Source organism: Haemaphysalis longicornis, unplaced genomic scaffold (assembly GCF_048455015.1).
Source record: "Haemaphysalis longicornis isolate Haplotype H1 unplaced genomic scaffold, Haemaphysalis longicornis Haplotype H1 scaffold_6, whole genome shotgun sequence".
NCBI classification, from domain to species: Eukaryota; Metazoa; Arthropoda; class Arachnida; order Ixodida; family Ixodidae; genus Haemaphysalis; species Haemaphysalis longicornis.
Window position 1 is genome coordinate 120,282,869 of NW_027526407.1, and position 72,089 is coordinate 120,354,957.

Here is a 72,089-nt window from a genome sequence, read left to right on the forward strand (position 1 = left end):
GTAAAAAACGGACATACGCGCAACATCTGAACAACGTCAGCAAAATATGTTTAAATACCCACCACAAATGAAGCAACAGCCACATCGAGATCATTTCTTTAGCATTGTTGAAAGTACGTCCGACATTAAGGTACCAGCAACGCTATCTCAACATCCAAAAATTTTCATAAAAATATTGCACATTGTACGGATATCTAATAGAGATACTGCTGGGACACACACGTTTAGATCGCTTTGGGACGGCTAAAAGATGTTAGTGGTTTGCTGGGTATATATATATATATATATATATATATATATATATGTATAGAAAATAAGGGTTGGCAGTCACGAAAACCTCGGCAGGCATAGGGGAATGGTTAGAATGTTTTTTACCGTTAGTGACGTTACATTATTATTTATTATTATTAATTACGTGAGAAAGAAAGAAAAACACGCACCCAGAGTGGGGACCGAACCCACGCCTTTCGATTAGGTTTCGAATGCCTTACCAATTCGGCTATCTGGGCGACTGTGTTCCGCTTCACTTTCTGGGGTATTTATATATACTACAACTGTATCTGACGCTTGAGGGTGGTAGCCAGCGCCACTCAGACTACACGGGGAGAAGGGGACCTTCTTTTCAACCCCCGGGGCGTGGCGCGAACGTCTACAGCCTGTCATAAGCGGGTAACTGGCGGGAAACCTTCTTATGCTACCTTGGCATCAAGGCTGCCAGAACAGAGGCCCTCGCTAAGCTTTAGCACGATAATAGGCTTTGTAAATGACGGGCTCGTTAGAAAATGCAGGAAGACATGCCGGCAGTCTACAACGCCAAAGAAGGCATAGGGGAATGGTTAGAATATTTTTTACCGTTAGTGACGTTACATATTATTTATTATTATTAATTACGTGAGAAAGAAAGAAAAACACGCGCCCAGAGTGGGGACCGAACCCACGCCTTTCGATTAGATCTCGAATGCCTTACCAATTCGGCTATCTGGGCGACTGCGTTCCGCTTCACTTTCTGGGGTATTTATATATACTACAACTGTATCTGACGTTTGAGTGTGGTAGCCAGCGATAGCCGAATTGGTAAGGCATTCGAGATCTAAATCACACCCTGAGAGCCTCAAAAGCTCTCAGGGTGTGATTTCGGAGACCGATTTGTTGAATGAGACCGAACCTGATCTGTTGGAAGGCCTGAAAGATCAGGGTATAACTGCAGTGAGGCGTATCACCATCAGACGAGACAAGCAGGAAATCCCCACAAAGCAAATAATCTTGACTATCAACAGCTCCACACTTCCTGAATCCATTAAAGCAGGCTTCATCTCGTGCTCCGTCCGAGCGTACATCCCGAATCCGCGTCGCTGCTACAAGTGCCAGCGGTTCGGGCACGGTACTAACTCGTGCCGGGGCCAGCCAACCTGCGCTAAATGTGCCCAACACCATCTACCTGATGACTGTTCATCCAATCAATTGCTCTGTGCCAATTGCCAAGGACCTCACGCTGCATGTTCGCGAACCTGCGAGCGGTTCAAGCTTGAGAAAAAATAATAAACATCAAGGTCACGGAAAACATCACCTTTCCAGGGGCGTGAAAGAGGTTCGCCTCTTTCCCCCTGGGGAGGTACGCCGACGCAGCTCGCCGGAGGGCGGAGCGGCGTCTGGTTTCGGCGGGGACCCAGTACGGCGAGTCAGACTCGGTCTCGCCCCCCCCCCCTGGGTTGCCTCTGGCAGCCGAACCCGCCTCCGCACCGCTCGCTGAGCCAGCAGCGGTTGTGGTGGCAACCTCTTCCGTCGGGACCGGTGCCGCTCCCGTCCCTGCCTCCCCATCGTCCAGTGCGTTGGAGGGTGCCATGGACACCACGGGCCCCGCACTGGCTCCCACCGCCATCGCACCGCCCGTGCCACTTCTGGTGCCTCCGACACCTGCGGCAGTGGCGGGTCAAACGAAGGGCCCTCGAAGGGGGGCCAAGTCAGGTGGGCCCGGTTCGACGGGCACACCCAGGACATCGGACGACGAGATGGACGTCGTGTCATTCTTGCCTGCAACGCAGCGCAAGGATCGGCCTCCGACGTCCAAGCCTACAGAAAGGCCCAGAAAGCCCAATCCAAGAGTCACAGCCCCGAAAGACGACACTTAAACATATACACTCCAGTAGCTCTCATACTAAATAATGGGAAGGGAAAATATTGTTCAATGGAACTGCAGAGGCCTTCTGAGAAATCTTGACAACGTGTATGAGATTCTGCATACCAATCAGCCAAGTGTAATGAGTGTTCAGGAAACACATTTGAATTATAAACAGACAAATTTCTTGAATAGTTACCTTGTATACAGGAAAGACAGGGATGGCTGCACACACCCTTCTGGTGGTGTGGTCATAATCGCACGAAAATCCTTAGCATGCCACCCTGTCACCTTGAATACCGTCCTTGAGGCTGTAGCAACACGCTTAATAATATTTAATAGGTTGATAACGTATGCTCCATATACATTCCTCCTGATGTTACACTTTTGAGCTCTGACTTCGGGGCGCTGGTTGACCAGCTGCCCGAACCGTACACTCTAACAGGCGACCTTAATGCTCACAACTCTCTTTGGGGCTCTTCTCGTACGAATTCCCGGGGTCGCCAGATAGAGAGGTTTCTTACATCCTCTGGAGCATGCCTTTTCAACAATAAACAGCCTACATATCATAACATAGGACACAACACATACTCATGTCTTGACTTGGCTATTGGCTCCGCAGTTCTCTTTCCTCTTCTCGAGTGGGGTGTGGGAACTGACCCATATGGCAGTGACCACTTCGCAACCTCACTTACATATATAGGTAAAGGCCCAAGCAGTTCATCTTCCCATAATAGGTTCAATAAAGCACGAGCTAACTGGAATACATTTACAGAGACATCCAAACTACCCCACACATCCATAGGACACCTACACGTTGAAGAAGCTACCCCACTCCTCACGGCGCACAACCTCGACGCCACCGAAAAGTCTATTCCCCACGCCTCTGGTGCCCCGCCCAACCAGCGGAGGCCATGATGGAAAGAGGACTGTAGACGGGCGCGAGAGACCCAGAACAAGGCGTGGGGTATCCTTCGTCGGTACCCCACGTCGGGAAACCTCCTCTTGTTCAAACGGGCCAAGGCATTAGGAAAATGTGTGCGCCGTGAGGCAAAACGAGAGAGTTGGCGTACATTCATAACATCAATAAACGCCTACACAGAAACACGGAAAGTATGGACACGAATACGCAAACTCAAGGGACAACAAACACACAGCCTGCTACTGGTCAGCACTACAGGGGACACACTTGAAGACCAAGCTGACACCCTCGCACAACACTTGCAACACGTTTTTAGTTCAGCACACTACACAAACACTTCAATGAAACACAAGCAAATGGCCGAAAAGAAGCCCATACTAGATAACAATAGGTCAACATCTTGTTATAACTTAGAGTTTTCACTGAATGAGCTGAGGGCTGCTTTGAGCACGTGTAAACCCTCAGCTCCAGGCCCAGACAGCATCACATACACAATGATACAACACCTGCACGCAGACACTCTTCTAAAACTCTTACACCTATCTTTCAGGGCACATTCCAAACTCTTGGAAGGAGGCTATAGTTGTAGCTTTCCTGAAGAAGGAGAAGGACCCGTCATCCCCCTTAAGTTACTGTCCTATTGCCCTGACGAGCTGCCTGTGCAAGCTCTTCGAGAAGATGATCAATCGCAAGCTCGTGTACTTCCTTCAGTACAACGGTCTTCTCGAGAGCTGCCAGGCAGGCTTCAGGGTGGGGCGATCGACGAACGATCAACTGTTAGCTCTTGACTTCTACATCAAGGATGCCTTTGCGCATAAGCAGTATTGTTTAACTGTGTTTTTCGACCTTGAGAAGGCGTACGACACCGCTTGGCGCTATGGGATCCTTAGTGACCTCAAGTCATTCGGTGTTTAGGGTAACATGTTGAACGCTCTTGTCAGTTTGTTGTCAGAAGAACGTTCCGAGTAAGAGTCGGTGGTGCACTCTTAAAGGTTCACGTGCAAGAAAATGGCGTGCCACAAGGTGGAGTGTTGAGCTGCACTCTCTTCATAGTAAAAATGAACACTCTTGGTAAGGCACTTCCACCTACAATATCTTATTCTATGTATGTAGATGACGTCCAGATATCCTATAAATCATGCAATATGTCAATTTGCGAACGTCAAGTCTAGCTTGGTGTAAAGAAGCGTGCCAGCTGGGCAGACAAGAATGGCTTTAAATTGAATCCTGTAAAAAGCTCCTGCGTTGTGTTCTCCATGAAGCGCGGGGTCCATCCGGACCCAGACATTCATCTTAATGGCGTGTCGCTTCCTGTGAACAAGGAGCACAAATTCTTAGGTGTTGTGTTTGACCACAAACTCACATTCATTCCCCGCATCAAGGAACTTAAAAATAAATGTCTCAAAACAATGAATATACTTAAGGTTCTCTCCAACCAATCCTAAGGTTCCGACAAAGAACTCCTACTTCGCATGTATACTGCTTTGGTTGGGTCTCGTTTAGACTATGGCAGTGTGGTGTATGGGCCGGCTACTAAGACACCCTTGCGAATTCTGGACACAGTGCTACACTTGGGCCTTCGTCTTGCTTCGGGTGCTTTTCGCACTAGCCCTGCCGAGAGTCTTTATGTCGAGTGTGATAAGTGGAGCCTTGAGAACCAACGAACGTACATGGACTTGCTTTATGCTTTGAAAATTTCGTCGATGAATAATCATCCTCTTTATCCTGTCATTATTGATACATCAACATCTCTGCTCTTCGTAAATCGCACATCCGTTCCTCTGCCCTTTTCACTTAGAGTAAGATAGCGAGCCTCGGATCTCAGTGCTTTGTTTTTAAATGTGTACAGGTCATCCTTTTTTGAACAGTTTACCGCCTTGGCAAGTTCGCCCTGTGTCGTGCGACTTTCTTTTATGAGACTTGACAAAAATCGTGTACCACGAGCTGCAATTCTGCAGCACTTTCTGTCTTTGCAGTTTAAATACACAAGTGCAGAATTTATAGTGACGCTTCTAAAACCTCCACTATGGTGTCGTGGACTGCTCATGGTCCAAATTTCTATGCAGCCAGAACCATGAGCGTGCACACAACAATTTTTTCAGCAGAAGCGTATGGAATTTTACTGATTGTACGACACATTCTTGAAAATCAGATTCCCAATTCTATCATCTATACAGATTCTTTGAGTGTTGTTCGCGCACTGTCATCGCACAAGCCCCCCAAAACCACACAGTTCAACACTGTCATGTCCGTGTATGCGCAAAAGCATGAGCTGGTCCTCTGCTGGGTCCCAGGACACGCAGGTATCGCTGGGAATGAGTTGGCAGACGAGAGGGCCACTACTGCTGCACTCAGGAACACTGTAGACATTACAACGATACCCTACACAGACCTCATGCCACACATAAGGCAACACCTGCGCAGAACATGGCAAACACACTGAGACGAACACAGAGACAACAAACTACATGTAATAAAGCCACACTTGGGACGGTACACAGCTGACTCACACAACAGACACACGGAAGTCGCCTTGGGTAGGCTGCGGATAGGGCACACCCATGCGATGCACTCATATCTGCTGACGGGATTTTCTAGACCCCAGTGCAGCAGGTGTGGAGAGGCGCTATCCGTAGTGTACATCCTAATCACAGGCAAGGCACTTCACACAACACGACACAAACACTTCAGAGAACTCTACAGACAACATATTCCCCTACATCCATTGTTGTTTCTAGGTGACGATGCCATGGTTTTCATGATAGAGAGAACACTTTATCTGAGCACTAGTTGGGCTAACGACGAGTGGTGACCAGCGCCTGGAGGGTGCCGGTGACCTGAGCTGCTCGTTCAGCAAGTCCTTGCTGGACTTGAGTGTCCGAGCTGCGTAATGGCGCCTCCCGGTGCTCTTCAGGAGAGATGAGAGGGAATGAGTTGTGGGGGCATTGCCAAACGATATGAGAGACTGTTTCGGTGGCTCCGCAGTCGGGGCATTGGGGAGAATGAGATATTGAGGGATAAATTGCATGTAGTCTCGCGCGACAAGGGAGGGTATTGGTTTGTATAAGGCGCCAGTATCGTTCCTCTGCGATAGAAAGCGACCAGTGGGGTGGAGGGTAGCGCCGGCGAGAGAGGCGGTAATGGCAGGTAATTTCCTGGAAAGTTAACAGGCTGTCACGGGCTGATTGGGCTCCATGGGAAGGGATGCGACTTGGCCCAGCTCGGACGGTTAGCTCTCGAGCTGCAAGGTTAGCCGCTTCATTACCTTCCAGCCCCGCATGGGCTGGAGTCCAAATCAGCTCCGCGTGGGAGGTGGGAGGATTTTGAAGAAGAATTTTGAGAGCCTGCGGAGAAATGTTACCACGGGCAAAAATTCAAATGGCCGTTTTTGAATCAGAAATAACAATTGTTGGTGTAGGCCGGTGAGTGAGCGCAAGTGCAATGGCCGCCTCTTCCGCAGTGGCAGGGGAGCGCGTTACGATAGTTAGTGATTGGTAAGGAGGTGCTTTAGGGTCGAACAGTGCGGTGACTGCATAAGCATTGTGGTGGCGATAACTAGCGGCGTCCACATATGCGGTGGTCGGGCCCATTGGGTATTTACGGGCCAGCACGCATGCACGATGTTCCCGGCGTTTAACATTGTGCTCCGGGTGCATATTACGGGGAATTGGCCGAACGAGTAAGAGATTGTGTAAGTCAGAAGGAATGCGTACTCTCTCGTCAGTAAAGGTCGGTGCATAAAGCCCGATCTGCCTGCAGGGGTTCTGCCTGCAGGGGTGGTGGAAAGGCGAGAAAGTTGAATCACAGAGTGAGCTTCCATGAGCTCTTCAGCTGTGTTATACATGGCTAGGTGTTCCAGTTTGGCAGTGGAAGTGCTTTGAGGGATTAGAAGCGCCGTTTTGTAGATTTTTCGTATCAGGCAATTTACTTTATGCAGTTCTGTTTTAGTCGGATTTAGGTATGGGAGAGAGTATGTGATGCGACTTATCACGAAGGCATGAATTAGTCGGAGACGCTCAAATTCGGTCATTCCCTTGTTGCGGGCTGTTATGCGACGGATGAGGCCCATAGTTTGATTGACATGAGAGGTCAGCTGGGAGATGTATCGGGTGTTGGCATGAAACGTGTGTTTGAGTATTTGTCAGAGGTCAAGTTTTTAAACATCATTTCCTATCACGCATAATCAAATCTGGCCGTATACACCAGCCATCACCATTTTCTTTAATTGATTTTACTGTGTTCGGTTTACACTTTTTTTCTCTACCTTTGTATGGTATATCAAGCCGCCTCATGAAATTTTTCCGCGCCTCGACCATCCCTTCAAAGTCCGCCCCATTTTCGCACGTACAAATCTCCTTCGCCAATCACCGCTCTTTCTGGCCATTTACCACTGGAACAAGCTGCCAAAAGAAACTGCTGCTATTCGTGATCACGAGTCATTTGTTGCACAACTGAAGCGCAATATGAACGCGCCTGTCTTGTAAAAACAGAACTGTGTGCTTTTAGCAACATGAACTGAATTTACAGGTTTTTTATTGAGTGTTTTTATTGCACCCATTTCTTTTTCCTGATTTTTATGTTCTTTTTTTCTTTATTTCTTTATTGTTTGGTAACCTGTAATATGTAATAAGTTGCATGTCTCTCCGAATTGTGTTTAAATGTTTGAAATATCTCCTTGTACCCACCCCCCTTTATGTAATGCCCGCAAGGGCCTTTAGGGTATCTGAATAAAAAAATCACTTCTCTTCATTAAATAACGTCTTCTCTGGCGCGCTTTGCCCTCGTTGGCCTTGCGCCATTAAACACTAACCATCATCATCATCATCTGACAACAAGCTTGTGACCTCAGTGTAAAAGAAACCAACAAACTGACATCAATACTTGCATTTCAAAAGCAACCACGTTAAACACTGTAAACTCGGCATACCATACAGTCAGTCTGCATTCTTGAAGAGTATGCAATGAACCATTTGATTTTGACTCTAACTGTCAACAACTAACTAATGACAAAACACGACAACAATACCCACCGTCTGTCATCAGTGAGGCCTTTAGGAACTCTGAAAAACAGGACCGCCGCCACCCGATAACCAACTCAAAAGCCAAAATCTTTTAATACGACCCCTAACCTTATTGTAACATATGCCGCTTCGTCCTCCAACGTAAGCTCCATACTCACAAAGCACCACAACATTTTACTTCAAAGCGAATGGTTGCGAAGTGTTTTCCCTCAGCCTCACCGCGTCGTGTACCGACGTGCGAGGAACATCACAGATATTCTAACGTCATCGAAGGTAAACACCCCACGTTTCACACGCAGCGGACCCTGCAATGAGCCTAGGTGCAAACTGTGCCCCATGATGACTAAAGCCTCTGCCGCCACCAGAACTACGTCTTCATTCTCTTTCCAGGTAAGAGGAAACTGACTGTGACAGCGTAAACATTGTCTACCTTCTTGAATGCAACATATGCCACGCCCAGTACGTTGGTCAAACTGAGAATCCGTTTAGAATGAGAATGAATCACCACCGAGCACACGTAAAGTCCCTACCACAACTTCCCATGTCTAAATATGTAAAAAATCTAGGCCACCCCTTCCACGCGTTCGCAGCCACGGTGCTTCACTCGAATTTTAAAACACATTATGACCCTGAAGCCCGTGAATCGTACCTTATTTACACGTTTAACACTGTTTGACCGGCATAAATGAAAACACAGGCCGATTGCCTTGCTTGTCCAATGAGGCACCTGAGAAGGCTGATGCAATGAACAACTGAGAAACTTTATTCTGAAAAGAAGCGTTTTTACTTCTTCTTTTCTCTCTTTTTTTCAAATTTTTGTATAGTGTACTGTGTACGTAATGTACTTTGTACTTTGTCATTGTACTGCTTGTGTATTGTTGCCGCACCGTATAGGCATGAATGTACATAGATTTCACCATTGTACCTGTAGAGTGCATGCCACGGAGGCGTTGAAACAGAGACGACCAGATCACGAGCAAGGCCGGTTTATTCCGAACGCCGTGGGGTCTCTAACTACTGATGCCAGGGGCGCGCGAGCCCTCCGGCGGGTGATCGCGCCCGTGGGCCTGCGTCACGCTGCTGCCGCTGGCACTGTGGCTTGCCGCTACAGGGCTCCCGCCCAAGAGAGGAGCTGGTGTGACGCTCTGATGGCCCCAACGTACTTGACGGTCATGGTGGTGTGCAGCCACAGTGGGAGGACTCGTAGGGTTGATGTCGGCGGCGGTGACGTATGCCGGCTTCAGGCGCTCTAGGGCTATGTTTTCGTGAGAGCAATTGATGTCGACGACATATGTTGACAAATGTCGTTCTACTACAGGGAAAGGGCCAACGTAATGTGGTTGCAATGGGCGGCGCACGGGTCTGTACCGCACAAGCACATGTGTTGCCTGTTCAAGGTCCGGAAGCACATAAGGTCCTCTGGGTTTTCTGTCCCGTGTAGGCTGCGGTCGGAGGTCAGCGAGGATCAATCTCAGCGATTTCACGTAGTCCGCGGCGGAAGATTCTTGAGACGGTACCTCGAAGAGGTCGGCTGGTAGTCGAAGCTGGGTTCCAAAAACGAGTTCAGCCGAAGAACACGTCAGATCAGTTTTGAAGGCGGTGCGTATGCCCAGAAGTGTGAGGGGCAAGCGCTGGACCCACTGTGTTGGGCAGTCGTGTGCTGTGAGCGCGGCCTTAAGTTGGCGGTGAAAGCGTTCGACGAGTCCATTTGTTTGTGGCCGGTACGCTGCCGTGCGCAAACGAGTCGTGCCGAGGAGGTGAAGGAGCTCGGCGAACAAAGCAGACTCGAACTGCCGTCCGCGGTCGGTGACGATGGATGATGGGCATCCGAAGCGCGCTACCCACGTCGACACGAATGCTGACGCTACCGTGGGTGCGGAGATGTCGGGTAGCGGTGTGGCTTCAGGCCAGCGTGTGAATCGGTCCAGACAAGTCAGTAGGTAGCGGTAGCCTTGGCAAGGGGGCAAGGGACCGACGAGGTCAATGTGCACGACGGCGAAGCGCTCATCAGGTTGAAGGAACGTCTTTTCCGGCGGAACTGGATACCGGTGAACCTTTGCGCGTTGGCATGGTGCACACGCGCGGACCCAGTCGCGAACATCAGCGTTCATTCGAGGCCAGACAAAACGAGCCGCGATGAGTTTCTGCGTGGCTCGAATCCCAGGGTGGGCCATGTTGAGCAGGGCATCGAAAAGCTCGCGACGGCAGGTTTTGGGTACGAATGGTCGTGGCTTTCCGGTCGACAAGTCGCAAAAGATCTGCTGTCCGTCGAGTGTCACGTCTTCGAGCTGGAGCGCAGTTGGGGATGTGCGAAGTCGCAGTAGCTCCGTGTCGTCTGCTTGGTCAGTAGCCAGCCGGTGGGGGTCGGGTGCAATTAAAAGCGGCGAAGTGGAGGCAATGGCGTCCACGCGGCTTAGAACATCCGCAGCTGTGTTGTCAACGCTACTGACATGCTTGATATCCGTCGTGTACTCGGACAGGTAGGCAAGCTGCCGCACTTCTTTTGGCGTGTATTGGGTGTCGGGCCGGCTGATGGCGTACGTCAAGGGTTTGTGGTCAGTGAAGATGGTGAACTAACGACCCTCAAGAAGATGTCGGAAGTGACGCACAGCCAAATACATTGCCAAAAGTTCACGCCCGAAGACACTGTACCGGGTCTGCGGTGGGGTTAGACATTTTGAGAAGAAAGCCAAGGGCTGCCACGCGCCATTTACGTGCTGTTGGAGGACTGCTCCCACAGCAGAACTCGAGGCGTCCGTCATCAGCGCGAGTGGACGTCCTGGATTTGGGTGAGCGAAGAGAGCGGCGCTTGCCAGCGCACGTTTGGTGGCATGAAAGGCTGCCTCAGCACTGGCGTTCCAGTTCAATTCAGTGGTAGAACGCTTCCCGGAAAGCAGGCGGTCGAGAGGCTCAACCAGAGTGGCGCAGTTCCTGATAAAGCGACGGAAGAAATTTACCAGACCCAGGAACTGGCGAAGCTTGGTGACCGACGTTGGAGTTGGGAAGTCAAGAATGGCGTGGACCTTGTTGGAGAGGGGCCGAATGCCTGTCGCCTCCAGTCGATGTCCCAGAAAGTCGAGGGCGGGAACACCGAACTCGCTCTTCGTTGCGTTGATGACAACGCCATGGGCAGCTAAGCGTTCGAGGACAATGCGCAGATTGTGAAGATGCTCCTCTAGGGACGTACTTGCTACCAGCAGATCGTCCACGTAAGCATAGACGAAGGGCAGTCCGCGCGTCACTGTATCGATGAAACGCTGAAACGTTTGGGCAGCGTTCCTGAGGCCGAACGGCATTCGGAGGAACTTGAAAAGGCTGAAAGGTGTTGTGATGGCCGCCTTGTATATGTCCTCCTCAGCGACGGGAATCTGGTGGTACGCCCGTACAAGGTCGATTTTTGAAAATATGGTGGCACCGTGCAGACTGGCGGTGAAATCTTGTATGTTGGGAAGGGGGTACCGATCTGGAATGGTGGAGAGGTTCAAGAATCGGTAGTCGCCACAAGGTCGCCAGTCACCGTTCTTCTTGGGTACCATGTGCAAGGGTGATGCGTAGCGGCTGGAAGAAGGTCGGACGATGCCAAGTTCCAGCATGTGCTCGAACTCTGCACGGGCGATCTTGAGTCTGTCGGGAGCGAGACGTCGCGGACGAAAGAAAACGGGCGGCCCGGTAGTGGTGATATGATGACGGACGTCATGAGTCACGGGCTGAGTCTAGTCGGGTGGTGACGTGACGGTGGGGAACTCCTTTAGCAGGGCGGCAAACGGTTCTTCAGCAACTGTAGCGCAGGAAGGTGCTACGTCAGCAGCTGCTGTCGCTACGACGCCTTGAACTGAGAGGAGGGTCGTGGAGTCGAGAAGTCGCCGTCGCTTGACATCGACTAGGAGGCAATGTTTGGTAAGAAAGTCAGCACCAAGGATGGCAGAGCGAACGTCCGCGACCGCAAAAATCCACCGAAAAGTTCTGCGAAGACCCAGGTTCGAAGTCAGGGATCGCTGCGCGAACACGGGAATGCGCGTGCCGTTCACTGCCTGGAGGTAGAAGACTGCGCTGAAGTTGGCGGGAAGCAGGCAAGACGCTGACTTGCGCTCCCGTGTCGACGAGAAACGTTTGTCCGGTGGTACGATCGACGATGTGAAACAGGCGACATTCTTCAATGGGGCCAGAACCGCTCGTCGCCGCTAGCGGTCTGCCGGGCCGTTTCCTGTCCATGAGCATGGCAAGAGGCAGTGGCGAGCGTCTGCGCCGAAACGGCGGTGGTAGACGCATACACCGGGGGCTGATGTAGGGCTGCGTCCACGAACGGCATCACGGCGTCGGGAAGATGAGCGGTCGCGTCCGCGTGACGGGCGAGCAGAATGTGTTGAGCTGTTTCGCCTCGTCGCCGCGACAACGAGTTTCTCCAGTCGTTCACACAGGTGATCGACACTGGCAGGCGACGCAGACGCACCTTCATCGGCAGGAGCTGGCGTCGTGCGAGGGGCAGGTGATGCTGGCGTCGCGGTCACAGCAGCAATAGGTGAAGCTGTGCTGGCTATTTCCATTACCTTGTCGGCCAGGGACGCGAGCGAAGGGAGATCCATGGATGACGCTGTTGCGAGGGCCATTTGCACGTTCGCAGGCAGGCGCTGCAGAAAGAGCTCGCGCAGCAATGCGCCGTCCATGGCTTGGGCACGTGAGCCGAGGAGTTGGATCATGCGCCGCAGGAGTTGGCTCGGTCTGCGGTCGCCAAGCTCTTCGGTGTAAAGTAGCTGCTGTAGGCACGTGCGCTCAAACGGTGCTGTGCGTTCGAGTAGCGCTGCTTTGAGCTGGTCGTAGGCAGTTGCAGGTGGGTTGCGTATGAAGGAGGCAAGAATGTCCGCAACCTCTTCCGCAGCAGTCGCTGGCAGAGCTCTCACGACGTAGTGGAACTTGCGTTCTTGGGAGGTGATGCCAGACAGCGCGAACTGTGACTCGGCCTGGAGGAACCAGATGGTCGGGTTGTGTTCCCAATACGGCGGCAAGTGGATAGCCAGGGCGGCGATCTCGTTGCCGGCTGCTTGCGGTGCTCGCTGGTTCTGGTCGTTGCTGGACGTGGCTCTACAACTTCGCTGGGAGGGATATCACGCCCGGGTCACCAACTGTAGAGCGCATGCCACGGAGGCGTTGAAACAGAGACGACCAGGCCACGTAGCAAGGACGGTTTATTTCGAACGCCGTGGGGTCTCTAACTACTGATGCCAGGGGCGCGCGAGCCCTCCGGCGGGTGAGCGCGCCCGTGGGCCTGCGTCACGCTGCTGCCGCTGTCACTGTGGCTTGCCGCTACATACCCATTGCTTTATTTTATTTTCGTTTTTTTTCTATATTAGTATCATTCTGTGTCATTTTGCACTGAACAGTTGCTATTGGTAATATGATCTTGCAAGAACGCTCTTCGAGAACTTCATTAGGCACTGTATATCTCCCGCTATGTATGTGTTATTTAGCCTTAGCTTTATGTTCACTTATAATTCCGTAGTTATGTGATCTAGCTTAAATAACGTTACTTTGCATTGTATTGTCCTTGCATTGCATGACCTCGCCTTCCTGCGTACGCCTTGTGGACGGCCATCACGTTTTACGCAGGAAATCGCTTCCGCGTTTTCACCCCATGTGAAACCACGTGCCCTTTTGGGGCTTTCTTGGAACCTCTTTCATCCCCGCGTTCCCCCGCTGCGGTTCTCACGCCCCTCCCGCTAAAAAACCCTCCACTCTTGTCTCAATCCCCAACTTCCTTCCTACCTCTTTCTTTCTTTTTCGTGTGTGTGTGTGTGAGTGTGTGTTAACGCTTGCACTAGGCGTCCGTAATTAACTATGGCCTCCCCCACCCTTTTCTCCTAACCAGTCAATTCCCAGTTAAGAAACGAGCAGGAAACGAGCCACTCCTTAGTCCTTAACTTTCTTGCTTCTCCTGGGAACTTCAGTGCCATGCAACGCCTTCCTCTGATCCTATAGCCTCGCCTGTTTTGATTACGCTCCCCCATTCCCCCCTGTTCCCGGGCAACACTCCAACGCTCCCCCACTCCTTACGTTCTGGGGCTTCGCATACTTCTGTGGCGCGTAGAGCCTACGTTTTGCTTGACACATCTCCTTGCCCCTCCCAAAACTGAAATGTATATAAACCCAACAGATCTGCACAATTTCCATCTTTGAAAAAGACCGGTCCCCCGTCGAAACGTTAGAATAAATGTTAAGTTTTTCACTTTGACTTCTTTATCGTACATTCATATATATACATATATATTTATATATAGATAAATAGTTGTGCGGAAGAGAACAGCTCTATGTTAACTATCTCCTACGCTTGAAAGAATATTGGCCATCTTGAAATTGTGCGGTTCCGGTTGAATTTCTAGCCCCCGGGGACCGTTATGTGCGCAGAAATCTCGTACAGACGGGAGTTTTGGCTTTAAGCATAATCAGAGGGGAAGAACATTGCAATCAGTGTTTGGTGTTGTGGTACTCCGCACATTTTACTTAGTCGTGCTTCACCATTTAAATATTTGAAGAAGCATGATTGACGTCATTTGTCACTTAGGGTCTCCTTGCATGACAGTCTTTCAGCATGTTTACAAGAGGTATTCAGTTCAGTGGATTGAGAACAGGCGGTGTAAGGGTTTATCGAGAATACCTAAGTAACCACAGATTTGTTGATGACGTTTCTTTGCTAAGTAACTCGCGTTGGAAATTCTAAAGCATAATAACCACTATGGGCTAGTATTATAGAATGGTGGACTTGGAAATTATTTCCACGAAATACAAAGTAATGCTCAAAAGGTGCGGGTGAGCACAGAGCTTCGAGATAGCTGGCGAGACAGTGGAAATGGTAAGCCATTATATCTACTTAGGCCAATTAGTGACCCCGAATCCTGACCATGGTACAGATAAAATAAATACAGAAAAGATGAGGATACGACTGGGGTGTGTGGAATTCAGCAGGCATTCTCAGATAATAAATTGTAGCCTACCATTGTTCCTGAAAGTAAACGTAAATAACAACTTCATCTTGCTGGTACTCATCCACGGGGAAGAAACGTGAAGCCTCACTAAAAGAGTTGCATTTAAATTCTTGATGACTCAGTGAGCAACAGAACTGTAGAGGATAGGGGCAACGTTGAGAGACAAGAAGAAAGAGGAGCGGATCGGCGAACAAAGGCGTGCTAAAGACAAAGTAGTAGAAATTAGGAAGAGATGGGCACTGAAAGGGAATGTATTGCGAACGCTAGACAATCGTTGGTCATTAAGCACAACAGAGTGGACCCTTACAGAAGGCATGTGTTGCAGGGGGCGGAAGAAAGATAAGTGGAGAGATGAGGTGAAGAAGTTTACGAAGATAAATTGTTCGCACTTAAATTAGGAATGGATAATACGACATTAATGGGAGAAGTCTTTGCCCTGCAGTGTGCGCAGACAGGCTGGCGATGATGGCGATGGAAATCATGATTGACAGCAACCCTCGCTGGCATAGAGAGTACCTGAGCTTTGCAAGAGTTCGCCCTTTCTATTTCAGATAACATTAGGTCGCCGAATTGGTGGCTGAACAAAACAGTGATTCGTTTTTTCTCGCCACAATTACAGCGAACCGCTTGCGCACCGGCACCAGGACTTATCTTCATATACCCGCGGACCCTTCTGAGACGTATTGGTGGCGGTTTGTTGAGGGCTAGCGCAGACCCCCATAGCAGCGTTCTCCGATACTTTCACAAAGAGGCGTGCCTGGCAAAAGTACTGTGCATAGCGTCTGGTGGTGGGTTAGTGTGCTGAACTGCTCATGTCTAAGGAACTTAGGCCCTTGAAAGAAGGGCCCTTCCGAAGGTTTATGTGACGCGGTGATAGTGTCCAGTGGAGTACTATAAAGCTGTTTCCAAAAACACCTTCTGGCAAACCATACCAGCCCTTTATATATCATTTTCCTAAACCGTTGGCAACACAGTGAAAAGGGTCGAGCGTACAACCCATGCCTTCTATGCCGAACTACGTCAAAACTCCAGTAGCTTGGTGCCGTTAATGTATTTTAACGTAGCACATTTCAAGTAAAACGATGGCCAGTATCGATTCCCACAAAGCATACTTTTAGCTCTTAGATAGAGCATTTTAGAGACTGTCCCATCTATGCATGTTTGCAACCCTTCCCTATAAAAATCTACAATCAAAATTTACAACACATTCGAATTCTTGCGTTTTTCAAAACTCAAGGTAGGCTATTTCCTAATGCAACGCGTAAGCGCCTAATAACACGCAGTTTGTATATACCGGGCCAATCGCACAGAGGGTATGACAACTCAAACGCAAATTTTGCAAGCTTGCGATAGTTTTCAATTGACCCAAAAAGAAATTACCACTCGCATTTTACAATAGTTATTTAGAAGGTTAAACGTTTATTGTTGGGCCTCTGCAAAATTCGTAGCCACAAAAAACATTTTTGCTTGGCTTCTCGTGTGACTAAAATGGTTAAGAGGTATATTTTGTTGAATAAAAGCACATGGTCGACAAATATTTCTTTCTTTCTGAAGTACCTAGCTCACTTGTATCCTAGCAAAAGAAGTCTTTAAAAGCTGTTTAAATGGCAAACCTAAGAATATGAAGTTATTGTTTTTTTTAGTTTTCTTGGATTGAATGAGTGCTCAGCGTGAACAAATACCGAAAACAAAATGTGAACTATGTTCGTGCGACAAGTTGAGGTTTGTTTTTTGTTCATTCCAAATTCAGTTTACTCTACCGACTCCTATTTTTGAATTGTAAAAACAAGCTATAATCCTGTACACTTTTCTTGCCTACAGGCGACACTGGCGGATTATGGCTGGAAGTACTCGTCTATTCATCTCCCGAACAAACATGCGGTGTTTTTTACTATATAGCCCTCAGCTCCAGAACGTGTAAGTATTTATTTAAAATGTTCTGAAATGTTTAATTTCTATTTCTTATAATGGATTATTCAAGGCTTAGGTATTTCAGTGTTTTTTGAGGTGAAAACTGCTCCTTTTGCAAGGAGTGGCCGAACTACCAATTCTTGAAAACTGAATCTTTCCACTGCGACTTTACAAAAAAAAGACTGCATTTTTTGATATCGCAAAAATAATTGTTTGCTTTATACTGTGTAGAAGACGGTCGAAATACATAACAGCATACGTACAATCCTTTCCCGCGGGTCCAATTTTTTTGTAACTTCAGATGGCATTTTGAACCGCCATAAAAGAAGCGTTGTTTGCTCAGCTTGGAATTTGGCTGTACTGTTCCGAGCATTCCCAGCACGATATGAAACTCGATATCTGCAAACAAAAAGACAAACAAAAATTTTATCCTCCTTCTGGGGAGGCGCAATTGCGAATAGGCTATAGTGATTTTTTGCAAACCCTCGTACCTATAGTTATTCAAAAAGATTATTCTATTTTTGCTAATTCATGCAAGAAATGTAGACTGACAACACGGCACATTGAAGATGCCCATGTTGCACCACGTGATTTGTACTCGCAGTATACTTCGTATTCATGATTCATCGGCACAGAACAAGAATGAAACACGGAAGGAAGGAGGAATGCAATAGAGGGGATGGCTGTATAAAGAAGTGTGTGAAAGCTGTTTCAACATTTACAAAGCGGCGAGGGTAAAGAGGTGGTAGTCATTTATATTCTGAATTCAAAGCAAGCTCCACTGGGGGAATGTCTCGAAGTTTTCGGGTCATGGAATATTCGGAAAATTGTTAATATGTCCCTTTAGTAATCACTGAAGTGAGCTTCCAGAACTTTCGATGCTAGCACCAAGCTGGTGTGGTTTAAACATAATACTAAGACATCCTGAATCGGCCGATCAGAAACTTCTTCCAAGAAGGAACACGAAAAACGAACAAGAGGAAACTGCTGCAGGTGTGTCCTCTCTGAGATAATTGAGTGATAAAATAAAAGCAAGTGAAAAAGGAAGAAGTCTTTGGTATATTTGAGAAATTAAAAAACATAGTGATACTTTGTGGGCACTGAAAATAGGATTAACAGATCGGCATTAGGTCACGCGGGCACGAGAGCAGCTTTTAAGTAGTCACGAGAGCAGCCTTCAACGTAGTATGGCTTACGCGTATCGCCTATTGGCGTAGGCGCACTGTTGTTTCCCTTCATAGTAACACCTTGATTTTGCCGTCACATCAAGCACGTGTCAAGCCTTGCTATAGATGACCCAAGATACGACAGCGTATTCAGCCAGAACGGGTCGCCAATGGTTCTATATCTGGTTGTACCTCGTGACCTACTCTCGACCGGGACAACGCCACTGCAGACTACAAAGGACGGCCCACAGCCCTTTTACAGTGGCCAAGGTGAAGCGGCAGGGAGCATTCCGATAACCAACAAACACTTGTTCACTGCCAAGACTTTCCTGCTACCCATCACAACAAGCACGCGTCAAGCTTTTCCTGTAGGTGACGCAAAATACGACAGTATATTCTGCCAGAACGGGTCGCCAACGCTTGTACATCTGGTTGAGCCTCGTGACTTACTCACAAATGGGAGAACACCTATGCAGGATATAAAGGACGACCTAAAGGACTACAGGCTAGAGTAGTTTCCTGTGAGAATGTAACTGAGCAGCAGACCAACAAAAAAAATGCGCCATTATACTCTGTGAAGAAGGATGACCTGCAAAGCCGGACGCAGTCCACAGAGTGCACACGACAAAACACCTTTACCGTAATTTGCCATGGAGCATACTTCCTATCCAAACTCTGACTGAACCTCAGACGGTCTAAGCTTTCTTCTTGCAGATAAATATGAAACTGCTTGTGTCCCTCCCGCATCGTAAGCATCTTACAGTTCATGTATTGCCGTGTTTAGACTGTTGCCGCAACTGTCGCAATAACTTTAAAGAATGACTACTTTACGCGTCTCAGGCAACCAAACGGCTGGACATGGCTTTTTGCTACATTCAGGGATCACGATACGGGTTTTGCGTTGGGAATATGAACATAGACTAGCACACAAACCCAATCCGCTCTACGACTGAGGAATCGGGACCGCTCCCAATGGGCCGTTTAACGTCCGGGTTTAAACCTCGCACCACCACAAAAGACATGCCATCCATCAGTACGGCAATGCAACCTATAGCTGCGCGTGCACGCCTCGCCTCCTCCCTCTCACTATTTCCCACTACAAACCCGAGCACGTATTATCCGGCAACCGGTCATGTGTGGCGTGCTTAGAAGCAACAGACACCGCTGAAAATATCCCTTGAACGCCCTCTGAAACATGTATATTGCTTCACGCCGGCGTTTAAAGCGGGCAATTTGCTTTTTATCCCGGAGGGATTCACCGCTAATTGACGAGCTCAACTTGAGGTGTTAACGGTGGCGCCAGCACCTTTCCTTTGATTCTCTGCTCGTTCGCGCTTGTGTTCGGGCAAACGCTTCATTCTGGCTCTTCTTCCTCCAACCGAACGGCACGAATCCGTCCAATAACGATTTAACACCTTGAATCTCTTGAGCTCTATTCTTGCGTACGAACATGTTGTTGTCCGTTTTTCTTCCCCGTCGTAAGCATGTAATTAGCCATGTAAGATATTTGCGTGACACTTCAACCCACACCCGAACCACTGGATTGAGGACTGCCATTTGACCGCATTGAGCCATGTAATTTTGAAATGTAAATCTCCCACCAGCACAACCGGCATCTCATCAGTAGCGGCATGATGCCTAGCTGTTCGTGCACGCGCCACTTTTTGTACCTGAAAACCATGTACGCATGAACCGGCAACCAGGGATGGCGCATACGTAGGCGTGAAAGACCCCGGGAAAATGTCGCTTAGAAGGCCTTCCAAGCTGAAAAGAAAATTTGGGCTCATGCCAGCGTTACACCTGGAGAAGCTTGTCTTCTACAGGGAGGGATTTGCAGCTACTTGGCGAGTTGACTTTGAGTGGGAACGGTGACGGTGGGTTTCGGTCGTTTTATGGGCAGCACTTTGGCAGCCGTTACCTGGTCTTCGTGCGAGCGGCATGTGATTATGACCGCGTAAACGCGGGAGTGACCGCAGCAGCTACGGAAGAAAGAAAACGGAGAGGAGCGTCTGGCAAAGGGTGGAGTTCGATTCGTGCGGCTACGACGTAATCTATATCACTGCCTCGCCCTCACACATGTATCATGTGTCTCCACCATGGAGTGCCCTCCCCCTGACACTTTCCCTAGACGCTGTTCCATTCTCCGCTAATAGAAACCACGTGACGTTTGCGCGGTAGGTTCAAGCACGATATGCAACACTTGCTCGCTGCTCCTTGGTGTGGGGCTAATCCGAACAACGTGACCTTTGCGCCGGAGTTTCAAACACGACGTGCAACATGCTGCCCGGGGACGGCTGCGCGCTGCGAGATGGCAGCAGAATAGCGCACGCCGCCGCAGCTTCACTGATCAGGCCAACACTTCCTGAGACGCAGCAGAAATGCGCCGTGACCGAGAAGACTGCAGCTTACGCTTCCCACAAATTGCATATTAGGAGTGTATAATTCTTCAGTGCATTTTTACGCCCATCCATGCTTCCGTTCATTTTTCGCAATACTCTGATGACCACACTGCTGCCGTTAGCTGCCGACTGCACAACATGCCATAGCGGCATCGGCAGAGGCGAGGGAGAATATAGTCCTGAAAGAGGAACCAGCGGTAATGAGGAGGATCCCCGAGCAGTGCCAAGTAAATTGATGACACCGGATAATAAAGTGGGGTTAGACATATGCTGCTTTGCAGTAATAAGTGTCTTCGAAGACCGCAGTGGTGGGTCCCACCTCGTTGTCTATGGTCTTGAGAGACCAGGCTGATGAAATTGGTGAAATGTTGCGAGCGCAAGTCATTGATAGTGTGCAAAAACCCAGCAAGTATGTTGCAAGAATTCACCTTCTCGGAAAACGTTTTGGAAATAGACCAGTGATGGTTTATTTCCAAGATATTCCAGAGAAAAAAGGTATCACGCGTAGCGCCAGCCAACTAAAAGTAACAAATGTATTCATCCAAATTGACTTCAGTCAACCCACACTACGCAAGCACAAAGTGTTAGAGCATTACACGAAAATATACAAGGGATACGGCAAAAAAGCTTCGCTTATCTATGAAAAACTTAAGGCCAATGGTGTAACTTACCTGGAATCAAACTATGCAACAACGCATTGCTATGAGAACTCGACTAAATCCTGCTGAATCGTTCACGGGTACTGCGCACATGGAATCCACTAAGAAAGTCGCTCATGCGGAGCCTTGCCAGGAAGCTTGTGGTGCAATCAAACAGCTAATGATCCTAAATGTGAAAGCCAGAAGCATTGCCAATGAAACTGCTGTGTTAGAAATTCATCTGTACAAACATGATCTCCAGCGCACTGCCATAAGTGAAATATGGTTGCCCGATGATATCAGCGACGACTGTAGTGTACCTTACTCACACCAAATATTCATGCTCGACCGCTCTTCTCAGGCAGAACGTGTAGCTGTCATATTAAAAAGATCGTCTGCAGTCACTCTGCTTCCGCGGATTGAGGCTCAGGAAAGTCACTTTTTTAAAGCAATGTGGCTGGGGCCATGTCTTTACAGTTTGCGCAGTATACAGGGCACCGTCTTCTCCACCCGAGATTCTAACGTTGCTGTAGATTATATGAGAGTAACAAACCTCGGCAAGATTATTATGGCGGGCAAATTGCCATCAATAATCTGGATAAGTGAATGTATTTCAAACGCCGGATAATCCACTCCTATCTCGCGTTGGGCTTTGGGATACCCCGCGTTGGGCTTGAGCTATGCGTGAGCATTTGGTTTGTACTGACCTCAATCTTGAGTAAATTAGTCAGTAGCCCGTGTAAGGGGAGAGCTCCGAGGTGAGAATTTCAGATTCGTGCTCGTGGAGGCGTGTAGAGATTTTTTTATGCGATAGTATGCCATTTGGCATAACGTCCTTGAGGTACAAGTGGAAACCCGTTTCCCGGAGGAAATACAGAAGACATCGGGGGTGGGGCCCCACAGCCATCGTTGAAGTCCCGTGGGTGGGGGGGACTCCCAGAACGCAGGCCTGTGGCGCGAAGTTGTCGAGATCTCGCTGCACTCAGGGAAGGGCACATCCATACCAGATGGTTGGTGTCGGCGTCTTCGGCAGGAGCCGTACGGAAGGGCTCAGTTTGTGGTAAACGGGTCATGGTTTCCCGGGGGCAACGCCCGGGTTACCGCAGGAGAGAGGGCCACCCGAACTCGAAGTCTACGCAACAGGACCTCCTCCCATCGAGCGAGCCCACTGGGAAGGTCTCTTACACGCGCTGGGGTGAGAGCGCGTGTGGCGCGACGCCGATCTGCCTTTAGTTGGACAATTGTTCATTTGGGTCCGTTGACAGCACGGGAAGCGGTCGTGGAACAAAGGAGGGGTGACAGGAACTATCCGCCGCAATATTTGCGGTGATAGTTTTACTCCGGATCCACGACAGTCGGAGAGGGCAGGGGTACGTAACCAGCAGTTTATTATTCTCTCTTGAAACAGACGAGTTAGAGGCTACACAGTGCAAATCCCGCATGGCCGCCGTTGAGTCCGTGTACATTTGTACAGTAAAACTTCCAGGGGCTTGATGTGCCGTAGTAGCACTTGCATTCGGTCACCGATGGCTGTAAGCTCCGCCAGCACAGAAGGCCAGTTGCGGAGGGTTTCATAGACGCAGTTTTGGTTCGTTTCTGAATGAGAGGGTCATTCGATCGCCGTAGTTAAAACGCTATCTTAGGGCCCCAGCATCCACAAGTGCCTCTACAAGCTGGGGATGGTTCACAGCAGCGCTATATGTTGCGCCCGCGGTCTGGGCGTCTGCGTTCCTGATCGACCGACTGGGGAGTCTAGTTAGCGACCTGTTGTCGGTCACTTGATGGTATAGCCCGGTTGGCCTAGTTACAAGGTGGGCTGGTAAGCCGGGTAGAGGACGGCCCATGTAGATTGTCAACGCCGCTGCCTCCGGAATAAAACTTTGTGCTGGCGGGCGGAGCGGCACTAATGTACAAGCTCATCCAGGGTGTTCAGTTGAGCTTCCACCTGAAGAGATGGTGTGGGCGTTATTTGAGGGAGGCAGGTGATCGTCCGCATTGCAGCTCTATTAATTGATTCAAAGCAGGCCCACTTCGCTTGGGTCATATGCTAGAATTGCACCTGATAGACAAGTCGACGCTTTAGTATTGACACACCAAGAGTCTTTCTATTTTGAATCAGGGTCCTCCAGACTTTTATGAAATGCGTTGGATAAGTTGTAGCATTTTACCTGCTTGTTGGCGGGCACATCGCAACCCACAAGGTAGCTGACCCTGATGATGAAATCTCCAATCCCAGCACGCGAAGAGAGGTGGCAGTGCGCACAGGCTGATCGGAGAGTTGCAGCGCGATCGGGGATATCTCCAGTCTACGATGACCCCAAGCATTGCCCACTGACAGAAGGCCTGTCTTTTCGACTGAACGCGAGAGACCACCGTATTTACATCATTTCTGTATGTCGGTTTAAGGTGGTTGCAGGCTCGGGGCTTGCTGAGACAGGTCTGGGTGGACAGTCTATGCTGTAATATTGTCTGCGTACACCAGGAGGTGTAGGTCTCATATAGGGCCAAGATGCCAGGCAAGCGGCAGCATAACTACGTTAAAGAGGAAGTGTGAAATCACCGACGCCTCAGGCGCTTCACGTACGGATGTAAAATGGCCATAACGAAAATGTTGTTTTCTTCAAGAAGTTGCGGAATAAAGGGCAGACCTTTCCCGGTAAAAGTAGGCTTTAGAGAACTTCCAGGTTAGCGCTGTGGCTGACGTTGTCATATGACTTGTGAATATCCATGGCAAGCAACGGCCGCACTTTGCGAGATCGGCCGTCAAGTAGTACCATTGATGATAAGTGCTCGAGTCCATCCTCTGTACCCTGAGGAGGTTAGAACCCAATCTGTTCGCGGTGGTACAACCGGCAAGTGTCCATCCGCCAGCCAGCATTTGCTCGAACAGTTTCTAGAAGGTGCACATTAATGCAATTGGGCGCAAATTGGGGAGATGCTCGGGTTGTTTGCCTGGTTTCGGTATGGAGACGATATCTGCCTGGAGCCATGACTCTGGTATTTGGCCCGAGAGCCACACCTCATTGATGGAATCAAGGAGATGGCTCAGGGCCTGATCATCATGGTCCTTATAAACCTCGTATGTAACACCCTCTGGGCCAGGAGATGACCGAAGTTTCTCCAGATCTACTGCACTTAGGACCTCTGCTATGGTGAACGCCGATTGCATTCCACGGACCTCGTCATCAGAAGGAGAGGCACCGACGTGACGCACTAGAGGAAACGGGCACGGGCTGCTAGCAGGAAGGATGTCAAATGCAGGGTAGAAGGCACGAACCACATTGAAGGCAAATTGTTCCGCGTTGTTGCCTGATGCTAGGCACGCACTGGCTGCCGCATCCGAAGTGCGGCCGCCTGATTCCATTGCCCGAAACGTTCACCAAAGTGGCGAAGCGGTGGACGTAGAGCCGGACGACTCATACCCTCTGAGCCATCGTTGCAGTGAAAGATGTTTCTCATATCATCTGCCCACATCGGTCAAACGTTGCAAACACATGCGAGCGGGCGCACACGAGGGATCTCGCGAAGCAGCCACTTCAGTCTGTTTTGGGCCCACAGCTGCAAACGTCGAAGCTCTGGCTTTCGCCAGGACTCCTCAACCCACGTCCTCCGACTGGCACTGTTAAGAGCCTCTTTGTTCACAGTCGTGGGGTCTGTGCTGGGGGCCCTAATCGTTGCATTGATGTTGCACCGGGACTCACCCCAGTTTACAAGAGTGTAGCTCCACCGAAGCCGACGCGTCGAGTTCGGGGCAATGCCACGCCTGAAAGGGTCGTGATCACTGCCCCAGCAGTCGGCCTCTCACTGCCAAGATACCCCTGCACTCCCAAGCCACCAAGTTAAGTCGGGGGAGCAGGGCGGCATTCATGGATTAGTGCATCGATGCGTAGGACATAATATATCATTTATTATTACGAAGAGAGCATCGTTTAAATCTTTAAGTAACATACGTCCACGTTCACGTGAGGTAGGGTATCCCAAATCGCAATAGGGCGCAATAAAGTCGCCAGTTACAAGTATCGGACAGGCAGCGTTCGAACGGCGCAGAGATGTTAGCCAGCCCAACTACAGCCGTGGTGCACGTCCGCTGTGTGGCCGCACATAACACGTTACAAGAATTACTGCGCACCTGGGCAGTTGCATCTCTACCACAACCACTTCTTGTCAATGTGTGCACCGTACTTCTAATGAAATCAGAGTTTGTGGATATGCCGTGTGCACATAAATTGCGGCTTTACCTGGTGGAGACGTTGTGGAGCCACAGTGTCCATCAGGTATGAAGCCACAGTGTCCATAAGCATAGGCTCTAAACTGTGGAGGCGAGGTAAACCGTTCGTATCTTTGAGCACGAACGCGCAAGTTCGAGGTTTGCCTAGGCGAAGACGTTCACGAAACTCACCAATCCTTGTTGTGAGTACCCAGCTGTTTCACTGTACTATGTATTGTGGACAGGCATAGTCAAAAGAGGTCTAGCGAAGTTGGGCTGCTAACACACACACCAAGTTCTGTAGCTGCTGCACCATGAACTGTAACAGCTTTTGGTTGGTGAAGATGGAAGGGACTGGTATTTGTTAATGCATGCTCGGTTCTGAGAGGCGGGGCTGCCTCAAATGGCTTGGTTGTTCTGGCGTTTAACGCTGCGACCGGTGAAGTAGCCGAGCATGGCGCTGGCTCAGCTTGGTGACCTCAGCTTGCAGCTCAGCCAACTGTTGGTTCACCTCTAATACCTCGTGCATCACCGGAAATGCCCTTCCAGTAAGCTTCTGCTTATTCTATCGGCGGAAGGAGCGACGGAGCACATCATGGTACGAGGGCTATGTATACTCTACCGGTTCTGCCGTGACTTCCTCCATAGCGTCTTCGTTATCCTCCGCTACCACCAAACACCCGAAGCGGTTGGACGTATGGATTGCCTTGGGGTCAGACAGGCGTCGCCACGCTCGTCGTTTATTAAGTGCAGCTCTGCATTTCGTAGGACATTTCTTGTCCGTAATGTCATGGTCATCGCTAGGACACAGACCGCATCGAAACGTGACCTTTGGCGGTGCGGCCGACAGCGTAGCTGGCAGTTCCGATTCAGAAGTCGCGAGTCGTTTTGATTCAGAGGAGGGGCACGAAGTTTTCATGTGCCCCTGACGAAAGCAGCGGTTAGAGTGCACCACTCCAGCATTAAACAGGCGTGGCCTAAGTACGCAGCCATGGTACAAAAGTCGTTCCGGTGGCTCTAGCGGAGCATACAGAGTAACCAGGTACGTGTGGCCAGAGCCCATGGAACGAGCATGAAGACATGGTGAGTGGCACAACAGAGGCTGGCACGGATGACTTCGGGATCCAATCCGGGGTCTACCCCAGAAATGATATAGCGCAGGAAGTTACTTCCCGACAGCAGGTAGGCCTGTACAGGTAGCTCTTTTTCAGCCGCGAGAGGAATACGGTAAAGGGAGCATAGCCGGTGGACAGACTCTGGAAACGGCATCCACACCGATATAGTATCAGTGGGACTGTGGTAGGCATAGCCAATAAATGCAGAGGTTTCCAGGCAGCAATCGAGAGTCTGTTTTAGTAACTTCGTTGGAAGAGACAGGATGTTGAAGCGCTCACTAAGTTTAATGGCGACCATGTACGTGGAAGAGCTGGCAGTCACTACAAAGCCTAACGGAGCGGCGGTCGCTGCACGGGGTAGAGCGGCTGCCGGTGGTGCACTGCGCTCATCCGACCACTGAAGTGGCTAGTTTGTGTCCGTGGAACACGGACGCTTCGCACCAGGTGAAGTGGAGTCGTCAGTAGTGACTTAGGGTGACCCCTGGTCGGGTGGACTCTTCGATGGAGTGAGAACGGTGGCGTTACTCCATTGGTGAAAAATCCTATAGCATCGGGTGTGCCGTCGCTTCTGCAGCAGCAAGGGCCGCCGCCAGAGGAGCTAAAGTATGTGACATAGCTGAGCGGTGCCGTGCCCGCCAATTGGACTGCGATTGAGGTGCTAGGCCTAGCGGCCGGTCTGCGGGATTCGAAGCACAAGATGTGCCTGAGAGGTCATCCTAATGCTTGAAGACTGTCCGTTATAGGAGCCAGAGAAGTTTCAGCGTAGATCAAAGGCACACCAGGGGATGAACTGAACCAACTGATAATTACGAATTCAACTAATAATTACGAATTCAGTCGAACACAACGAGCACAGAAGAACGCAAAGAGACGGCTCCTTCTTTGTCGTTGTCCCGTTTAAGTTGTGCGGCATCGTCAGGCGGCTACCGCGAGAATTCCTATAGGAATCATTTGTTTGTGTGCGCCCGTGTAGGGCCTTAGAAGTTAGTTTGTGTGCAGTTAGTTTCGACCTGTTGTCAGCTAAGAGCAAGTGGGCACGTATTGCCGCGAACCATATAAGGATTTGATTATTTGTTCTTTGTTTTTAATGGCCGGCCTCGCCCAGATCTGTTATCTGTGTCCAATGCGAAGCGCGTGTTTCATTCTTTATTTTTATGCCGCACGGGCTATCTCATTAAGATAAGCAGAGTGTTTCGCCCTAACGCCACTAGCCCAGAACAATCTTCTGTGGTCTACAATGTTCTGGATGTGAATCGATTGTTCCAGAAACTCTCGCGCCAAAAGATAAGCCTACACAGCAGACGCCGCGGCATTCGATTCTGTGACGCTCACCGACGCAAGTCACTTTGTTGACCGCTGCTTCGCCGCCTCTGTATTCTTTTGAGTTGTTAGGGGAGCACAAGTTCGCTCCAATAAACTTGTTTCTCTTTCAAGACAACTGCGTCGTCCTTGGCTTCGTGACATCTGGTGGAGGTGCTGGGTACGCACTCTTTATGACGACCTCTGCAAGCCGCCAGGCCAGTCGAACTAGAGCCAGCCTCCGACTGCAAGGATTGCCACCCGAGCTCGGTCTTCTGCCAGAAGGGCCCAAGAGAAGGAACGCTGCAACCAACACCATGGTGCAAGAACGAGCGTCGCCAATCGTCCTGCAGCAGCCACGGGAACCCCTATCGTTCCATGGATCCCCCGCAGAAGATCCTAAGGACTGGTTGGAGAAAGTGGAGCGCGTCCGCATCATTAACTGGTGGGATGACGAAGAAACCTTCCGCCATGTTTTCTTCTATCTAGGAGATACGGCCCGAACGTGGTTTGAGAATCATGAAAGCTCCCTAACCAACTGGACTCTCTTTAAGAGCGAATTCCTCAAAACATTCGCTACCGTCGTGCGAAAAGAACGAGCCTCCCTCTTGTTGGAAACGCGCACGCAACACCCCAGCGAAGGGGTTGTGATCTTCGTTGAGGAGATGAAGCAACTATTTCGCCGTGCGGACCCAGATATGACAGTAGAAAAGAAGCTACGCTGCTTAATGCGCGGTGTAAAGGAGGAACTGTTTGCTGGACTTGTCCGAAACCCGCCCAAAACTGTCGCCGAATTCGTGACCGAAGCCAATAAAATTGAGAAGGCCCTCTAAATGCGTGATAAGCAGTACGAGCGGAACTTTGTTGCCGCGTCTAATGTGAACTACATCGACAACATGCGGATTCCGGCTGAAAGCCTACGCGAGACCATAGGCGCAGTAGTGAGAGAGGAGCTGCAGAAATTTCTCCCACGCCTCCACAGCCCCAAGTCGCTACCCTTACCGACGTGATTAGAGAAGTGCAACAAGCGTTGGGAACTTCTACGCCATCCGAAGTACCCCGAGAGCCACAAGCTATGACATACTCCGCGGCTGTTCGTCGGCCCCGCCCTGCTCCAACACGCCGTCAAGAGGCCCCGCCGTACCGCCGCCCACTGTCCCCGCCCGACCCCCGGTAGCCCGAAACCAGACGCCGAGGAAGACGGACGTATGGCGAACTCCCGATAATCGTCCTCTTTGCTACCACTGCGGAGAGGCCGACCATATCTACCATCGCTGCCCATACAATAGACTCGGACTGCGTGGTTTCTCTGTCGACGCGCCTCGCCCTCTTCCTGGCCAACGACCACGTGAGATCGAAGAGTATCTCTCTGAAACCAGCCGTGGCCCAGCACGTTTCAACCGTTCGCCGTCGCCCTACCCATACCAATCTCCGAACCGCCGTAGCAACGCTGACTTCGCCCACGGAGGGTCCCCCAGCCCACGCGGGGGAAACTAAAAGCAGCAACTTCTGGAGATGACACTGCTCTACGGCGAAAAACCAGAAACTCTCCAACGACGCAAGGACGCGCCGAAGATATTGATTCACGACATGCCCTTATCCCGATGACCCGACCTAACCCTGACGAGACTCCCGAATACGACGACAGCTATACGGCCTGACGCGTACCCGACCTGGCCGAGACGTCCGCTGAGAAGACGACGACAACGACGACGCACAGTGCCCGACCGTCAACACGCACAAGCCGAGATACTACGCCCCAACGCACTCGGAACTCGAGGAAGGCGGCATCCGACGTTAAGGTGCCCATCCACGGCTTTGATGTAGTCGCCCGCGTAGACACGGGAGCCGACTACTCCGTGATGAGCGGACGATTTGCGTCTAAGCTGAAGAAAGTTATGACCAGGTGGGACAGTCCGCACATACGCAAAGCAGGAGGCCACCTCGTGACGCCACGTGGAACGTGCCATAGACGGCACGACGTACCCTGCAGTGTTCGTCGTTTTGCCCAGCTGCTACCGCGACGTAAATCTTGGATTGAACTTTTTCACAGACAACGGCGCCATAATTGATCTGCAGACCAAAACGATCACGTTTTCCTCCGATCACTCTATGACGCCGGAACCGAACCCCGAACACCGTGCAGCTGTAAGGATCGCCGTTGATCATGTCACCCTGCCACATCGCGCAAGCTTGATGATCACCGTCTACTGTGAATGTGCTGCTCCTGATGCCGATGCTATCGTGGAGAGTGACCAAAGGTTGCTTCTCGACCGCGGTGTGTCTGTCGCAAAAGGCATTGTGCGGTTTAAGCAACGCAAATCCCATGTTTTAGTCATCAATTTCACCGAGGAGTACCAGCATTTAAACAACGGCGCTGCAATTGCATTCGCCGAAGAAGCGCAACAAGCAAGTGACGTGATCGCAGTCGCCGACTTTGAACGCGCACCCGAAGATACCTTCAAGTTTCCGCATTCCTTCGACGTGAATCCGGCGCTACCGCAAGAACAACGCAACAAACTATTGGCTTTGCTGCGTCGCTACAGCGAGTGTTTTTTGTCGAACTCGAAACTACGTCAGACCCATCTGGCGAAGCACCAAATAATAACCGAAGATGGAGCCCGACCTACCCGACAGTCACCGTACCGCGTCTCTTTCCGCGAGCGGGAGGCCACCCGGACTCAAGTCAACGACATGCTGAGCGACGACATAATACAGCCATCGAAAAGTCCGTAGGCTGCGCCGGTCGTACTCGTGAAGAAAAAGGACGGCACTTTAAGGTTTTGTGTTGACTACCGGAGACTGAACAAAATCCCAAAAAGGACGTGTACCCCCTGCTACGAATCGACGACGCCCTCGACCACCTCTGCCACGCGAAGTACTTCTAATCGATGGATCTGAGGACCGGCTACTGGCAAATTGAAGTGGACGAGAGAGACCGGGAGAAGACTGCATTTATAACCCCGGACGGTCTGTACGAGTTCAAGGTGATGCCGTTTGGCCTGTGCACGGCGCCAGCAACGTTTCAAAGAGTCATGGACACTGTGCTAGCTGGCCTGAAGTGGCACACCTGCCTCGTCTACCTCGACGACGTTGTGGTATTCGCCCGGACTTTCGATGAACACCTTGCAAGGTTGGAGTCAGTACTCGAGGCTATTCGCTCGTCGGGGTTAACGCTGAAGCCCGAAAAGTGCCGCTTCGCTTACGAGGAACTCAAGTTTTTGGGACACGTCGTCAACGCCGCAGGAGTACTGCCTGACCCAGCGAAAACATCAGCCATAGCGAAGTTCCCAAGACCGAAAGACAAAAAGAGCGTGCGAAGATTTCTCGGCCTGTGCGCATACTACCGGCCTTTCGTCGCAAGCTTCGCACGCATCGCAGAGCCACTCACGCGCCTGACAAAAGATAGCACCCCTTTCGCGTGGGAAAACGCTCAAGAAAAAGCATTATGCGAGCTGAAACAACGCCTGCAAAGCCAGCCCGTGCTCGCTCATTTCGACGAAAACGCCGAAACGCAAATGCACACGGACGCCAGCGATATAGGTTTGAGGGCCGTCCTTGTCCAAAAGCAAAGCGGGTACGAAAAGGTAATCGCCTATGCAAGCTGTGGTCTGTCGAAGGAGGAGAAAAACTACTCTGCCTCCGAAAAAGAGTGCCTGGCAATCATATGGGCCATTTCAAAAGTTCGCCCATACGTGTATGGTAGACCGTTCAAGGTTGTGACAGACCACCATGCGCTGTGTTGGCTCGCCAATTTGAAGGACCCCTCTGGCCGTCTTGGGCGGTGGAGTTTGCGCTTGCAAGAGTTCGACGTTACAATCGACTACAAATCCAGCAGGAAACACTCCGACGCCGACTACCTGTACCGCGCCCCTGTCGACCAACCACCACAAGACTCCGATGAAGACAGCGCGTTCTGCGGGGTTGTTACGGAGAGGGACCTAGCCGCCCAGCAGCGTGCCGATCCCTACTTCCGCGTAATGATCGACTACCTCGAAGGACGAACCGTTGCCGTGTCTAGAGCGTTCAAGCGGAACTTACCAGCATTCACCCCCAAAACCTCCGTCCTTGTGAAGAAGAATTTCAGCCCCGGAACGGGAACGAATTATCTACTTGTCATCCCCGCAGACCTTCGTGACGAAATTTTCGAAGCGTCCCACGACGACCCGTCTTCCGGACATCTCGGCACAGCTTGACCTATTACAAAAATAAGGTGAAGTACTTCTGGCCCCGCATTACATCCGACGTCAGCCACTACGTTCGGAGTTGCCGTGACTGCCAGCGACGAAAAACGCCGCCGAAAAGACCCGCCGGATTTCTGCAACCGATCGCGGTCCCGTCGAAGCCCTTTCAACAGATTGGAATGGATCTTCTATGCCCGTTCCCTACGTAAAGGTCAGAGAACAAGTGGATTATCGTAGCGACAGACTACATGACGCGCTACGCAGAGACCGCCGCTCTTCCGAGGGGCAGTGCACAAGAAGTCGCGAAGTTCTTTATAAACCAAGTTGTGCTGCGACATGGAGCCCCTGAAGTCCTAATCACGGACCGTGGAACGGCCTTTACCGCGGAGCTGATGCAAGGAATCTTACGCTACAGCAACATGGATCACCGAAGAACGACGGCGTACCACCCCCAAACGATCATACTAACGGAACGTCTGAACAAGACGATTGCGGGTATACTGTCCTTGTACGTCGACGTTGAACAAAAGATTTGGGACGACGTCCTCCCGTATGTCACGTTTGCGTACAATACAGCGACGCAGGAAACTACGCAGATGACACCGTTCGAGCTTGTGTACGGAAGACGGCCGACTGCGATGCCCGACGCCATGCTTCCGCAGGTAGAAGACGACGACCTCAACGCCGACGTCCAATGATACCTTCAAAGTGCGGAGGAGGCCCGCCAGCTCGCTCGAGTTCGTATAACGGACCAGCAGCTGCTGGATGCCGGCCGCTACAACCTCCGACGCCGAGACGCCGAGTACCAACCAGGGGATTGTGTCTGGGTTTGGACTCCCGTTCGACGACGCGGACTCAGTGAAAAGCTTTTGCGACGGTATTTTGGACACACCAGATTCTACGACGTGTTGGCCAATTAATCTACGAAGTGATGATTCCGGCACATCACGACGACGCATGCGACCCGAAGTCGTCCACGTGGTTCGCCTCAAACCGTACTTTGCAAGATGACGAACTTTTTTGTTGTTGTTTTGTTGTTGCTATGTGTTCGGAATGCCGCGAACCATATACGGGTTTGTTTATTTATTGTTTTTTTTTTATGCCCGGCCGGGCCCGGATCCGTTATCTGTGTCCCATGCGAAGCGCGTGTTCCATACTTTATTTTTATGCCGCACGGCCTATCTCATTCAGACAAGCAGAGTGTTTCGCCCTAACGCCACTAGCCCAGAATAATCTTCTGTGATCTACAATCTTCTGGATGTGAATCGATGGTAACAGAAACAGTCGCGCCGAAAGATAAAAGCCTGCACATCAGACGCCGTGCCATTCGATTCTGCTACGCTCGCCGACGCTAGTCACTTTCTTGACCGCTGCTTCGCCACCTCTCCTTATTTTGAGTTGTTAGAGGAGCACAAGTTCGCTCCAATAAACTTGTTTCTCCTTCAAGACAACTGCGTCGTCCTTTGCTTCGTGACAGTATTAATGCTCTGTCGCGTGCCCCGCCCTGAGCGTCGGCGCACGCAAGCTTTCGGGCGGTTGTCCCTTATTAGCATCTCTTAACACCATTAGTTATTTTTTTGTGCCTTGCCAGTAATTAGATGCTGTGTTCGTCCTGTAAAATGGTCTCTCATGTGAAATATCCTGTCTCCAGAACGAATACACACGTGCAAACGCATGAGCCAGCCGACCTGCATATAATTAATTGTTGCTGCGCCTGCCTGTTGCGCAAGCTGGCAGGGGGTTGAGACACAACCACGCCCACAAGACATCGCCACTATCCCAATTTGCTTATGTATCGAGCCCACACAAACATTTTCGAGAATTAGTATTTTCTACGTTCAGTATCGCAGTGGAATTCAATACCTGGTGTGGTCTTTAGATCTCAGTTATGTTGCCATTCTGAACGTGCCATTTGTCTGTACAAATGTTTCTTGTTTTGTTATGCCTCAATTGTTTATTATCTATTGTAGATGTACAATAGGGGGTTCCACCCATTTTGCGTTGTTCTGAAGGTGGTGTTACCCTTTGTTTACGGTCCTCATTAAATTTCTACATGAAATATTTATGTTCTTGTATTATGTGTACCCTTTTTTCATTGCCATCAATGACGCTTACATGTGTTTTCCACGTAATGTTTGTGCCTCTCCTGCTCTGTCTTTTCAAGACCGCAGTATTTTCTCCATAAAATAAAAATACATTATCGTTTTTAGTAGGTGACATCTGGCGGAAGCGGCGGAAGAGCTAAACTGAGGAAGGAAATGCTAGCGCTGATATAAAGGTGACTATTCACAAGAATTTACTACACTCGGAAACAGGTCAAGAAAAAAGCGGCATCGCCCAGTGAAAGGACACCTTACCAGTAAATGGTGTCGCTCTATTAACGTGATATTGCGGCCGACCGCCTTGCACCTGCAGGCAGCGCTCGGAGCCAAGCTTTCCTGAATGCATCCATTCCAAAAATTAGTACCTAAGGGCACCTTCACTTTGAGCGGAGATAAAAAAGATTAGCTTATTTTTTTATTTGCCCGTTATAATGCAACTCGTGAAAGAGCTTATCGTCAGCTGAAGTAGCAAGTTTCAATTAAATTCCTAGTGGTGAATTTCGGATCTTCCTAGTTTTCCCTGAAGCGCTTGCTTCTGGTTTATTGCATTGCCGCCACTATTTCCCGCCACGGATCCCAAAGAAGTCGCATCTGAATCTGCTTTATCGTTCTCGGTTGAGAATTGTGGTGTGTTGCAATCTGCCACACGCCGACGGTACAAGGAAAATCAAAGCGGCCGTGTTATCTGCAGCTGCGGACATGCGATGAACCGGAACACGTACATTCACTTGCGGGCTCTTCACCCAGAGCGCCGCTTTGAATAAACGGCCTAGACAGTGAGCGATCTTCTTGAAGTCAGCGTCAGCTTGGGGATGTACGCGAAGAAGGAGATGAAAAATAACGATGGAAATGTCGCGACGCCCTCCGGAAAGCGCCCGCGAAGCGCCGGAAAGAGACGACGCACACAAGTGTAAGACGACTTCACGAAGTTCACATTGCGGTCTTCCGTGCATAGCTTTTTTCGCCGCAATAAGATACCGACAGTGAACGCAATTGCTGTGGATGTCAAAGCTAGCGGCGATAATACTCCTCTCACGCCATGGACTGTGCCCCACCTGCTGAATGACATCTGGTTCAGGTATGAGAAGAGGGGCCGGCCGGATCTCGGTTCTGATCGAGCGAGACGACATTGTCGCGTGGCGGCAGAACAAGCTCTACGACACCGCCAGGTACAGGATGTAAGATAGAAAAAATCGTCTACCTTGATGAAACCTGGGTGAATGCGGGATACACGCTATCGACTGTTTGTAGGCACACGGCGGTTGATTATAACCACGACGCCTTCATGCGTGGTCTGACGACTGGTTGGAAAGCAGCCGTCAGGGAAAGGACAGCACGTAATTTTACCGCACATCGGTAGCCAGGACGAGTTCGTCACTGGTTGCCCGGATATTGTTAGGGGTACGAATACCGGTGACTACCACGATAAGATGGACGGCAGAGAAGGCCAGACATGCTGTTTGTGTGCTTTATTAAGACTTATTTCTAATGTGAACTGAGCAGCCTGTGTGGTGTGCAACTTACTCATGGTTGATTGCTTTGATATGTAGCTACGAGAATCAGAAAATGCCATTGCAGTGTTTGGTTTCTTGTTTCATTTGCAATTACTCAATGTTGTGGGCTGTGTCGTAGAGTCATCAGGGATCTTCCAGTATAACAGTGAGGGTGGCCGTAGTTATTTCAACAATCGATGAATGATCTCATTTGCTGTAGTGAACCGAGCGCTGTATTGTGCCGTGCTGGCTCAGGGTTGGTTGCCTTGACATGGTTGGTCAGGCGAAACGCAATTACTTGAATTCACAACTGACCTTCACACTAATATGAATAACAACCTTCCGACAGACTGCATTTTTTTAGACTTTTCAAAAGCTTTTGACCGCGTACCTCATTGCCGCCTAATTTCCAAATTATCTGCTACCCAATTAGATTCCCTAACCTTATCATCGATTCGGAATTTTCTATCACTCCGGAAACAATTCATTGTCATCGATAACGACTCGTCAACTGTTTCTTATGTAACCTCTGGGGTGCCGCAGGGCAGCATTCTTTCTCCACTTCTGTTTCTCATCTATATTAATGACTTGGCAAAGGGCCTAACATCCTGCATACGCATATTTGCCGATGATTGCATAATATACCAACCTATTAAAAACGTTGATGACAATTATATATTACAGAAAAACCTTGACCTAGTAATTAAATGGTGTGATGCATGGCAAATGACGTTAAACGCATCCAAATGTAAAACTATCCCCTTTAGTCGTCTGCATGACCCGTCTGTGTTCTCCTACCGCATAAACAATGAAGTTCTTGCCCAGGTGTCTACCTACAAATACCTCGGAGTTCATCTCACGCGTAACCTTTCATGGGCCACTCACATCACTAACATCTGCGCTAGTGCCTCAAGATCATTAGGATACCTATGCCGTAACCTACATTCTACTCCGTCTAACATCCGCAAATTAGCCTACGAAACATTTGTCCGCCCCCAACTTCAATTCGCCTCTGCAGCCTGGTCACCTCCCTCCAACTACCTTATAAATATGGTCGAAGCAATTCAAAACAGGGCTGTTCGTTTCATTTCCCGCGATAACGATTACGGCTCCAATGTAACGCAACTTAAAAAGGATCATTCACTTCAACTCTTAGTCACTCGCCGCAACATCGCTCTCTGATGCCTCTTTCACAAATACGTAGGCCTACACACCAGTAAAATAACTAGGCTACCCATTCTACGATCACCGTACTTATCAAATAGATTGTGCAACCAATTTAGTTTCTCGCGTATCTATGGGAAAACAAATTCTTTTAACGCATCCGCATTGCCCAGTGCGATCAGGTTATAGAATGCCCTTCGTGATAACATAGCATCTGACACTAACCTCGATTTGATCTGTCGAAAGTTACTCTTACATCTATCTTGATTGTCTCATAATTCAATAGTCTGTTTTTGATTTTGCATATGTCTGGCAAGTGCAGTACGCCATGAATTTCTAAAAACCACGTTTTGCGCTTCGTTTTTTTGTTGTTGATTGAATTCTTATCTTGTATTTTCAACATGCTTACCTTTTTGCTCAAAGATTTACCCATTTTTTATTACGCATCCTGTATCGTTTGTAAACTGCATTCTACTTTGTTTTGAAGCGATATGCTGACTTATGTATTCTGTTTCGCTACTCTGTTTCTTTGTGCATTCTACTTTGTGTTTGAAGCGATATGCTGGTTTATGTATTTTATTTTGCTGCACTGTTTCCTTGTTGTTAGTAATTTTTACCCATTACTCCTGTATATTCGAGACAAACGTGTACTTTTTTTCTTTTTCTTCCCCCCTTACTCAATGCCCTACACAATGAGCATGTAACGTACTCGTAAATAAATAAATAAGCATGTAGCTATGCGAATCAGAAAGGTATGTGACAATGCTTGGTTTCTGATCTCATTTGTTGCAAGTGTGGTGCATGAATAAGACCGAAGGAGTGCAGGCCGGAGATGGCACTCCATGGTAGATGTATCTATAAAAGGAAATTGTACATTTCAAGCTATAGAAACCTCACACTATTCCAAACTGTTTTCTGGAAGCAAGGCCACGCTCTCACTGTGCGATAGTTTTCGCGGCACACCAAGGCGGGCTATTCGCATGTATATCAAGAGGGGCGTTCAAGCCGAGTCAAGAGAGTTCAAAAATTCACTTCAAGCGGAATCACTCCTGCAGTGTGTGTATCTATGGTTCCCTGTGCAACGCCATGTAAATTGCGATAAATGCAAGTTTCACCTACAGAAAAGACAATAGTTCCAGTTTTCACCCAGACTTTTTCACAATGTTTGGACACTTATGCACGTATGGGATGCACAATAAAATTCCAAAATAAATACCTACGTGAAAGCATGTAACTGAACATTGTGTGTTCGTGTGGCTGGCTGAATCAAGTTGTCTTCTTATAGGGTTAAGAAACAAAAAATCTGCTTCAGTGTCTTATTATTCGTTTCATTTGCTCTGCGTAATTCAGCATTGCATCTGTTTAGCTGTCTGAGCCAAATCTGACTTAGGATACATCAGTGAGGGCCAGAAAGGTTGCTTCGGTCTTTTATTTCTATTTGATTCAGTTTAGCCTCTTAGTCAGAAATTAGAATAGATAGGTTTTATCTGCTATCTACTCCATTGGATAAAATGCAGAAGCACAACGTTAAAAACATTCCCCTAAGCTTTTAGAAGGGGACACAACGTTGGTTTCAATCGGTTCTCCCGTGTATGGGAATACTTTCTTGTAGTGGATATTTCGCGAGATAATAAATTTCCTCCTGAACATGCAATCCGATTTTTGCTCTTACGTAACAAGAAAAGTATGATATGCACTGACCAGTTTCAGAGCAACGATGTGTACTATGTGTGTGCTTCCATTCTTCTACTTAACAGACACGACATGCATCAACCAGAGCAGAGAACCTTTCATGGAACAGATCACTAAATAACCCTTCAAACATACTTCATTGCCTGTGTTATGAAGTGGCCATTGATTGCTGTGCTGTCATTGTGATTTAAACTCCTAATATATGTTTTGACATTGCACAAGTGCACTCTCGAAGAGTGCCGCGGCAAGAAGCAGCTTACTATTCAATTTTTCATCCACGATGTGGAGCACTGCTTGAGCAGCGAGCTTCTCGCTCCAGCAGCAACTTGAGACGAATCAGTGGGAATGGGTGAAATGCTAACGTGTGATCCACCCTGAATGCTCTATTTTGAATTTTGAATATACAGCACATTCATGCAGATGACTATTTCAGCAGCAGCTTCTAACTTAAGTAAAACACACACAAGGCGAGCAGTGCCTATATAGCCTAAATAATGCCCATATCTCATGCAAGAATGTGATTTCGTGAACAATAGGCATGCGCATCTCTAGAAAAAGCTTCAAGGTGGTTTATTTGATTTCAGTGCTGGGTATCATGTCTACACGCACATTGTTCCAGCTGGTCGTACCCGTGAAATCAATCTAATGCAATATCACTATCGCGAAGCACAGCTTATTCAGGAACCATAATCCGGAAAATGAATTTAAACTTACGGTGTTAACACTCATGTGGAATCTTTATTATCCTAGACAATGCAAATTTAAAGCAGATTCCTATTCGTACCTAATTTGCAAAGGTTTTTGTTCAAAACAACAACTTCAAGCACTCCAACAAAAAGAGACAACGAAAACATAGTAGTTGCAAGTAACACAATTAAAAAGATCGAGTCAAACCCTGCCGTAACCGGCATGTAGTAAGTGAAACGATCCTGGCCAATTCCCCAAGTGGGTATGCGCCACAAACTGCGCAGGAGGCCGCCTGGTTCTTGCTGCGGCAGGAAACTAAATATCCCCCTCGCGAGGGGCACGATCAAATGCAGAGCATTTCCGGGGGCGCACGACGTTATGTAGTTTGCGTTACGTTAATCTTGTTGCACTTGTTGCTGTTGGTTGTTGTATTGTAATTAAATGAGGAGCCGTAATTACGTGGTCACGTGACATCATTTATTAGCAGGTGGGTATGACATCATTTATTAGCAGGTGGGTATGATTATTGGGGCGCAGTGGGAAGAGCACCATGTACCTCGCGTTCCGCCCACAGGTAGTGAACGTGTTGTATCAGCAGCTTCTTGACGTAGTTTGAATGAGTCAAGGATATAAGGCGTGTTCGTAGCCCTCCTATCTGTGGCGGCTTTGTGGCGCAGTGGGTAGAGCACCATGTACCTTGCGTTCCGCCCGTAGGGTCGTGGGATCGAAACCAGGAGCCGGTAAGTATTATTTTTTTATATATTGTAGGCGGAGGGGTGCGGACGACGATGAACAACTAGAACGGGTGACATCGTGAGTTAAAAAATGCTCTGCATTTAAAATGAAATCTCAGCGTAACCGAGACAAAGATTAGACAAGGTGGCATAATAAAATCACATCACACAGATAAGCTACAGCTTCTACGGATTTTTGGTCCGAAAGTGCGAAAATTCAGCTTCTTGTAATTGGTGACTTGATCAACAATTTGGGCGAGTACGCTTGCGCCCGGCATCGACTTGGGACACGCAGCTCGATATATATGCTCTAATAAAATGCAGCGCGTGACGTCACGCTGCTTGTTTCTCTCCGCGCATACCTCTCCTTGGCGTTAACACGGTACGTTTGCACAACAGGAAAAATAAAACTGACTGGCGTAATCTACGAGAAACAAGGAGCTATCGCCCCCTGTCGCAGACAGTGGGCCGATAACATGAGTAGCACAGGCGCAGGAAGGACAAAACCTTAAAACGAGAAGCACCTCACGCTCAAGACCAAACGCCCGCACAGGATGATGACAACCTCCTTGTATCATACAGCTTACACAGGTTAGAGTAACTGCAGCGGCGGCTGTTTACCTGCAACGCCGAGCGCTCACAAAGCAGAGCAAGTCATACCATAGCGATTGTTGTTACCGAGCGTGTTAAGAACACTGAAAAAAAACACGCAAACAAGGAATACGACTGAACCCCGGCACTAAATATACCCCTGAAAGGCCCCGAGGGCGCCGATGGTTTGACTCGAAGAGTGGAGGCGGGAATTTTGATAGAAGTCCATGGGCGCGGATGAAGATGCTCTGATTTCTTCCGCGAGCGCGGCATGAAGGCGGTCTACAGCGATGTCACCTTGATACGGCTACACCAATGGCTGGATGGGGATCCTTTGATAAGGAAAAGCCGCATTTTAGGGGCGAAACTCCTCTTGCTCGGGCCCTGTCCCGTCCCGCGTTGCTGCTGTACACGGCACCACGATGATGATTGCGGCAGGATCCCCCTAGGGATTGGCCAACAAAAGATCGGCTGAAGAGGTCAAAACGTTCAACGCGTTCGTTGCTACCCAACAAGGAGGAGAGCAAGAAGAAGAGGTTGTCGTTCGTCGCCTGCGAGCTCAAGAAACCTACCGGGGGTACGCAACACAAGAAGGTCTGCAGAAGGCGACGGCCATGGTGGCTAAAATGTGACACACCGATTTTGCCAACTTACCCATTGAGATTCTCATCGTCCCAAACAAGCCCTACATAATCACCACATACATCGACGTCGTCGACGGGCTTGTCAATGGAGCGGTAGGAAGTCTCAAGTTTTGCGAGCGAGGAGTGGTGGTATTGACGTGGCGGCTCCCGGTTTCGGTCCCACGACTCTCTGGCCGCGACGGGAGTTACTTGGCGCATGTCCCACTGCGCTACAAACCGGGACGCGAGCATGGCTACGAACGCGACCTATGTTCTTCACTCATTAGGATGGCGCGCGCCCTCAAGAAGACCTATAACAATGTTTCACGGTTTCACTGGTAAGCATTTAGGCTTCGCCCCTCTCATCATCATTCCCTTCGTGGAGATGGCGGAATTTTTTTCTTGAGTTGTAGCGGAATAAATTCGTACTGAAATGCAAAGAAGCTAACCACCGAACACAGGTTGCGTGCGTAGTAAAAGACGCTACATAGAAGTGAACACGGTTTATTATATTTTAGCTGTACTATTGTGAAAAAATCGGTCGATGTAGCGGATACGTTCCTTGAACAATACCGGTAATTATCTCGGCTTTAGGAATCAAGGTTAAGTTATCGTATATCTACCTGTTGCGCAATAAGCAATTGGATGGAATTGTATTCACTCCTCTACACTAACGTCTTACGCCATTTTATAGTAGCGTCTTTCGGCTCAGTAGCACACAGACCTAACCACAGAGCCTCCGCGGAGGTTACAGTGCAATCATTTCAAGTACGGAGGACATAATGGGATCGCCTTGTCACCGTAGTTCACGACGGACTGATGCGACTGCCAGAATCAGGTGACGCCGCGAGATAATGGACCCAGGTAAAGCCTGATTCATGATCAATTGCGCTAAGTATACAGACGAAGGTACAGTGACGGACAGGAACGAGGCGAAAACTTGCAACTGTTTATCTAAAAAGACGGCAGAAATAGGAGACACATAAATATACACACGTGGGCGGCAGTTGGCAAAGTGCCGCCCATGTGTGTATATTTAGGTGTGTATTTTCATCAAAGTTTGTCGGCTTGAAGCGGGATCACTGCTTGGTCTTGTGAATGTGGGTTTGCGTTTAGCCATCGTATCCAAAAAATAAATAACAAAACGTCGGGATGATTGTAATAGGATAAGAAGTCACATGCCTCTTCTGCAAAGGGAAAGTTATGTTTCGCAATGACTACATCAAAAAGGGTATTTCGATTTATCTTTTATTTTAAACATCTGTTCTCGTATGCAACGCTTCTGAACCTTCGCAAACCTGTGAGCGCAATGTCGATCGAAAGTGAGCGACCAAGGTAGAATGAACTATTCTGCCTGACAGGCACCAAGCAGCAAGCCAAGGAGCGCTATATCAGCGGAGGAAAAAGAGGGTGCGTTATATCAACGCTCACAACCGCTTCGGAATGTTGTTCGGAGGGAAGGTCTGGGGCATAGCTCATTGTGCTAACACATTTCGTCACACTACGCGGACTCGGCTATGCCTCGCCCTCCCTGTTTTCCTTCTGTTATCTACTTGGTAACGATGGCAGCGTCGCATTGTTCCTACGTCATTGTTGGTACGGGGTCCCTATGTGAACTCTTGCGGAGGAACGATGCCTTCCAGGGGAGAGTGAGACAACATAAAAATATCAAAAAGCAGACATTATGTCCTGCCTGGCGTAACGAGATAAAATGAACAAAAGAGATCAATATGTGGACTCCACTTCATGCAAATAAGTCATGGCATTTTTATCTACCATTCGTAAACTATATTATTAAGGAACGATATCATTTTTATGTGTAAATAAGAGGTGAACTCTTTTTGTTGACAGTATTAATTACTGAGAGGCCTCCCTGTGAGTATATAGGTCTTCAAGTAGCCAGTTGTAGAAATCTCTACCAGAATTTTTCTCAATAGTAGCAAGAAAATTAGACACATATCAGCGTGGTTGTTATGTTTGCAAAAATAGTGTTTGCACCCACTTTTTCTTCTGGCTGTACAGTTTGTGAAACAATTTACATGTATTTTTCGGTTCCAGTGTGGCTTGAAATTGATAGCACCGCTAAATGGCCGGCTACATACACTAAATCCACTCTAGAGAAACAACTTCACGAAGGTAAGATTTTGTCATTTCTGTTAGAACGATCACACTTACATGACTTGAGTTCACTTCTGTTGCTCGGAGCTCAGGTTTAATGAAACGTACGAGTAATACTTGTCTCTCCAACTGTGCTGTTCAACTATCTAGAATTGTGCTGTTTATTATAAAACAGAAATAGAGGACCACCAATACTGCCCTCGTCCAGATAATATCTGTACAGGCTTTTTGACAGATTTTATTTGCGCTTTATTTTCGCTGAAAGGCTTCTTTGTACTGGCACTTATTGGCACTCATTGCTTTGTCTGATATTTTTTAATCTTCTTCAGCTATCATATGGGCGACTTCTCAAAAAATCCTCTTCCCGAGCGTTCTTTTCAAGACGCAATATTCATAAACAGTTCTCTCTTTACAACTGATATTGGTGACGAAGTTTACATCGTCTTTTTTCTCAAGCTAAAGTAGCTGTGCCCCATGCAATTTATAGGGTGGGTACTCTGCAGAGGTCGTGGGCCTTTTTTCAAGGACAGCACTATTGGCCAAAGATCTAGATTGATTATAGGGTTTAACGCTCCGACGCAACGCAGGCGAAGAGGTGCGCCGTAATGGAGGGCTCTGGATCAATTTCGACCACCTGGGGATCTTTAAAGTGCTCCGAATTCTCGTACACACGGGCGTTTTTGCTTTTCGCCTGTTTCAGAAAAGCGGCCGCCACGGCTCAGAACCGAACCCGGGACCTCGTGCTCAGCAGCGCTACGCCTTAGCCACTGAGCCACCGCGGCTTGTGGCCAAGCATCTAGCAAAACACGCAGTTTAGGTAGAAAGATTAAACCAAAAATTGCGCTCGGGCTTCTCCCCAAAAGCGGTGCCATGCTTCGTGTCTTTGTCCCGCAAATCTCTGTGCGGTACACTTCTTTATTCGAGGTGACGGTGAGTAGAACACCGCGCGCATCGAACTCGAAATTTTTGCATTTTCTCAACCGTGGTGACGTGTTCCCACTGAAGGGCCAGCACCCGAGGCACATAGCTGTTCGCCGATTCTGGCCATGCAAATCAATTTTGCTGAAAAGATACTCTTGTTTTCCTTTATTGCGCAGAAATAACCGCCCATCTACCGTGGTTTGGCTATGGTAGCAGCGGCAGCAACGGCAAAGTCTGCGTAACCGAGCGAGCAAACTAAACACCGAAGGCAGAAACAAAAGGGAGGACGACGGCTGGTGAAAGTGTGAGTGAGATTGCGCCACCAGCTACTACGGCGTCATCTCTCTCAATGCCTCCACCTAACGGTTTCGCCATACGTAGCACCTGAAAAGAACCCTGCCACTTACACTCATGCGAGATGATCTTCCTGATTTTGTGGTTCATCTGTACCACGTAATATTTGCGTGGAAGGTTCGAACCCAATTGGCAATAACATTCTGCACCGAAGATTCGCTGCGTAATTGTCACAAAATTCAGTCCAGGCCCTCCATTTTTATATTCGGGCGGCCGACATGACGCACTCCCGGACGGGGTTCGGCCATTTTTGCGCCTTGCTGAGGAATCCGGCGGTCCCCTCAGCTTGGTGCTCAGGCCTTTTGTTTCGCCCTGCCTGCTAAGAGGACAAAAGCGGGGTGCGACATTCCAGCGGACGTGCAGGTGCGAGGGTTGATGTCATGATCGCTAGCTCTGACGCGCGCGTGCGATCGTGGCGAGTGGCCGGGGGCCCCAGAAGGGGGGTACCAGAGGAACAAGGCGGAAGACGTCAGAGCATGTCTACGGGACGGCCGACGGCCGGGGGAGGTTTTTTAAGCGAGCGCAAGCGGTCGCGGGGGGCAGTCGGCTGGAGATTCGTGAACGTGCGACGCGGGGAAGGGTCCTGGGGTTACGCTCTTAGCGGAAGTACGTCGGTAGGCTCGCGAAAGAAGGACCACGGCCTAACGCTCGAGTTCGCCCGTCGCCGCGAGTCCCATGGCCGACCAGCTTCTGCACAACGGAGCCCTGAAACACGTAGCGGCAGCCCGGCGAGGTCGGCTCCACCTCGTCGTGACTTTCCGTCGGTGAACCGGCGGGTTTTCCTTGCTTCGTAGAAACTTTCGTTTGCCGCGCCTCCCCCTCGTAATTGTTTGTTGCATCGGATTAAGATATCCGCCTCCTTCCTGGTTTTTTCTAGCGTCACTCGTAGCTAACAAGCTGAGAGTTGGTTTTTTGTGTGTTGGGTGTCGTAACTGTTGTTATCAAGGGTAAAGATGTTTGGGGGCATTTCACGTGTCTGGTACAACTTGCAGAGCTGCTAGATTTTTTGTAGTAAGTGCTGTTGTCGGAAGGGGGTGTAACAAAGTTTGTCCCCAAGAGTGTTATGCGTGTTGCGTACGTGTTAGTATTTTTTCTGTTGTTGCATTGTCGAGGTTTAAACAAGTGTTTGCCTGTAGAGTGTTTTGCGTGTCGCGTACAGCTGTCTGAGTTATAAGTTCGGGGTCGGAGGTTAAGGCGTAGGCCATGGCGGATCGATTGTCGTCATAGTGGCCACCCTGTGTATTTGGTTTTCCTTGGTTGGGTTACTATCTGGCTAGTGCCGTCCGCTGGGCTCCCAGCGCGCGCGTGCGCTTAGTGTACGGCAGATTAGTGCCTGCGCGCACAATGCCGATGGTAGTGTGAAGGCTTATTTTTCTTGTGTCGGGCGTTGCCCTGTAATCTTCTGTTCGTGTAGTAAACCTATATAGTAAAAACGTAGTCGAGAATCTCCGTTGTGATTTCATCATTCACCCCAGCAATCTCGGTACACGTGAAAACTACCGGGCAGGCCACCCCGCTAAAATATAAATAACTGTCGCCTCTCGCCTTTCTCTACTGGTTTTTGCTAGCGGACGCAATTATCCAGGGGAGGGGTTTGTGACAGTAATAACTGTACGATAGTGGCGGCCGCCGTGCGTTCAGTGATCACGTGATCACTTCGTCAGGCATAGGGGAGGTATACGCCCAGACAGAGAAGACTGCAGTTCGTGCAGCGAATAAATTTTGCAATAAGGGTCCTAGGAATGGCGAGCGCCTTTTCACGTGTCACATGCCTTCTTTGCGCACTTTCCACCAAATCATTAGCATCCCGCATGCGGACGCACCAAAGTAGTATGTGATCACAGCAGTGATCCTTTGCACAAGATTGCTGTTAGTTTTTACAGAGGATATTCCACTTTCTTCACCTCGGTCATCGATTAGGCCAAAGATTCCAATATATGCTTTTTCGGAATACCATGCTAAGAAGCGTATATCACGGGTGAAGTTCTTTGACACCGAAGAAAAAGACTCGTATTCCGGATCACAAATGAAGAGATTATGCCGCTGCACCTGCCAGTTATCAAGGTGCAACACTAGATAAACTAAAACTTGGCTTTCTGAGGTGTAATATGCAGTATCGGAAGGTATATGTAAACAACCAGGCGATGCTTCAATTATTAACAATGCGTCTGGCCTCATTCATAAAAGAGAAAATTTACATATAACAAATCATCCACCAGACTTCTGTAAAGATAAAATGAAGCACCCAAGTTCGAGTGGATCGCCTAGCAATATATTTAATACGACCAAAATAAATATTTTTCGTAGAGCATTGAAAAACAGTACCTTCCCAGAAACTACCACACCACAGGTTGTTGTCAACAATATCTCACTCAGATCCCGACCAATGACAGTTGGACGGTCGTTCCACGAATAAGTTTCACAGTGCAGCATTATGCTGAAGTACTGATCTTGCTGTACCCAGTTACGCTACCTTCTAAAAGGCTCTGCTTCACATCCCTATTAGGGCTGCATTTTCGTTTCAGCGCTGTGGCTCTCCACCGCTTATGGAGGACCAGGAGAATCTAGCTACCGCCTCTGAAATGGAGAGATGTCTTCGGGCCTAGCTTGTTGACTCCCCCAGAATCTGTGAGCGCTGAAGACATTGACATAGGAACATTGCAGTCATGCCAACCTTCAGCGCATTTTGCGACAGGTTGAACGTTCTGAAAAGGAGATGTACTTTGCCTGCTCGAAATGCTTCATCAAAGCATCGGTCCATGGAGGCGAAAGCACTGAACACCAAAAAATACTACTGGCAAAGTCCCTGTACCAAAAAATAGATTGACAGATCCAAATTTGTGCTTCTACGTGTAACACCTATACAAACTCCTAAATCAAGTAGTCAATTGAAAATACGTGCACTTAAAAACCATGCCGACTAAGTATTTTGCTACTTTCGTGAAATTAAAGGTTGTCTACCTTTAAAAGGTGTTAGTCTGAGCTTTGGACGCGATAAATAGCGAGCAGTTTGCAGTACAAGAATGTAAATCGCTGATCAGTCTTTAAATACCTGTGCTTTTTCAACTATTAAGCCATCGTCAGCGTTTCTTCTCTGACTATTTTTGTTATCTTTTTCAGTACCGTTTCACGGTTACCAATGCCAACTGAGGGAAGGAGGAAACGACACTGAAGCATATCTCAGTGGTGCTTGCAACGATACATTCGACTACATATGCCAAAATTTTACACAGCACGTTGTATACGACTCGTCTTGCTACAGCACAAAATCGAGCTGACATAGCTTGCACACTGCAAATATAACGCATAATATTTGTACAAAACGCCTTGCTTCGTCCCATTACAATAGTTCATGTGGTTTCATAGCTTTTTCCTGTATGTACACACTTACCAAAAAGCGCAATAGTGATTCTGTTGAATATGCGTATTCAAAACGCAATTAAGATCACGAGTTTGGCGCACACCCTGGAGTAATTCTTTCAAAATGGATCAGACGCTGCCCAGAATGCAAACACGCCGGCACTTGTATCCAATGCATACACATTTTAAAAACACTTGTATGATCCAGAAAAAATGTATTGCACGTGTTAGACGACCTTACGGCACAAAAGCTAAACAACCATCTCCGAAAGAAATACAATACAGTAGATTTGCAAATGAAGGTTTGACCCACAATTCCACTTACCCGGAGCAGACCGCCTCAATTAGAGTGACAGTTTCCGTGGCAGCAAAGCAACGACCTAGAAAATATACCACGACATCATACGCACAAAAAGCCGAGTGGGTACATTCAACGGTGCATTCACTTCAGAAAGGGTACATTCAGTTCTGATTGGTGTGGGGCAGGGTTTCTTGACTCACAATTATCTTTGATGACATAAAACGGTGACATGTGAAACATCGTTACTGGAATGTGCGGACTTATTTATTGAACATGCCATTTCCCGCGCCTTCAATTTAAATGTAGATACCACAAAGTCGTATCTGTCGATGCGTTCATGACTATGCAACCATGAACGAGATTTGTGCGTACGGTATGCGGTTCCAATTAATAATTGATTTTCCGAAGCCAATGCATTTTTCCGGTGAGTTGGGTGGTTGTAGCTGTCATAGCCAATATAAAACACGGGGTTTAGAATGTCGCTATACGGCACTCTACCGGAGATTTGAAGCCGCGGGAACAACGCCATTCAAGAGCTATATAAATTTTGATTTATTGGCAGGGTTTACCGTATGTTGCGGTTTAGTTATGAAATAATGTAGCATATTTTGAGGGCGCCGTTCCTGGATTGTTTTGTTATTTTGAAATCTCTTTTTTATTTTGTTTTATTTGATAACTATATTTTCAAGCTTCCCTTCATTTAGTATGCTGAAAGTCTATCTAGGCATAACGTTGAAGCCCAGGAATCAAACGAGAGCTTGACTGGCACTGCTTTATTGCGACCTTCAAGGGGGGTGATTGGATTGAGAAAGATATCACGAGCCTCATGCACGCGTGGCGGTGTTGACCTCTGCTTCGTTGTTTCCTTGTTCTCAACCAGACCACATTTCGCAACATGCTCCCGAATGGCGCAATAATAGGAATACGGTTGGGTTTCAAATAACTAAGTAATCTAATGGGTTTGACATGTAGAATTTTTTTTGTAGCTTCAAGGCGGTAAATAGCTGAAATTGTTGTCGCAGTCATTACGCAGAACCTATCATTACAAGTGTTCAACTTCTTCTGCTCGGCGGCGCTCTCTCCAAGTGCCACAGGAAAACCTTTACAGTTGCATAGTCGAAGCTCAATGCCATGGCTGTCGCACTTCTACCAAAGTCCATTGTAAGACTGTTTGCGTAGCCGTGAGGTTTTTGTTACGACTTTCAGTGGTCCTTGTCACAATTCTTCACTGACGGCCCGCGCTACGCTGACACCGGCTTCTAGAAGAACTTACCAGATGGATAGGTCGCAGTGCTCAACGCATTTGCTTAAATTTCACGCATGGTCGTCGGTTCCGTCAAACGATATTGGTGGTTTTGTATCTCGGGCACTTCAACAGCACCGATTTAAAAAGTACTATTGTAGTACTGCTTGCGAGGATTGAATGCAGTTTTTGAGCGGATTGCAATTAAAGGATACGTTTTCGAAAACAGAATTAACCAGCTCCTCCTCCGCGAGCCCACTTTGTTGTGAAGTTCTTCGCAGCGTTTAGATTACGAAGGTGCACTGGCAACCTCGCTCGTGCAACCCTTTCGCCAGATATTTGCTATCTGGTCCATTAACCCACACCTGTGCCGCCTGAAGAAGAATATTGCTTTATGGAATGGTTGAATAAGAGTCTGAACACGACACAGTCGTCATTCATTCCTTTGATGCACTTTGCAGGTTTGCTCACGCACAGTAGTGATCAGGCGTCTTTTGAAATTTTTACATTAATCTTTTTTTTGTTCTTGCATTCTTTTGCACGGTGAAAGAACCTAACGTCGCCATAGCAACACCCCCATTTTCACGATGTCGCTTTCCTTTTTTTTAACTTTAATAGAGCCCTACAGTAATCTATGCGAAGTCATTGGAGTCACACAAAAGGTATTTATCTTCAGGAAACCTTACTATTTGCAGGGAAGCAGCACCTGCCTTCTTTTCTTTGACCAGCCCGCACGTTTGCTTTATTTGCTAATCCAGTCATTCTTAAATATTTTTCCGACTTCACGAATATTGTAATATTTTTCAAAAAGTGTTAATACACGTATATTCCCGCACATCATAGGCAAAAAGATTGATATAAAATAAGACTCCGAAAAGACGCCCACGCATGCGACAACGTCTAATATCTTCGCTAATGTCCAGCTGGCTCAAGCTTTTCTAGACGATCTTAATCCTTTTTTGAAAACGTTGAAAAAAATCGGCTTTGAGTAGGTACGGAAAAGGTCCAATGGATTCGTTTTGGGTGTAACTCAATCGGAGAACGAGACGTATTGTAGACATTTGAGAAATCCTGGTTTTGAACTGCTAGTTAGAGTACCATAAAATCACTTTCTCGTACTATTACCGCGTCATTTAGGCACTCCCTTCCGGCTGCCGCCAGGCAGCCGTAGGGGAGCGCCGAGCGGCAATAACGTCGGTTGCTGTCATGGCCACTCGGCCGACAATTGCAAGGAGTATGCTTGATGCGTCGCAGCATTTGCTTTCACACGCGTTTTACATAGCGGGCATGATTATTCAAATGAGAGGTATCTGATGCCTTGAATGTTCACGGGAGGGTGTTAACTCTAAAAGCGTGCCTTCCTCGCTCTACCAGAATAACCAGCTAACATTTCTAAAAAGGCGCATTTATGAGGCCTCGAATTGCCGTGTGGGGTTGCTTGCGACTATAATAACCGTGTATTGCTTGTTTTAATATATTTGTGATAGTTCTATATTCGCATCTTCGGCTATGGTAACATGTATTACGTGCCCCTAGTAAAACGGTTTTGTCGAATTATAGCGATCGCCCTCTTTTCTTTCTTGGTCTATCTCTTTTTTCAATGGTAATACATTTACAATTAAACTGCGACCTGTATTTAGTATTATTGCTACCCTATTACATTGCCAAAAATACAATAGCATAATAAAGGGGAAAAGTAATAATGAATCACAAGATGTTTTATTCCCGTAGAATAAAGTCGTTCTTGGGCTACTTTTTCAAGCACTCGCCATGCCGGGAATCAAAAGAGAGCAAATGTATTGACACAAGGCGAGCTTTTTGCTTTCCTATAGTTTTTCATAGGTGACAAATTCTATGAACTAGTCAGTGCACTACAGGACGAACTCTTAGTAGTTGGAGACTTGTTTTGGGAGTCATGTAGACTGGCTACATGCCAATGCCTTTGCAATGCGATTGTTGCACACCACTGACTGGTCAGTTCCAGTTTAGACAGGAATATTGTGCAGTCTGTCTTTCATATTCCCGCCAGCCGAAGGATGCGGGTTTGATTCCCGGCAGCTCCAGCTGCTGTTCTGATGAATGCAAAGGCGAAAATGCCCGTGTGTTCGAGATTTCGGCGCACCTAAACGATACCCCGGTGGTTAAAATTATTCCGCAACGTAAAAATTTCATGTTACGAATGGTTCTCCTGCGCCACATGTTCACGTCCCCAACCTATAGCGACAATTACTCGATGCATTGGCTAAATACAGACAGAAAGAAAATGTGCGTAGTCTACGCGAACGCTTCTACAGTGTAACGGCTGTAGCACGACATTATGCGGCTATTCTTGCGTCGGAGAGGTACCGTGACTTCTCTTCGCGTCTGAATGGTTATAGGAGTATGCCTCACGTGTGGCACCTTTTTCTCAGCTGCAAGGCAAATCGAAGAAGAGTAATGCTGCCCAAGCCGTCGCCCTTTGCCGGAAAATAACGGAAGCTCAGGTGGCCGTGAAAGCAGCCGATGTGCTTTCCCCCAACCGGCGACCTTGCCTAATCCTACAATATACTCTTGAGACTCAGTTCCAGAGAAGTCCGACGATCATCTTTCTGCAAGCCTGGCAGACATAGATCAGCCATTCGTAATGAGCGATATCCACGCATCATTGACGTGGATAGATCCCCCTAGCGCCCCATGCCTGGGCAACATCAGCATCGAAAAACTCTGGAACCTCTTAGAATATTCCTTAACCCTCCTACTAGACGTGTTTAACGTGGTTTATAAGACTGGCAGTTTTCGCAATACCTGGCGTGAATTCCTTGTCAAAACCATTCCAAAGCAGCAAAAATCTACGATTGAGCTTTCATCCTTATTCCCAAATCATGCATTAGCAACCTCTGTAAACAGGTTGAATGCATGGTTCTGGGGAGCCTAAATTGGCATCTAGAAAAAAAATTGCACCATCTTCCCGTAAGGGAACTCTGAGGAGTATGCTTAGCAGCCATGAGGTCGACTGAAGTTCCCATTATTTCCCAGCTCGTCACTTCCGTTGACGTTTAGCTTCGCGTGCCTTCGTTGTATCAGTAGCTTCTTGACGTAGTTTGAATGAGTGAAGGACATAAAGGGCGTTCGTGCACATGCTCCGGTCTCGGTTTGTGGAGTTGTGGGAAGAGCGCCACGTACCTCCCGTTGCGGCCAGAGAGTCGTGGGATGAAAACCGGGCAACGCCTAACTATTTCTTTTTATAGTGAACTGCGCTTACGTCAACCCAAACGCTCACGGGGCTGAAGAGACGCGCATGCGCTGTAGACCTCGGACGCCGGACTACGACAACGAGGGAGGGAGGGATGCAGCCCCGAGCATGAGATGCTTCGCATTTAAAAATGCTGGGTTCCGCTGGCATAATATCGGCTTCCGTCAATAGCTAAGCACTTAGGATATTCTTCTAAAGCTGCATCATCGAATCCTGAGTGCTCACTCGGCAGTACAAACATGGAGTGTGGTGTCGGTAAATGTCTGTAAAGCCTAGGTGCCCGTCCCACACAGAGGTGTATTAAAAAGCGCGGAGATTGCTGAACTCCTTGGTCATATGCCTTTATTCATTTAAAAATTTCTTGTACAATTAAACCTACAGAGTACAAGTGGGCCATCGCGCCCAAACAAGATTGTAGTACCTCAAAGTTCAATGCGTTCACCCACTCTCTTCTACCAACAGATGGCACGCCTCCCACCTTTGGGTTGTTGTATCGAGATGTGAGGGTACTGAACCTCTTAAATGAGAATTCGAAAGGTACGAGTTCCTGAAAGATAACCTCACCCCTACATGTATATATCACCTCAACATGCGAGCATCCGACCTTTCGTGTACGGGAGGGGCTGTTTATGCAAAATATGGCATATCACTCCTTCGTTTTGGGTCAGTAAACGAAATACAACTCGTCACCATCTGATCCGACTCATACTGTCACCATCTTAGTTAAAAAAAATGTTTCATAAACAAATTGTTAGCTGTGACTGGATTCTTTCATTCAAGGTAATAGCAATGCCACTGCATACGACAATTTCACTCACACTATAGGGCACATAAAGGAGGCGTGTAAGAAAACTGTAGTAATAAGAAGCGGAGGGCTGAGCATCAATTGCTTACTCCTGGTGTCTTTGCAGTGATCAAAAAAATATGCTTTGGGCAAGGTGTGGCCGAGCCTCTGACAACACAGCGCTGTGCGGTGATTTTCGTATGGCAAGAAATATAGTGACCGCGCAGATTTGTTCGTAAAAAAGAAAATTCTGCACCGAACAATTCAAAGCGTTTAATCGCAATATACCTAAACCTTGACCCTTAATATTTCAGACACAAGGTAACGAACGCCTATCTACAAACAACATAGAAAAACGCAAGTTTGGTTCCGGTACTTTTGACCTAGCCAAAATATTCATTAAAGTATTGATTATAACAAAACGAACGACTTACCTGTGCAAATCACAAATACTATCAAATCATGTGACATCTTCGGCATTTATCCCGCTTTCGACAGAACCTGATTTGCTTTGCTTAGTCAATAATTTAGGCCGCAACAAATAATGTGGGCCAGTGCTATTGCCGCCTCTTCCGCCATCGCGGGGTAAGATGTCCATACGGGGAGGAGAGAGCCTGCCAGCTCTCCTCTTCCTCCAGCCTTTCACCATCGGTACAACGTTGGGAGAATATGTTTGTTAACATATGTGGCTGAACAGTGTCGCCAGCGATTTGTCAGGTCAGCATAAGAATTTGCATTACGAAGGTAGAACGGCCAAGTGAAAGTGTGGTTTCACAGAATAAAAACTGCTATGAGCATCAATATTTATTCAGGCATATGTATAGTCTAATTTATTTAGTATGTCTTCTGCATTTATATTTCTGTAAAAGCAATATTAGTGGATTACAAAACTTGGACAAAACCCCTGGATACAAAACCCATACAAAACACATACAAAACCCCTCGGTAACGCCAAAAAAGTACGCCTGCGGAGAGTTTGAAAATAAAGTGTAGCAGATATAGCTAAAATAAATGTACCTGCGATAGGCATGTACGAAGTAAAAAACGGACATACCAGCAACATCTGCACAACGTCAGCAAAATATGTCTAAATACCGTCCACAAATGAAGCAGCCGCAACATCGAGAGTACGTCTTTAGCACAGTTGAAAGAACGTCCGACATTAAGGCACCAGCAACGTTATCTCTACATCCAAAAATATCTCTCTACATCATAAATCATCGTTATCTCTACATCATAAAAATATTGCACGTTGTACGGATGTTTAATAGAGATACTGCTGGGACATCTACGTTCAGATCTTTTTGGGACGTCGAAGAGATGCTAGTGGTTAGCTGGATTGGTTCTGCAGTTCTCTTTCCATGTCTTGAGTACGGTTGGGCACCGACCCTTATAGTAGTGACCGCTTCCCCGCTTCACTAACGTATACAGGCAAAGTCCCAAGCAGTCCATCTTACCACAACAGGTTTAATGAATTCAAAGCAAACTGGAGCACATTCACAGAAACATCTAAGCTATACCACACATCCATAAAACACCTACATATGTAGAAAGCAACACTAATCATCACGGCACACATCCTCCACGCCACCGAAAAGTCTATTCCTCACACCTCTGGCGCCCCGGGCATCCAAAGGAGGCCGTGGTGGAAGGAGGACTGTAGGCGGCCGCGTGCGGCCCAGAACAAGTCGTGGGGTATCCTCCGTCGGTACCCCACATCGCGGAATCTCATCTGGTTTAAACGGGCAAAAGCACTTGCGAAGCTTTTGTGCCGTGAGGCGAAAAGGGAGAGCTAGCGTGCCTTCCTCACGTCCATAAACTCATACAGAGACACTCACAAGGTATGGACACGAATACGAAAACTTAACGGCCAACAGGCACACAGCCTGCCCGTTTTCAGCACAACAGGGGACACACTAAGGCCACGCTAAAGCACTCGCACAACACTTCCAACACGGGTCTAGTTCTGCACACTACAGAAACACTTTCACGAAACCCAAAACATCTGTGGAAAAGATACCTTTACATGACAAAGACAAATCGAAATATTCTTAGGACTGCGAATTTACACTTCATGAGTTAAGGCCTGCCCTGATCACATGTAAGCCTTCAGCTCCGGGTGCAGAGATTACATACACTATGATACAACACGTACATACAGACACTAGAAACAATTCGTCACTTATGCATTAAGATATCGCTTTCGGGGAGCCTTCCCATGACTTGGAGGAAAGCGATAGTAGTAGCCTTTCTGAGAGAGGGCAAGGATGGCACTTTACCCGCAAGTTATCGTCCCATCGCACTGACTGAAGCATGCCTGTGCATGCTTCAAGAAGCATGCCTCAGTCAGTCAAGAAGCATCAAGAAGCATGCCTGTGCATGCTTCAAGAAGCATGCCTCAGTCAGTCAAGAAGCATTAAGAAGCATGCCTGTGCATGCTTCTTGACAAGATGATTAACAGAAGGCTATTGTACTTTTTGGAGCACAACGGTCTCCTCAAGGGCTGCAAGGCAGGCTTCAGGATTGGGTATTCCAGGAATGATCAACTTGTGAAATTAGACTCCTAAATAAAAGATGCCTTTTTTCACAAACCATATTGCATTACCATATTTTTGACATTGAAAAAGCATATGATACGGCATGGCGCTATGGCATCGTCATTGACTTGAAATCTTCTGGAATATCCGGGAACGTGTTGAACGTACACTAAGGCTACTTGTCTAACAGAACATTTCCGGTGAGTGTAGGTCCTGCACTTTTCAGAGTTTATGTACAAGAAAACGGTGTGCGGCAGGGGAGAGTATTAGGCGGCCCAATTTTTATTTTGAATAATAACTCGCTAAGTAAAGCACTGCCTCGGACAATTTTGAAGAACAGCGCGAAAAACCTTGGACGTAGAGAGGGTACACAGACACGAGTGCTCGTGTATGTGTACTCTCTCTACGTCCGATTTTTTTCACACTGTTTTTCAAGGTTTCTTGTATACCCAACTAGCCCAAAGGCAGGTTTTATCGAAAAATCTCTTACTCTAGGTATGTAGACGATATGCAGGTATCTTTCAAATCCTGTAATCTGTCCATTGGCGAACGCCAAGTCCAGCTTGCTGTTAATAAACTGGCTCGCTTGGCAGTTCAAAATGGGTTTAAACTGAATCATACCAAAGGTACCTGCGTCGTATTTTCAAAGAGGCGCGGGTTACATCCAGATACTGACATTAAACTTCAAGGCAACTCGATTCCTGAAAAAAGGAACACAAATTATAAGGTGTAATTCTAGATAAAAAAACTCCACTTCATTCCCCACATCAAACAGCTCACACCTAAATGCTTGAGAACAATCAACATTCTCTAAATCTTGTCACACCTATCCCATGGTGCGGACAAACAACTCATTTTGCATGTTTTTTCTAATTTCGTGGGATCTCACTTGCACTATGGGAGTGTGGTCTATGGGTCAGCCACAAAAGCAGCACTCAAAATGTTCGACCCCATACTGCACATGGGGCTTCGCCTTTCATGTGGGGCATTCGGTAATAGCCCTGTCCAGAGCCTTTATGCAGATATTTACAGATGGTGCTTATCGCACCAGCGAACCTATGTTGACTTGTTATATGCTTATAAACATTCCCCAATGTATGACCATAGATTTAAAATACTTTTAATTATGCCCCACATCTCAGATCTTTTTTAAATCACCCAAGCATCCCTGCACCCTTCTCACTCAGAACCAAAGAGCAGGTGTCTGAACTCACTGTTTCCTATTTAAATACCTATGAAAGATCCTGTAGCACGCTTTTCCTTCCATGGCAAGTTCGCCCTGTGCTATGCGACTTGTCATTTTTAATAATTGGAAAACATTGAGTTCCTAGAAGCGCTATTCTGCAGAACTTCTTGTTCTTACGCAATAAATATGGCTGGGCAGAATTTTACAGCGATGCGCCCGAAACATCATCCACCATGCCCTGTGCTGCGCATAGTCAAAATTTTAATGCAAGTAGAACCGTCAATAGAAACACTAGTATCTTTACGGCGGAGGCATATGCTATGTTTTCATTGCATATCATATTATTGTACATAACATCGCTAAACCTGTCATTTATATTGAGTCGTTGAGTGTGGTGCAAGCATTGGGATCCACAAAGTCATCCACAAAATACGTCATCAATTTCGTCCTCAAAACTATTATCTCTGCATATTCCTCAAATCTTGAACTTACTTAGTGTTCGGTGCTTGGCCAGTCTGGGATAGCCAGTAATGAGACCGCGGTTCCGACGCCCGCTGCTGCTGTACTTACAAATACACTGCACACGGCAACAGTACCCTACACTAACCTCAAACAACACATCAGAAAACACCTTCGAAATACATGGCAAGCAGACGGGAATACCCCGGCAGGCAACACATCACACCTAATCAAACCACACTTGGGACCATACACAACGAACACAGGCAATATACACACCGAAGACGCCTTGGCCAGATAATGGATGGGTGACACGCATGCGACGCACTCACGCCTTCTACTACATCTCCAAGACCCGTGTGTAGCAGGTGTGGGGAGGGCATATCCCTTGTCCACATCCTAATCACATGCAAGGCACTCTACACAACAAGACACAGACACTTCAAGGAAATATACAGAAAACACATTCCGCTACACCCTTCCTTGTTTTTGGGTAACAATGCTATAGTTTCTGTGCAAAGCATCCTTAAATATTTGTCTTTATTTGACTTTATAAATCTCATTTTCTTTTAAGCGTAATCAAAAGTGGCCCTATACACCAGCAAACATTCAAACATCAACCCTATACACAAGCCATCACCATTGCCATTAATTGATTTTACTGTGATTCTGGCTTACACATTTTAGTAGCCACTGTTTTTGGTTATATCCTTTTGTTTGGCGCTCTTCGCCCCAGCTGGCTCTCGGCCAAAAAATGGAACCATCATCATCAATACTCACATCTCCTCTCTTCCTGACGTTTTATCAATGTTTAACAGCCTCCTCGAACAAATTTTCATATTGCAATGGTGTTGTCATTGCTGCCGATTTCAGCTCCAAGCTTCTACAGGCTGCTCACTGCAACCACCACAATTTTTTGTAGTCTCAATGAAGATATTTTGATGACCTCTTAAGCGTAGCTCATAGAGCCTATGGTGAAGACTGAAGCTGTTGACGCCGCGCCCAAAGCGACACATTTAATAGGCCTAGTAGTGTGACGAACGTGAATACACGATGTTTTAATATTATCAACATGGAAATAAAGAGGGCAAAGAGATATAGCCCAGCCCTGTGTCTGGTTCTTGTCATTGTCAGGGCTCATTCGAAAGCAGTTATACTCGTTCCTTTTGTAAATCTCTATTCTATACTTGGGGACCGAAAAAAATCTGTTTCCCAAGAGAGTTCTTGGATTCTTTCCGGCCTGGTCCTAACTTTCAGATGCATGAGTAGGAATGACAGTTTGAGTGCAACGCAAGAATCCGTACGTCACTTCAAAAGCTTATGTGTAGTTTCATGGCTTTGACTGTGCCAATGCGATTATAACTTCGAGCAGTACCTGGACATTTGCTTTACGCTCGAGAAGTAATGTTGGATCAACCTCCTTCAGAAGCTTGTTTGACTCCGCTGTACCTGAAGGCTCTTGAAGTTTCCGTGCCCCTTGTCAAACATGGCCCCTTCTTCTTGGTCTTGTATTTACATTTCCGCATTTTCCTCACCTCTAGAAAACATTCGCCCTGAATTTGGGGCCGGCTGAATGATAGCACAGAGTACTCATTCGTGGGAGGTTTATTTGCATTCTTAAGAGTAAAACGACACAGGTAGGCTTCAGTGATGACTCATACTAGCTACAGTCTTTTGTACTCAAATCTTTTATGATACTGAGCCGTCAAGATGCACCGATGTGCTATCGTGAAGTCAACCGTTAACCTTTTGAGGCATCACCTCCTTTGATTGTGGGGATACGTTTGATCTTACGAAATGGCTTTGTATGGAACAACACGCTTATCAATAACAACTACACTGCTTTCTTTGCAATGTAATTCTGAAAGCAATCGCAGGATTCCCGGCTGGCCTGCTTGATTTGGCAAAAAGATGTATGTCGTTAAACCCACTTTCCTTAGTATGCCATCCCATTTCGAATGTACAAGTGAAGGTAGAAAAAAAGAATTGATAAAATACCAAACGTAATTCTGTAATTTGGTACAGTAAACAAAGCCAAGCAGTGGAAATTCAATATACTGTTCTATATACTCACAAGGCCACAGAACACCTTCCGGCGGTAGAACCTCATCGCGGATACTTGGGGTGAAATGTGATTAGGCGGAGGCTGCAAAACAGTACCTGAAGGCGCAGGTCTATGTTCTTAAAAAGCGTCAACAGGCAACAAGTAATGATCTATCAATTCATCTTCACTGCAGTAGGTGCAAAGAGGAGATTTTCTCTGGCAAGACCCTGAAGATTCCCATATAATCGGGTGCCTTGACAAAGAGCATGCAACAAGATTGCACTGACAGTACGGCACGCCGTCAAAAGAAAACGTAACTGAGGAGCACAGCGACAATGTAGCATGGTAACAAAGGATTATGTGGCCAAACAGCACGCCTCAAAGTAGCGCGGCGGCCATGAAGAACCCCGCGATAAAAGAGCTCAGGGTTTAAAAGTGTAGAATGCCAAATCAGTATGCGGCAAAATAACACCGCGGCAAAGCAGCCCACTGCAAGACCATAGCGCTGAATAACTGGGGCTGTGTTCTCACAAACTATATATCTTAATGACAACGTCACCACGATCTCTCAACTGGAGCTTTTATAACGAAAATGGTCCAACGGCGAAGGCCGGCTTAGTTACCGGGTTGGCATACAGCGTGGCTGCGTGGTTGCACAGAGGCTCTGGCGTCGACAGCGCAAGATGTGAGGGCTGGGCGTGAAGGCTGGAGCATTGAAGAGGCATGGCGAGGTGAATCAGACTGCAATGTTTTGTGCAACTGTGCAACAGTGAACCACGTGAACAAGCGCGTGCCAGACCTTGCTTGGGCCTGGAACTGCGTCGGTGTAATGGCACTAAATATGGCGTGATTATGGCTAGTGATTATGCTAGTGATTATGGCATAGGTAAGCAAAGTGTGGTATTGAGCTAGTTGGTGATTCATCTTAACAATACATCGCGACAGAAACAGACTTAACCGAGGCACACAGGACGAGCCCTGACTTCCAACTAAATTTTTATTACAGAAACAAGCTATATTAATACAAACACGCATGCACACACCTACGATGAAGCAATTCGACACGATAGGTAATCTATAACAAATGCGCCGGAAACATTACATTCAAAACAGATGCATGTGTGATTAACAACCCACACGCACTCAGCACGTGTGTATACATTGATGCGGCAAGTTAGGTTGCTCCTTTTCGCACGTGTAGAAATTCCAGTTCCTTAGTGGACAGGGCTATAGACGGAGCGCTGACACAATCTTTGCCTAGCCTACTGATTTCTCTTTGCCTAGCCTACGAAGTTTGTCGCATGCACAACGTCGGTAGTCTATGAGATTCCGTTGTCATGCGGCAAAAAGTATGTGGGCCAGACGGGCAGGTGTCTGAACACAAGGCTCAGAGAACACAGCACTAACAGTAACGTCCACAAAAGTGTGAGAGGGCACCGAGGCATACACTGCCGAGATTGCAATGGCACCACCGAACAATGCACTCCAACATTTGATGAATGCCAGGTCATTCAGCATGATTGTGACCAGTTGACAAGGAAAATTGTGGAGGCTGCGCAAATCAGTAGGCTAGGCAAAGATTGTGTCAGCGCTCCGTCTATAGCCCTGTCCACTAAGGAACTAGAATTTCTACATGTGCGAAAAGGAGCAACCTAACTTGCCGCATCAATGTACACACACGTGCTGAGTGTGTGTGGGCTGTTAATCAAATATGCATCTGTTTTGAATGTAATGTTTCCGGCACATTTGTTATAGATTCTCAATCGTTTCGAATTGCTTCATCGTAGGTGTGTGCATGCGTCTTTGTATTAATATGGCTTGTTTCTGTAATAAAAATTCAGTTGGAAGTCAGCGCTCGTCCTGTGTGCCTCGCTTAAGTCTTCGTTTCTGTCGCTCTGAATTGTTAATATGGCATAAGCTGGCGCTCACAATGCACACATCAAGCAGCATCATCTGGAGCTAGCAAAATGAATAGCTAGGTCACCCAGCTGGGAATACTTGGGATAACGAAAGTTATTTACTGCCAAAAAGGCTCGTAGCGTTCAGCGAAGCAGACGACCCTATTCCAGCTTTCTGGAAAACAACTCGTTGCTTCCTTGCTCCACACAGTACCAAAGCTAGACAGAGTGCCCGATAACGCACGGTCGAAGTACCGAAGTCTTAAAGAAGCAATTTATACAGGCACAAGTCCAATTGATTCAATCCAGAAATTGTAAAACCCAACCGCAGCAAAACTTCAAAAAGCGCGCGCTGGGCGGTGACTAAAAAAAGATAAAAAGCCATTAAAAATTGCACGTAAATAAGTAATTTATTGCATTCAATAAAAACTAGGCTTATAAAACGTTTTTTTTCTATTTTAATATGCGAAAATACTGAGGGTACACGCCAACAGCCTCCACACTTTCACCGCCAGCAACCTGGCCACCCATTGTAAAGACTCCAAAGGCTGTGCGCCACGCCTCGAAGCATGTGAAGTGACAAGGCGTACAGGGGTGCGAGCAGGAGGGAGATTTTTGAAGCGTACGTGATTCGGAAAATAAGATTGCGCCAGTTCACTGTCGGTGTCTCTACTAAGCACCGAGATCGCATATCGTAACAGGACTCTTCGGGGTAATTTTTACTGCACTTGGACTACTCCGGCCCTCACCTTGTTTTGTTTATGTGCGAAGCGATTGCATATGCCTAGTGCCTTGCCCCCCGTTTTGTGCTCAGTCTTTTGGCTATGATTTTGGTTGTTTTAATTCGTTCTGTGCCCTAATTTATCGCAGTTTCTTGATGATGTGTTTTTCACTCAAATAAAAAATCCCTTGCTAGTCTGCATCCTGTGTCTAGTAGTCTTCTCTTGCGTCCTCGTATTATGCGCAGTTTTCTTTTTGGAATGTACCAACGAGCCCAAACTTGCATTCTATTCTACATAATATAGGTACTAAGGAAATCAGGTCAAATGAAACTTTTACCGTACAGGGAAGAGTAAGGGTGCATGAAGCTCTTTTTTGTGCTGGGTGAACTAGCACAGCAGTCAGCAGCACGATCACCCATCTGTGAACGCTTTTTGCGAAAGGAATGCAGTCGCTAAAGGTGAGGTGTTCGTGAAAATTTCAGGGACGCTTGCTGCAAAAGCGCTATTCAAGAAATAGTCATCTGAGCTGCTTGGCATGCCGAGCCCAGGTAGAGATGTGTACTGAATATACATTATATACTTTGTACTTTTTCCCTTGCCTACGCTCGCTTATGGCGGAAGGATCTGGAGCACTAGGTATATTGTTATGCAATTCGCCAGTTCAAATCCCACTAGCACTTCTTATTTTTTAAGTGGTTTATTTGTTTTCTGGCGTATTTTCTATACTGAATTAACAATTTTGGCCCTGTACCATTCATTGCTCTACAAGCGAGTTCGCACAAAGTGTGCAGACTGACACTGACGCGCTGGCGAATTCTCCTTAGCGTGGTGTTGCCATGAGCACCAACTGCTTGTGGGCACAGTCCTGAACCGGCCGTTTGGCCTGGTGCGAACACGCCTCTTACGATACACGTACAAGCCAAGCAAACTCCAAAAGTTGGGGAAAATACATCGCATTTGAGTGTCTCCGGTTGTGCGGACGGCATTCATCCACTGCGTATGCCTCAGCTAGTGATTGCGGCGATTCCAAGCTGTGCTGGCAGGCTTATCTGATCCATTTTACTGCCGACCACATGGCAGAAGTGCGGCATACCAATTACTCGGATATCAAGAATGACCAGCCAACAATAACGTCAGATCCAAAGCATGTTGCTGTATTTACTGGAATAATTTGCACACTTCTTTTTGTGAATTTAGGACTTCAAAAGGCGGTGCGCAAATCACGTGGGTACTTCGCAGAAAATCCTGAAATGACATGTAAGTGGTGGCGCCACAGAATATACAAAGAAAAACTCGAGTATGATAGCACAACCCAAGAATACTCGTTTATTGAGTACACATTAAAAGGTACAAAAGGTCACAGAAAAGTTGTCGAAAATACACAAGTGAAGTACGCAGTCAAAAGTACAAAGTACAAAAGTAGTCAAAAGTATACAGAACATAGTTTTGACCGCTCCAGTTCAGTTGCGGTCTAGTCTGAATAGCTGGTCGAGAGGTCCGACCCCATGTCATCGTCATGGCCGCCGTCACTGCCCCTCAAAGCGCATCGTCCTCAGTTGCGTCGAGCGCATTCGACGGCCCCGTCTTGAAACTGTGCTCCAAGATTCTGGGGAAGACAATGCCGCAAGCTGCCACGATCCACTCACAGACAGTCTCCAGTTGCATACGTTTTATACTCCCAGTGGGAGTGAGTCCATGCTCTCCGCTGGCCATCCACTCGACATGCATCTTGCCAACATATTCTATGAAAGGTTTGTTGACCGTTACTTCCAAGGGCTGCAGGACATGTGTTAGGGAACCCGGAATAATGACCTGGTTGGCCCGCATCTCACGCAACTTCTCCTTTACACTCTCTGCAAGATGCCCCAGAAAGCTCGGCCACACCGACAGCGATGACAGTCGCAGCAAAGCCCCCGGTCTCTTGCCCCAGACAGTGTCAATATAATCCCGCATTAGATGCTCGTTCATCCACCCGTTTTCCTGTGCATGTACGTGAAATCGACCTCCCAGCTTCATTTTGACCACCGTCTTTCTCCCCGAAAATGACGAAAGGCGGGAGTTTGCGGCCGTCCGCTGTCACGGCAAGCATCACCGTGCAGCGTTATTTTTGTAGCCGGCGGTTTTGAAGGGCACAGACATCTTTCTCGCTCACTTTGCTGCTCCGCGGCATGTTGAACTTCGGCGATGTTTCGTCGGGGCTACCAAGCAGGGACGTGATGAAGCTCCCCGTTCAGTGTAATCCAACTAGAAAGTAGTCATAGTTTTCTCCTCATAGTCGCGTGGCAACCGGTGGCAGAGGGCTATTCTCCGTCTGAGAGACAGCTGGTGGCGTCTCATGAAGCGCATCATTGAGCCTCTTTTCGCCTTGAATGCCGCAGCAGATACCCCTTTCTTATGTGCGATGTTCCTTGCCTCAAACTGCAGCATCTCGCACAACGCTGCGAGACACGACGACTTCAGCTGTTGAACATACTTCAAAAGCTGATTTTCCACGACAGAAAAGTCCTTGCTTCGGTCCCTCACCCTCCTCCTTCCCTCCACCCTCCTTCCAAGTTTCGTATTTTGGAGTGAACCCTTCTGCTTTCTTAGATACCGCACGTGGCTATCGTTCACGTTGAAGTGCTTTGCAGTGGCACGGTTCCCTTTTTCCTCGGCAAACTCAGTGACACTGAGTTGGAATTTTGCTGTATGGTTATATTATTCCATACTACTGTAACGAAAGGTGATTGACTGGCGGTGAAACAAGAAAACATAGGGTGGATTTCATCACAGCGCATATGCAGGAAAAGGCAGGATATTCCGTGGCAGCTGAAACGACAAAAGTGGAGCCGGCCCTTGGCAAGGCTGGGGCAACACCATGGCGCGGCTGATATGCCCTCTCACTCCTACAATGCAGACATGAACCTTGCGACTCCGCGGCGGCATTTGTGCGTGTTGTGTGCTAATTCTCACGGTGGAGGAGAACGGAAAGGAAAAGGAAGGCTCAGGCTTCAGCTGGTCTGACTCCGGCGGAAACGACGATTGAAGTAATATGATTTTTTCAATTGATTGAATGCGCCAGTGCAACGCAGGCTCTGAGGTGCGGCGTAGTGGAGGGCTCCAGAATAATTTTGTCCACCTGGGCATTTTTCACGTGCGCCTAAATCTCAAACACGGGCGTTTTTGCTTTTTCCCTTCATCAAAAGAACGCCCGCTGCGGCCGGTAATCAGACCCTAATTCTTGTGCTAAGCAGCACAACGCCTTATCCACTGTGCCACCGCGGCTAGTAGAAGGGGTGTGCATGTGTTAAGAAGGGCGGAGAGGATAAATGCATCCGGGTAGGCCCCCTGAATGTTCCTTTTCGCCGGCGCTCCGTCACAGAGGGTCTACGGGGAGGAATATCTAGGTACGGAGACAGAAAGAACTCAAAAAAGTAAGAAGGGACTACCCATGCGCAGTATCATGTATTATTCGTATATCACTGCGCTCCCATGCGCCATGCCGCCATCCAAAGCGTGCTTGCTTGTTTGGCGCGCTGATGGGTTGCCTTGGGCGACACAGGGAGTGCAAAATTTGCAGGTAACTTTTGTTTCTGTAAAGCTGGAAAAAGCTTATTGTGGGCAAATTATGCGAGTAAATACGGTATTTTACAGGACCGAAAGAAACTGGTTTCAATATTATTCTTGGATATCCTCCAATCACGTAGTAACTTGTACGGACGTCACTGCTTTAGGTGCTGTGGCTGCCGCAGACCACGCATGGCAGTTTTTCCCCTATCAGGCCTCATAAAATAAATACCGCCTTATCGACAGTATAAACGATGAAAAGTGTGTTTGTGAGCCATTCTAAGCAGTTCAAAAAAAATAAGACAGGAGCTTGACAAATTCACTTCGGTGTCCTTTTAATACCCCACTACTTCCTGCTGTGGCTCGGGGGCTAAGGCGTTTTGCACCTGAGCCTGAGTTCGCAGGTTGGCTTCTCAATTGTGGTGGCGGCTTTTCTGATGAAGGGCAAAAGCAAAAACGCCCTTGTGCTCGACATCCCGTGTAGATGGTCAAATATTAATCTGGGGCCCTCTAGTATGGCGCACGTCATCGCCTGTGTAGCGTCGCCGTGCAAGATCCTATAATCAATACCCGCTCTCGCTTTTGTCTCTCATCTCTATCTGCCTGTCATGCCCTTCCCCTACTCCCCACACGAGTGGACATCCTGGTGTCCACCCCTAGGTGTGACAATTTACACCTGCTAGTGGACATTCTTTCCTGTCTTCATGAAAATTCATTCATTTTGGTAAAAAATAAAAATTACTGCAGCCTCAATTCTTACACTTGTTTACTGGCACCTATACTCATAGATAATACAGACGAACCCCACGACAACAATCTCCGCTTCAACGAAATTTCAGCTTCGACGAAGTATTTATAATTCCCCATCAGTTAGCCCGAGAAGTCAATGCAACAAAGTCCTCGCCCCAACGAACCACTTGCCTGGCTTGCTTTCTCTTCAACGAACGTTTCTCTCATTTGGGGCTAGGTTTGAACATTTGTTTTTACTATAAAAGAAGGAAAACGCCAGCTATCTGTAACCTTATACATTCAGGAAGCAGTTTCACAAAAACGTGAGCCGCACTCCCACACCGCCACCCCAAATAACAATAAGCTTATAGGCGGATGCCATTGTTTGCTGGTGATAACGATGTGGCTGGCCGTCTTTGCATGAGGCGCAGGCCAGGTCCGCCAAGCTGGAGCTACAGCCAATCCGCATCCAGTTGAAATCGCATGAATGTGCTCTGCTGCTGGCGCGGCACCTTCATGTATGTGTTGTGAGCAGCTGTCCCTGCAGTTTTCCTTCCACAGTTTCTAAAGTCAAAATCAAAAATATTGTTTTCCTGTTTAGTCATAAATACGTGTCATTCTATCTCAGTCGCGAGCGCGCGGTCACATTAAATTCAAGCGGTCGCAGCTTGTCTGCCAAGGTCACTTGCTGCTGCGCCCAGTCAGACAATAAGATAACGGCACCGCTCCTGCCACAAGAGAGAGGGGGCATCCGATGCCCTAGCACCTATCTGCAAGTAATAAGCTCGGTAAATACGCCTTGTACAGCAATACGTGCGTCTGCAGTTCTTCATCCGACCCCCTACGTAACGTGCTGTTTATGTGCAGGAAACAACGGATAACCATTGGTATGCTTGTTATCCGAAATAACACGATGTTATTGCGTGTCACTCGTTTTTTCTAGACATTGTGTTATTCTGCCAGTGATGCAGAAATATACTCAGCTATTTTACTTACCCTGCTGTGGTGTGTTTGGACAGATTTCCCCGAAGTTTTTCACACGTCCTCTCAATTTCGTTGTGGAGCCATTCGAGTGTAGGTATAGATTAAAGCTGGTACATGTAGCTTATCTGCCTGTGTCCCTAATAAGCAGCTGTCTGTCTGATAACTTTCACTACACACTACTGGTACACATTTTAAGGGACACGGTGCATTGTGTTCTACCCAGGCATCCGCTGGCATGGGGCAACACGGCTGGAGGCAAGAAGCAAGTACACTCAGATTCATAGGAACAAGCCATACTGCTGATGACTGCCACATAAAGCTACGAACCCTGCTCATAAGCATATAGGGGTTGACGGTTTCCTTTTTTGCGAGAGCTTTCTCCTGTAATTCTTGCTGCTTTGACTTGTATACCTAATGTTGCACTACAAATAAAGCTTGCTTTTCACAAGATCACAGGTTGATTTTATCGTTTTGTTGTACACAGGACACAAAACATGTAAAATCAGACGTACTAGGCATCAAGCAACTGTATTCTTGCGAGTTTTTGCGAATACCCTCTATTTATGTTGTGCTAACATCACCTTCAGTTGTGCTGCCCGCTTGATGCTTTCTTTGTTCAGACCGGCTGGTTGCGGATGATGCTGCCAGCTGTCAACAATTAACATGTCCAGTGGTTGCTTCCAGAACACTCAACACTGGCGAGCCCTTGTATAATTAAGTATCTTTTAAATTGCGTGCCAGTTTAAGCAAAAATATTTATTCGGAGGACAGCGGGCAGTCGAGTCAGTGTTCCAGTGTGTCAATTGTGGGGACAGCTTGTAGCTATATTTCAGGCTAGCATGTGTGTACATAGAAAGCATGTAGCGGGTGCCACGAAGGAACCCCTGAGTAAACGTAGATAAAGCAACTACTAAAACCCCTTGAAAAGTTCCTAAAACTCCATAAAAAGAAGTTATATAGGGCCTCCTCGAATATTAACCCCGGATCGTCCGCGGACTGCCCCAGGCGCGATCTGGCGCTCGATTTTCCCATCTATTCTTATGAGGTTTCCGGTCCGAATACAGTCCTCGAACTGCCCGTGGATCGTCCAGGACTCGTAAATCGAGGATACCCGTAGAACAACAAGAAGGTGCTGATACATCCTGCAAGATGTCCTGTAGACGATATGCAATCACCCAGATAGACAGCTATAAGCGTCGCATTAGCACAGCTACTAGACTTCTTGAGGATGGCTTTTATAAATACCTTCTTGTCCGAGATGTCTTTAACCATTTGAATCATGTTGTGTAGACGACTTTTAGATTTACAATAGCCATTTCTGCGTTTCATGGGATAGAAGACACCCGTTTTATTTCCTGCTGCGTGACCCGCTGCTTGTAGCGTAGCATTAGACTGTTGAGCCTTCATAAGAAGATCTCAAAAATACTTTACGGAGCCCTACGCGTCTTGAAAACTTATTGAGGAGCCCTGAGCAACGAAACTCGCAAATACGATAGATAGGACGAGGTACACACGATCGTCTGAGCGATGCTCTAAGAAAGTGGTTCTGTCTTTCCTCGTGTATTGTAAACTTGTGCGGGATAAAGCTTGAAATTAGTGAGAGCTGCGACAAGCTGGCTGAAAATACGCCTTTTAAAGCACCAAAGCATCAAAGAGGGTGATTTCTAGCACAGGCACTGCGGCCAGTCACAAGCGAACGACCGCGGCGCGGGTGTAGCAGCGGTCCGAATGTAGCAGACAACAGCGCACCGAGTCCCTAAGCCGAGGTCAGAGCCAGGGGGCACCATTGAAACATCTCACCGCCAATACACCACTGATGTTACTGTGACTGCTCTGTAAGAAGCAATACTTGCTTTGTTGCTTCTGTCTTTATGTTTATTTCACCCACTTTCCAACATGACCTACGGTATTTCGTTGTTTTCTATCACCTCATCTATTGCCCTCATAAACGATGCCTTAAGGTTAGGTAAAAACAGGTTTAACAACTGCACGGGTATTCCGTCCGGGCCCCCTGCTGTTTGGGGGTAAATTTTTGCTTGGTTACTCAAATCAAGCTTGCTCAGACGTATATCCCTTTCCGCAGTCTTCTGTGGCGTCATGTTACCTCTGCACGCTTCCGTACCTCTATTTCCCTGAACGTTATACTAACCACTCATTGAATATGCGCCAGTGATCATACGAAATCTCCGATCATTAACCTTCCTTCGCATTGCCTAGCGAGCACAACACTTCGTCATGAGGCCTTTCAAAAAGGCCATATGTTTTTCTTCACAAGTACAAAATGGTCCTGGCAGTATCATTGTAGGAGATTTTTTTCAGTTTTATAGATAAATTGCGTGTGACCTGGTCCTTGTCTGTCCACATGAGAATGAGTCAGTAGTAATAACCTGTTGGTTGACTCTACCCATTCTGGGCAAATCGGTTGATTTTGTCTGACCAGCTTTGATCATTGACAACATAGAGAGACACTCCTTTCCTACGTTGGCGACGACATGTTAACACCGCGAGGTTAACTCCAAGCAAAATAGCAACTACGACTGTTGGCGGAACGCAAATGGCGTTGACGTGCGCCTTGGCTCCGCCATAACATATAAACAAAAAAGATTGTAGAATAAACTTCTACAACCTGACAAGCATAAAATACAAAAAATAGCACCGGCATAAGAACCATATTACGATAGTGTTAGCAACGGGTCTCTATATACGTTGCATAATCTCATCGTGCCCAAATATAACCATGCACTTAGAACCTTCTCTTATTCCCTAATGATATTTGAGGACAAGACGCTACAAGTTGTTTACTACTTGTTAAGGAAAAACATTCAGAAAGAACCCCAATGCAAGTATGCAAGTGGTGCTAAAATGTCAATCGTGCAAGTAGTATTGAAATCATTTACCGTCACTAACAATGCCAACGGATCAAAACACCGATATATAAATAAACACTGGCTGCATACATATTATTTCTTCTGTCAGGCATCGTAGCAAAAGGAAGTGCGCTAAAGCTGTCTTTATATTTGACGTCAGCGTGTCGCATAAACATTGGAAGTTTCAGAACGGTTAGACAGCATCAGCCATCGCTGCGAGAGCACCTAGCAGCTGAGCTTGCCGCGTTGAAAATTCTGCAGCCACATAATCCGCCCCTAGACGGCCTACACGACAGCAATCAGCACAGGCAAATGCTTGTTTCAAATACCTGGTGGGCTTTTGTGTTATGTTTTTGCTGCATCGCTGGAGGCTCGACTAATAACAATGAAATTCCACCAGCAGGTGGTACCAACGCGGACCCGCTTCTAGATATTCGAAAGGTAATGTAACCTTCTGCTGTAAATGTTTAGATTTCCCACAACACGCAGTGTGTAAAACACAGGCTGTTTCTCTGGATGTTTTTATGGAATGCAAAGTGTACGTTCACATTTATTCATTTTTCATCCAAGCCTGTCTTTAAGGACAACGCGTGAAATGTGTGATTTTTTAAAACACGCTGTTGTTGCCAGGAAAGGATGGTCGCTGCTGAAAGAGAAAAAAAGTCTTCTTCGTTCTGGTGCGATGCGGACCCGGGTCCCCAGAAAGGCTCACGAATTTACAGCAATAGTGCCGACTCCGGAACCTTCAAGGGCAGAATATTAGTTTGACCACTGGTGCTTTCCGCAGGAATCACGTTCACGTGTCACGGAGTGCTCACCACGCACACCAGGGACGGACAACTGTAATCAGAGGGAAGCTTTCACGTAAATTCTGCCGACCTGCTTTCTGCCGACGAGAGCATCGGCTGTTTCCTCCTGTTTGAGATGCAGCTGCTATAAAGTTAGGCAATCAGTAATGCGTATCATAATGGGGGCTTTGACAAGGTGGATGGTCCCCCCTGCCTAGTTCTCTTCCTACCCCTTAATATTTCTTCCTTCTTCTATGGTCAACTGTAGGGCTGCCTTGCCGAGCATTCTAAAAGCATTTGCGGCTCCATTGTCTTCTACAATTATCCCCGTTATGATCAATGTGGGCTTGAAAAATATTTTGTTTTCTCAGTAATATCCTTCCTGACGTGTTGTTTTTATTCGAGCTTAACCTGGAAAATTCGAACTTATCAGGAGCACAACTGAAGTCATTTCTTTTAATCAGTTCGTAGAAGTAATATTCTGTTTCCGAAGTCATTTTAATTGTAACCTTACAATTTTGCTCCACCCGAACACATATGCGTATACGACTTTTCCAATTTCTTAAAATTCTTCTCCTTCAGTAGCAATTAAAATCATTTGTTGAGCAGAAGAGGCAAAATATTTGATCATCGGGCCGTACCATTGTTTGTAGAATTAAAGAAGTCGGATCTACCATTGGTTATGCCGATTGTTGCGGTTCTGTTTGATAGGAAGTTCGTAATGCATATGTATGTTCTTTTGGGCCCTGTATTTCTTAGGCCGCCTTTAAGATGACATACTGCAAAACAATACAAGTCCAATCTCAGGATAATTTGATTTTTCCCTAAATTATGTTATTACGTCATGTTTTAACCGTAGAAAGGCATCGTGGCTGGAAAGGCGTTGCGTGAAACTCATCTTGCAGTAAAAAAAGTTGATGTTCTGTGTGATATACAAGCCTTTTCCTAACAATTCTCTCCTACGTTTTGCTGCCA

The 72,089-nt window shown here is 47.6% G+C and overlaps 1 protein-coding gene, 1 long non-coding RNA gene and 1 other non-coding gene across 3 annotated transcripts; 1 reads left to right on the forward strand and 2 right to left on the reverse strand.

The window, feature by feature from the left end:
• Window positions 1-437: 437 nt before the first annotated feature.
• On the reverse strand, window positions 438-509 carry Trnar-ccu (transfer RNA arginine (anticodon CCU)). Its single transcript has one exon. It is a non-coding gene; the product is annotated as a tRNA-Arg (tRNA).
• Window positions 510-12,240: 11,731 nt separating this feature from the next.
• LOC144143226 (uncharacterized) lies at window positions 12,241-14,164 on the reverse strand. The gene is made up of 2 exons (XM_077675011.1): window positions 14,108-14,164; window positions 12,241-13,149 (listed from the first exon to the last, which is right to left on the reverse strand). Exons 1-2 carry the CDS (start codon window positions 14,162-14,164, stop codon window positions 12,241-12,243), a joined length of 966 nt encoding a protein of 321 aa, XP_077531137.1.
• A 2,672-nt stretch (window positions 14,165-16,836) lies between these two features.
• On the forward strand, window positions 16,837-47,733 carry LOC144141917 (uncharacterized). Its single transcript, XR_013316746.1, has 3 exons — window positions 16,837-16,953; window positions 43,100-43,177; window positions 47,555-47,733. It is a non-coding gene; the product is annotated as an uncharacterized LOC144141917 (long non-coding RNA).
• The last annotated feature ends 24,356 nt before the right edge of the window (window positions 47,734-72,089 follow it).

What these genes read in the sequence shown, in the direction of transcription:
- LOC144143226 (XM_077675011.1), bottom strand. Translation starts at nt 14,164, where the DNA reads ATGTGTCAAGCAAAACGTAGGCTCTACGCGCCACAGAAGTATGCGAAG. An exon ending in AGTATGCGAAGCCCCAGAAC is followed by an intron (nt 13,150 to 14,107) that starts GTAAGGAGTGGG and finishes TATCCCTCCCAG; the next exon opens with CGAAGTTGTAGAGCCACGTC.